Here is a 72,089-nt window from a genome sequence, read left to right as displayed (position 1 = left end):
TTGCGAAATAAAATTGTCGAAGCTGCCAATTCCATTTTACCTGAAACTCTTTTAGAGCTGCGAAATAGCTTTTACGATAGGTTAAGTTTTTGTTTAAGGCGGTTTATTTGAGCCTTTTATTTAAAAAAATATGTGTTGTTAAGTTTGTTTATTAGAGTTTTATTTTTGATTTTTTATTATATTTTTATCAGAGTTGATATTTTATTTTTTATTAAAATAACGCTTTAATTTTCATTATGCAAAACACAGCATATTAAACATTTTAAGATTACAGTTCGGTACAAATGCGGGTTTTACACATTGTCATGTCTGTAAAACCCGCATTAGAATAAATATTTTAAAAATGCCTGGATTTTCGCGTAATACATTGGGACATTTTGTCGCCAAACGGCGCAACTCCCACGAAAGTCAGATGTTTACTAATCCCGTCCGCGGGCCGGCCGGGGCGGTGCTCTGTCGCAGCCACTCGTACATGCGCGACGTTACAAAATTTCGCCTCTATGCGTTTTCCTATAAGTAACGAACGAAAACATGATCTATACAGTGTGGCCCAAATTGGGTGTACATGTATGGGTATCTTGGAAACTATAAGAGATAGAAAATTGGTTAAATAGGGAAAGTTGTAGGCCATTTAGTTACCAATTAAGTGCCGCTTTCAGAACGATTTTATCTTTTTCCGATTTTAAAATATTTGGAAAAAATCAAAAAGTTGAATTTTTGAAAAAGGGCTGTATTTTTTTTATTTCAACGTATTTTTAAAATCTGTAAAAACATTATTAGGACAACTTTTTAAGGACAACGCATACCTGAATTCAGTTTTTGTTTTCGACGTTTCGGTTCTGAGATTCCATCCTCAAATTCTTTTTTTCTTATGGCGGCCATTTTGTTTTTTTGCTAAATTAAAAAGATCTTTTTTTTCCCTTTAAAATGATGTATGACACTTTATGAAAATATTTTATGTTTATTATTTCAAAACATTAAATAGTTTATTTTTCGCGGAGTTGGCCACGGATGCGGAGGCCATGACTACGGAGGCAATTTGTCCTATAAACAATTATTATTGTTTAGTAATTTAGCGTCATTTACTAACAATTCTGAAAAATATTATTTATTTGATTTAACTTTTTATCTTGTTCATTTCATGATTCTTGTTCTTGTTAGTGTTAAATAGTTTTTTCGTATCTAGTTCTTTTCGTTTGTTTTTAGTAAGTTTTGTCCAAAATTGTAATTTCCAAAAATCGCCATGCGATATTCCAGTGAAGAAAAATTTGACATATGGGAATGTTATATTATATGTAATAGGAATGCAAATCTTGCAATCGCCAGATATTTGGAACTGTATCCTGAGAGACAACTGCCAGGTCCAAGACTATTCGCTAAGATTGTCATGAACCTCAGAACTCATGAAAGTTTTAAAATACCAACGCCAGAAAATTATCAAAGCGACAATGAAGCTCGCGATGAAAACATTTTAGACCATTTTAATGCGAACCCAAAAACATTGACTCCAAAAGCTGCAACTGATATGAATATGCCAAGGACTACCATTCAAAGAGTCCTTAAAAAAAATTTCGTCCATAAAAGCCTACTATTGTTCAAGATTTAAGGGATACAGACTACCCAAGACGATTAGAATTTTAAAACTGGTTTGTAAGGCAATGTCAAGAAATACCTAATTTCAGCAGGAAAATTATTTAGACCGACGAGATGTTTTTTAGCAACTGCGGAGTATTCCACAGGCATAATCGTTATTTTTGGGCTAGTGAAAATCCTCATGAAGTGGCTGAACGCAGGCTACAAGTAACATTTGGATTTATTGTATGGTGTGGTATGTATGGTAAGTTAATTACCATACATATTTTATTTTATTATTATTTTCCAGTAAAATGCTATAGTTGTTTTTAGATAATCAGATTATTGGGCTCTTTATTTATCACCAAATATTGACAGGTCAAAGATATTTAAATCTTTTGGAAGCGCAGATATTACCTACCGTGAAAGCTATAATACCTGAAGAACAAATACGGAGTGAAGTGTGGTTTCAACAAGACGGGTGTCCCGCACATAATATCGGGACGTTCAAAACTTGTTAACGCAAGCATTTAACAATAAACTTATCGCGAACCGCGGTGCTGTAAATTGACCAGCTAGGTCTCCAGATATTACACCCTTGGATTTTTATCTTTGGGGATATGTTACAAATGAAGTTTATGAGTTTAAACCACCTGCGACTCTCGAACAACTAGAGGACAGGGTTCAGACTGTCTTAAATAATATGAATAAAAACACCCTGCGCAAGGCAACTAGAAGTGTTTTAAAGAAATGTGAAAAATGTTTTAACAAAAATGGCCGTCATTTTGAATAATTTCATTTAATATTATTGTTACAAGTAGTTATTTATTTTATTTAGAAATTACGTAAAAGTATAAGTTAGCAAGTTAGTAAGTTAATAATAATTGTGTGTACGACAAAATGCCAATAAAAACCATGGCCAACTCAGCGAAAATAAAACTATTTAATTTTTTGACGTAAACATAAAATATTTTCATCAAGTGTTATACATCATTTTAAAGGGACAAAAAAGATCTTTTTAATTTAGCAAAAAAACAAAATGACTGCCATAAGAAAAAAAGAAGTTGAGGATGGAACCTCAGAACCGAAACGTCGAAAACAAAAACTGAATTCAGGTATGCGTTGTCCTTAAAAAGTTGTCCTAATAATGTTCTTACAGATTTTAAAAATACGCTGAAATAAAAAAAAGACAGCCCTTTTTCAAAAATGCAACTTTTTGATTTTTTCCAAATATTTCAAAATCGAAAAAAGATAAAATCGTTCTGAAAGCGGCACTTAATTGATAACTAAATGCCCTACAACTTTCCCCATTTAATCAATTTTCTATCTCTTATAGTTTCCAAGATACATGTACACCCAATTTGGGCCACACTGTATATATATATATATATATATATATAAAGATATATATTAGAAAGACACAGACAAAAGGGAACACTTAATATTTTTTTTACTTTTCAAGATAAACAAATCAAATTTGGTATATCGATAGAATAGTTAAAAAAGTATCTTTTGACATATTCTATTGTTTTCCACCACTTCCGGTTTAACAGGAAGGCCAGTGCAGTGCCGGAAAGTTATATTGTAGTTTCAGCAGTGCGAATATTTTGACCGATTTGGTTTTAGATGTCCACAAAAATGTTACCAAGATACTGCTTGACTGATTTTTGATAAGTTTTATAGTAACACCAAAGACGAATATATTTCATCATATATTTATATATAACAATTCATCATCTGCAAGTAATACAATAATTTTAATCTTTAAAACTTATTTCAGCTCTAATGCGAAATATTTTTATTAACGATATTAAAAAAAAACAGTTAACCAAATGCAACTATTTAAATGTCAGATCCTTAGAACATTGAAAGGCCTTTTAATGTTCTAAATATGCAATAACTGCGATAAACTAGTGGATAATGAACAAGTCGATATTTGCGATCTTTGTGCGTCGAAAATTCACAAGAAATGTACCAGCTTAACATCATCGAAGATAAAATGCATGCCACTGCAGAAAAGAGTTTTAGTACTGCTTTGCTTACAATGCAAGTCTTAGGAAAAACGCCTAAAATGTTTAATTTATTGAATGAAATTAAAATCGAGCTATCAAAGCTAAGAGATGAAGTAACTGAACTTAGAAAAGAAATCAACAATAACAAAATTGCTACTTATTTTGATGTTACATTATCTTCCACGATTACCCTCTCTATCTCAACTACCTACACTAATTATGAAATCTAAAACTGGCTTGGACTCTAAAATTAATTCAAGATAGAAAAGACACTAAAATTAATTCAAGATAAAATAAACCCCAATGAATTGCAAATAGGTGTGAAAAATATTAACAGCACAAAAAATGGAAATGTAATTGTTAAGTGCACCACAAAAAAGGAAGTAGATTTACTTAAATAAGAAATTGATACAAAATTAGAACACACAATCGACGCTAATATACCGAAAAAGATAAAACCTCGAGTTAAGGTTGTGGTATATACAGGAAACGGAGTACCAGAATTCATTGAAGACAAAATAAGACAACAAAACCATTGGATATATCAAAATGATGAATTTACAGTTACTTACATAAGAAAGAACGAACGAAAAAGGTTCTCGGTTGTTTTTCTGGAGTGTGGATCCAATGTTTGACCAACTGACCAAATGGAAGTTTATCAACTCTGGAATGGTCTGTATTGGATGGAGTCGCTGTACCGTGTATGACGATGTCCCTTTTACAAGATGCTATAAGTGCCAAGGATACAATTACAAAAGCAACGCTTGCACTAATAGGCTGTATGTATAACCTGTGCAGGAGAACATGAAACAAGCACATGTAATAGTACTTAACAAAAATGTTACAAGTGCGTCTCAGCAAATAGAAAGTATAATTTAAAGCACAATATTGAACATACAGCCTTAGACACCAATTGCCCATCAACAAAACATTTTCTTGAAAGCACGAAAAAAAATTGACTATGGGGAGTAATGTTTGTAATTAATTAGGACGACATTCTGAACAACATGAATAGAGACGACAGTATCTTAACTAAGAAGGTGGACTGCAATATGCTACATAATCAAGTAAATATAAATGCAAATATTTTTAGTTTAGTACCTGTAAGCATCAGAAATGTAAGAAAAAATGTTGACAATTTAATTGTTTTATTAGAGAATTTTAATGTAGGTTTTACAGACATAATTGTATTAAGCGAAATATTTGAAATATCTTCCAGTGATAACTTTAACATAAGGGGCTATGAAACATTCTATAATGAAGGCAAATGTGGCAAAAAATATGGTATGATAATTCTTATAAAACCAGAGCTAGAGCCGATATTTTATAAAACAAATTTGCCCAAATCTCAAGTCATGGTAGCTAGCGTAGTATGCCATGTTGGGGATATTGCTATGGAAATAACAGCAGTGTATCTGGTCCACCTATTTCAAAAGATCTTTTTATCCAAGATTTTGAAGAATTCTTAAGTTTGAATAATAACTATATAGATGTTTAACATATTATTAAGTATTGCTTCTGACCAGGACTGCGTAATTTTAAAATTAAGACATCTAAAGAAATTGCAGAGCTTCCTCTCACCATATGTGATGCCAATTCAATAAATAATTTTTTTATAAATATTTTTAAGTCTAACAACTTTCAAAATAAAATTAATTACTACTCGAGCAACAAATTTTCCAATCAAACATTTAGTTTTGTCTCAATCAAGATACCGTCTATGAAATAATTCGAAATATTCGGTCCAATATGTAATCCCGAACCCCTACAGGACTTGCGCCCTATAAGTTTATTGCCAATAATATCGAAGGTCTTGGAAAGAGTTATCTATGCACAGTTGTCATTTTATCTTATTGATAATAACATACTTCCAACTAAACAGTCTGGCTTTAGAGAAGGATTCAGCTACCACCCTGTTGAACATCTTAGACGACATAATAAGGATTCTCGATAAAAAACTGGCAGTAATTTTAGTTATTCTTGGAGGAATAATAGCACAATTATTTTTTTTCTCTGCGGATTTACAAATGTATTTAATTAGTCTTTTTTCTCTCTATTTGTTCTTTGATTAATTTTTATATTACTATTACTGCTTGTTTGTCAAAACATTTGTAATTATTATTATTTTTAGAGTTAAGAGATAAAAGTAGCTTTAGACTGATACCAAATAAAGATATATTTATTTATTATAACTTAGGTGGTATAATTAAATTTATGTCACCTAAAAACACACTCAAGTCTAGATTCAGCTTCATAAGTAGCTGTAGCAATTCAATCTTTCAGTTAAATTTTAGCAATAGATCTTTAATCTCTATATGTAATTCCCGTTAGGGTGGTTTTTCTTTTACTGTACCAGATATTGTTTTATTTAATGTCACAAATTGTAGATTATATCAAAACGGAATCCACAATTTATTTTAATATCCTCTCAGGGTCAGGTTAATTGCAACATCAAATTACCTTAATCGTTTTATTAAAAAGTTACAGGATTTTGAGATAAATGAATCCCAAAAAATTTAATACAACACGTCCTACAAAGTGTTATTTTACAGATGCCCTACTTAATTCAGGCTCTACACTTTAAAGGCTAGTGTTCCTGGTTATTTTATGCTATTTGGAAAAGTACAGAATAATGTAAAATTGTTGACTATTTGTATTCAATTTCCAATCCGTTCCGAACATTTTTAATGTAATTTTTGACATTGATAATAACCAAAAAGAAAGTCTATTACATTGAGATTTGAATACCTATTATTAACACATCTTACAAAGTGCTTCTGAAAAGATGCCTTACTCAATTCAGGATCTTGCACTTTGGAAGCTAGTGTTTTAGCATTGTATAAACTAATAAACATAATACAGCAGTGATGATCTTATTGATGAAATCAGGCTTACTATTTCAAATTAGTTTAAATTTTATTCAAGAGTATCCATTTCAGATAAGCAAGCATAAGGGACAATCATTTCTTTTCACAAACGTTTCGGAATAGATACTTTAGACAATTTAGTAGCAGATTTCACTTGACAACTTTGATAAAAAATCTGCCATGCCCCATTTTTCACAAATTCCTCAAAGTGAAAAATTACAATTTAAAATGGGAAAATCCTAAAACCGTAGCCTTTGATTTTCAGTTATATACAATTGCCAAGTTGCTAGGCGTCGTAGAAAACTATCGTCCATACCATTTATATGCATATCCCCCCTATTGATTGCGTCCTCACTTCTATTTCTTCAATCCAGTATTGAACCTATGGTCCAAAAATTAAAACACAAAATACAATAGTAACCTTTTATTGGTTTATCCCATTAATAAGTTGAAATGCAGTAGTTTACATAAAGTTAATTTGGGTGTTTAATAGACTGAAAACCATTTAAGATACTAATTTCTACTAAATTTTAATTTTTTATTAAATTCGTATTTTACGACAACTACAATATTGAATATATTATGATGTCACAATTTTAGGGCAGTAAAAGAATTAATAGCTTGAAAAAAGTATGTTGCCGGAACTAAATGTACTACAATAATAATAAATTTAATTATTAATGAGAGTGACCTTTTATTACAAATTTCACGGTGACTTTTTCCTTTTTACTTAAAATTACGCTTTTCATATTATATTTTTTAATTTTTTTTTAAGTAAGGTTTACAAACAGACATTTTGACACTTTTATATAAATATTTGTCACTGAACTTATCACATCTGACAGGTTGTTCACTGCGTTTATTAGATTGTTTATCCAGTAATAGTTGTCGGATTTTATTTTTGTTCATAATTAATTTTTAATAGTTCAATCAAATCAATCAAATCAATATATGCTTTATTGTCATAAAAGTAAATTTGTTGACAAAAAGAAAAACATATACACAAACATGTAAAAAGGTTATTTAGCATGGTATGGTTCATCATCCTAAAGGCATTCTGCTTCCATGAATACGGTTTACCTATACCGGTAAAACCAACAACATCCCCATTCTTCAGAAATACTCCTCCAAGACTCTGAACGAAAACATACAAAGCTAATGTAATGTCAAGAGTATCAAATATGTATAACACAAACAGATATTATTCACTCCCGAAATATACAATTTTATTAAATGTAAAACTGTAAAAAAAAATGAATCTCTGAAATAAATTAGGCGAAATGATATGGTGTAAAAAATATAAAGAATATACCTAAAGTCCTGTAAGAAAAAAATGTAAAAATTACCAAAATCTATCCGACAAAAATTCAGTTATTTCATAATAGCCCTTTGCAACTAAGAGTTTTTTAACACGTTTTCTAAAAAGTTTCCAGCTACCTATACCTTTCAAATCTGCAGGTGATTAAAGAGTTTTTTACCATCAAACATAAAAGTTCTTTTGATCAGTGAACTTGTAGGCATATCATTAGCTCGTCAACTGCTATATTCATGCCTATTAGTTGTATTCACATTTCTAAGTTTCTTATGAACGAGGCAAACAGATTCCAATATAAATAAGGCAGGAAGGGTTAGGATTTTATGAGTGATAAATAGCTATTTGCAAGACTCTCTCATACTCTTAAATAAGTAATGTGTGCATGCACCCCAGAAACACAAACCATACCTTAAATGGGACTCAATTAAAGAAAAATAAATTTCTCGCCATGTCAAAATCAACCTCTCCTGCGACCACTTTAAGAGCATAAAAATTTGCTGATATTTTTCTACACAATTGCGTGATATGGCCCTCAAATTTTAGTTTATTATCAATAAATAAACCTAAAAATTTATTTTCGTCTAAGTTGTTTAGAATGTGATTCTCCAAAAACACATTATTTAAATTGCATTTAAAATTCATAACACTAGTTTTTGAATTATTTAAACACAGTTTGGTGGAATCACACCATTTCTTGATTTCAACAATATATCTGTTAACTGTGGTATTTAGATTCATCGCACTCGTGTCATGCAATAAAATTGTTGAATCATCCGCAAACTGAATGAATTTACCTGAGATCCTAAGATTGGCCATGTCATTAATATAAATGAGGAATAGAAGTGGTCCAAGAACTGAACCCTGAGGAACACCATGAGTCACAAGCTGCTCCCTTGAAAGTGCACCATCCACAGAAACACTCTGCATTCTAGTATGCAAATAAGACCCAAACCACTGAAGAGCTTAAGAAGTTAATATTTTATTATCGTCGAATACACCGGCTTACCATTATAGCCATGAAAAAAATTTGAATACTGTTGATACAGCAGTACTATATCTTAAAAATGTTCCAGACATGGTTACTATGCTGGCTCGAAATTTAAAAAAAACTGAAACTTTTAAAAGGAACGCAAAATAAATTTTTACAAATAACGATATATAATTTACGATAAATGGCTTTGGATCTATTATTAAAAGTTTAACCGGCAACTTAGACCAAGAAGACGCTTAAAGATATGATGCAGCTATATCTTCGATTATTAACGAAAATAACCTATTTTCAACAAATTGCACAAAACTTAACGAAAAACCAATTAGCATTGGAAGTATATGTTCAAGAAACGTTTAAAAATGTTAACAAACAAGGCATGGAAACTAGACATTTATTTTCAATACAAATGAATTTAACACGTCACCACATTTTTACAAAAAATATACGATATTCTTGAAAAATTAAAAATTGCTATAACATTTTCAAAATTAAACACGTTTCATAATTTAAAAAACGAAAATATCCTAAACATTCAATCAAATCTTTTTTATAATGGAAGTGCCTATAGTCGAAAAGAATGGTTATTACTGTATCACTTTACTCCTGTAAAATAATACTTCTTCAATTAAAATATCTTCTGATAAATGAGCAAATGTACGCTGGAATCAACAACCCTTGCCAGAGGACAACATCTGAAAAATATCTTTGTCAGAATATAAACCCATTTCCTATAAATACTCACCCATCTTGTTAACTAGAATTATTAAAATGCAGTGAAAACATCACTCAATGCCTTCAAACTAAAATTCAGTTGGCCAACATCAAAGTCGAACAATTGGATCAACAAAAATGGATGCTGATCATCCCTAAACCAGTAGCAGCAATTCAACTCCGTGATGCAAACAGAGATAACATCCCTCTCAATGGTTCTTACATTCTAGAACTAGATCCTGAACGTGAACTCCGCATCGGAAACTTCATTTTGAAAACCTACCTCAAATTGAATCACAACCAAATGATGACATTAGCCTTATCATGTTTACCAACTTTCAACTCAGCTCCTTAGACGTTAACGAAGCTAAACATATACAGAAAAACATAGAAGACCAACGCAAAAGAATAGAGAACGCTCTCAACCAACCTGTGTACTTCCACCAATACAGTTTTTTTAACTTTAATAATAAGAAAGAGATAAAGAACGCCTTATCCTCAAATCGTCACAATCCTTCACTTCAATGCTTTCCGTAAGCTCGTCTCTTGGGCGGGAGGAGTTCTGAGCTGCCATAACACCCATGTTACCTATCATTACATTGTTATACTAATTAATTTTGAGTTTTGTCATAGTTATATTATAAATATAAATTACAAACATGAATAACATATAGTTTAATTTTTTAAGAAGCTTTTCTCGTGGTAATGAAACATAACTCACGAGCGTTTTTTTTACGCGTCGGTACCGCGACATCGGCGAAGACATTGTTTTTTTTTCAGACAATTCACACGAGCGTTAATGCTCATCGTCTAAAGTAATTTCAAAATCACGTCATTCAACATGGACATTGATTACGAACAACGCGTTTTGGTTTCATATTATGTTTGTTAACTTTTATCTGCATAAAAAGAAAAGAAAGCATTGGGTACACCCATATACTAGCTGATCGTGCATTAAAAGGTGCATTAGTTCAGGATTTTATTGATCTCAGAAATGACGAAAAAAAATCTTTCGTAAGAGTACCAAATCGTTTGATAAATTACACATGAAAGTGAGCAAATGTCTACAGGTATAAAATACATATATGAGAGTAGCAATAGGTAGATGGAGATGTAAGCTGTTACACTACGGTAACATAAAAAGTAATAATTAATATATTTATTCCTAAGGAATATTTTATTCATTTAATTATTTTAACATTACTGTTTATTATACTATAGATACAATTCTCCCAAAAATTGCGATGATTGAGAGGATGCAGATACCATATTTTCACCAATGGACGGACAAAGGGGAGATTTGGGGTGTCAAGTGTCAATATAATAGATGAGGTGGCATTTGAGGTGTGGAAGGGTAGGCAGGATAAGAAGTGGAAGTTTGCAGCTGTTGTTGAAAGGATTGTGCAATATTATGAAAATAAGGGCTCTCACGGGTGAAGGATACGGGCATTGAGGTGTTGCGAATGTGTCGGATAATATTTTTTTAAAAATGTCCGATTTAAAAAATGTCCGATCATCGTCATCGTCTAGTGAGACACCTGGTGTGGGGTGCTGTTGCATAAATATCAATGGCGCGTCTTCTACCTGTCTTTTTCGTAGTGGTCACCGAAGGTGTAGCTCGGCGATGCGGGGGATCACTCTCTCTTGAAGAACCGGCAGGAATTTCCTCAGAATTTGCAGAAGGATTTTCACCAAGGACTTTAGGTTCTTACTCTTCTTCAATTTTTTGATTGCTTGGCCAGAATAGGTTTTTTTTCGTTTACAGCGCATGAAATTATCCCTCACATTTGTCCATTTATTCATAATGATTTTGCCTGAAATATAGAATTTATAATATTATTGCGCTTTAGAATTTTTATATGCATATATAAAATATTATTTTACTTCCTTGACATAATAAGCAAGGTGTTCATAATGTAAATATCTAACTTATATGTATGTATTTTAAGTAACTCAAAATTTTTTAGGTAAGTGGAATTTATTATGGAGGCAGTACAGTAATGGAATTACATTATGTCTGGAAAATTAGACGTTCTTCTTGGATTAAGCCTATTGGTGAGAAGAGTATATGGGGTGCGTCGTAGTATTTTACGTTGTGAGAAGTATTCGAAAAGAAAGCAAATTTTCAAAAATTGAATTGCATAGGGGTAATAGATAGGAACAATGATGCCTATTATCATAGAAATCAATAGAAAGCATATATGATGTACTAAACCAAGTCTAACCGAATCCTTGTATTTTAGTTAAAAATATTATTTTTCAATTGTGCTATATAAGTGAAGGTATACACGATCCGGTTTTAACAGTCCCGCAGAAACGGATGCGTTCTCTACCGCACGGCATATACACAAAGATACTGTGTCGAAAAAAATATACACCAAGAAAATTTCTAAAATTTTGTTGCTTTGAGACTTTCATAGAGGGATAATATCTTCATTGCTGAGAATAATTTGTGGTCTTGAAGCAGAAGGTGTTTTGTGAAAGGCAATATAACGCAAATATTGAAGGCATCCATATTCCTCTATTAAGTCCTGTCGAAAAACAAATCGACAAATTTTAGACGAATATTCAGCAGCATAATAAGTTTTTCACTTATTTTCGAATGTCTAAAAAATCGTGAAATGACATCGTGAAACGTCATACATTTAAATACGTGTGTTGACCAGGTCTATCCCGTCGTCGGTTGCTTACCGCAGCAAGCTGCGTTTCTCATCCGTCGATGCGGTGCTAACGCATTCGTGTATTGTCTTCTATTTAAACCTATGTGTTGTCGTCCCAATGCGACACCAAAATGTTTCTGCAAACCGTTGAAACCGGATCGTGTATGCCCGTACGTAGCTGTTGCAAATCCTTCTTATAACTGTATTTATATTAATGTTGCTGCACCTGGAGTGAATTCGGACAGTACCATTTTGGATAAGTCTTTATTTAATGAACAGATAGAAAATAATTCTATAAACATTCCACGCGGAAAAGCACTAACCGGAACTACCCGTATGCCTTATGTATTTGTGGCAGATGAGGTGTTTGCTCAATCATATCATATTCTAGGACCTTTTAGTGGTCAATTTCTTAGTTATCAGAAACGAATATTTAATTACCGACTCAGTAGAGCTTTCCCTTATGTGCAATGATCATTCGGTATATTGACCAACAAACGGCGAATTTTGCACCAACCACTAAATGTGAATTTAGACTTAGCAATACATATCGTCAAGGCCTGTTGTCTTTTACATAATTTGGTACGTAATCGTTATGGATGTGCTTATGTCTATCCTAATGGTCTATTTGCCGCCAACGACGTTCCAAAGTACCTCAAGGTGTCAAGGGAAATAAGAGAATAAATTGGATGGGATTAATAGCAATAACAGAATGAAAGAAAAATATAAATAAATAAAGTTGCATAGAATTCAGTCTTTGTTTTAGAATATTAATAACTCAATAGCAGCACACCAGAAAATTGTCAAAAAAATGAATACTCTACCAATTTATGGAACTGTGTGCCAGTTGTAAACTTTAATCCATTTTTCAGTGGACATGTTTCGGCAATTTTTTTCATACAGTTTATACATTGTATAGTGCCCTTTTAACACCGTGTAAATACCTACTATATTTTTTTTTCTGTGTAATTTTAGGCAAAATTTAAATTAAGTTGAATGAAAAATATGTTATTTTTAAGAAACTTATAATTTTATATCTAGACTATAGAGATGCTATAAATATAAGATTTTGATCACCTTACAAAATCGTCATAAAAAATTAAAAAAAAATATACATACAATGGTTTCATTTTAAAAAAAACCACCTTTAATAACTTCTTAAATAAAACAAGTCAATTTAGACATACAGGGGGACGTTTCATTTTATATTTGACAAAGTTATGTCAATTATCTCCAGCTAGTCTCACTTTTATATGTCAAATGGGAGCTCCCATCGCATGACAACATTAAAGTGCCTATTCAACAATGCAAAAAAATTAAATCACTTGACGTACCAGCGAATAGTGAGCTAAAATGTCAGGTAATATTGAATATTTTATCGACGTTACAGTTTGATGTGTGAAAATGCTGTCCCATATCCCAACAGTGTAATCAGTTCATAGGATTTATTTTATTAAGTGCACAAAATGTGCTCCGTTGATCGCACCACCTTGAAATCACCCAGCCACGGTGAAGTAGGCCTCACTCAATCGATGAACTGATCCACTCGGCAAGGATAACCATTAAAAGTAGAGAGACAAGCAAAAGAAAAAACTCTAGAATACAACCGTCATAAGTATTCCAGAAACATTTCTATACAGTACATATAAGGAATGATTATAGGCTCACCTCAAGGATTTTCCTCTATCTAAGCAACTCTAACTGCCTTTAAATTACTAATTACTTTTCCCACAAGAGTGACGAGCAGTGACAACAGCTCCAGCTGAACCCTGTTGCCAAGGATCGTCGTCGAAAACACCTTGGCATCGCTGCAAGACTAAGGCGCCTTCCTATCCCAGTCAACAAAACCCAGTCACGTGATCCAACTTACCCGCCACTTGATTCGACCCTCAAGCAGACAGAGTAAGAAGCGCCGAATGAAACAAAACGATGACTGAATGAAATTAAAACATTGACCAAAAAAAAATCGATCTCCTTAAGATCAAATCTTACAAAATAAGGCAAAGGAAAAATGCCAAGCCACCGTCATAGTCCGAAGGCTCTTCTTACATTCTATAAGTTCTGTGTAGGGGTCCTAAAAGATAGATTTCATTTTTAGAAAGCAAGCAGGATATCGCGATCAATAGACAACAGATAACCGGTGAGAAAATACGAAGAAGCCGTACAACAAAGCTGTTCCAAACCGAAAGCAGACAGCACCGAAACCAAACAAATCGAATAAATGCTTGTTTTGCTTACTTTTATTTTATTTAGTTTTGAAACCGGATTTAATGTGAACATCAGCAATATTTTTTTATGTATTTATTTTTTGTTTTAACTTAAATGATGGTGGTATTAAACGAATAGATTTACCGGTAAATCGTATCTCAACATTGTAATTCGTATCTATGCATTATTTTTTATACTAGGGTTGCTTTCTACTTTTAGGTCTGATGATGCCTTAGGGGGAAACACGTGTAATAGTTTTTTTTTTAAATAAACATAAACTGAGACCATTGACTTTGTGTCCTCTAATCCCTGAATATTTAAATCGAATAAGTCAGAGTCTAAGGCCGGATAGAAAGGGCCCGTAAGGGACAAGTTTTGGAGATGGTCATAGTCTAGGGATAAAATTATACATTGCCACTATAATAGCCCATTAAAGAAAACTTATTAAGGTAGTGTATATATTATAGTTAATTTCAAAAGTATAGTTAAGTTATTTCAAAAGTATATTTTCCTTTCCTTAACACATTAATTCATTATAATTAATTCATTACAATTGCAGAGCTTATTTCTTAACAAATGTGGTTTCTTGAAGTCACCACATTGCTTAAGATTCGAAGCCAATCATCCGAAAACTTTTGTACTGGGTTGTTTTCTCTGTTAATACTTATTTAAATACATGCGACCAGCTTTAACACCGTTGCTGTCACATAGAATATAATTTTTCAATATATCAAACTTTTCTTCAGGTAAAAAAACACGTTCTATTTTGTAACAGACTAAAGAACTGTCGCAACAAGACGCAAAAACAAAGTTCAAAAACACTATGTATCAATAAAACTATATTGACATTTTCTGAGCGCCATCATTTCACCGCCAACTACAACAAAACATTCAGAATTTAATAAAAAAACATTTTTTCCAATTTAAATATTGCAGGAATTTTTAAATTTTCTAAACGGCCTATTGTTAGGCATAATGCTTAAACTTTTTTTTAAGCAACTTTTTGCAAATTATTCCTCTTTATATCCCTTTTTTTCCAAGATCTCCATGATAAACATCCATACAATTATCTTGGACACTGTATTTAGACAGACCAAGCAAGAAGAAAATGAAAAATGTCATAAGTTTTTTCTTTGCCTTCAAAAGCAAGCTCAAAAAAATATATTTTTTAATTTAGAAGAGCAATTAATTCGTCAAATTTCTAAATAAATTATCGTTTACTGCTTGGTTGTAAGAAATCAGTAAACTTTCTAGACGATATTCTAGTTTACTATATTATATTATAATATAGTATATTAGGATTATATAATTATATTATATTCTAAATTACTATATATACTGTATTAACATCAAATGGAGTTAAGCCATTTAGTACAGTCAATAATATAGCATTTGAATTAAATTATCTACAATTTTGGTCTCGTATAACTTGGAGGGCGCCAAAGTTACCAACACGCAGTTTTTTTCACTTTTCAAGAGGAAATAGGTTCTTTCCTACTGTCGCAAGTTTCTTTAAATAAAAAAACATGCAAAAACTCTACTAAATTGAGATAGAACTGATTTTTGTATGATACATTATTTACGTGATATACAGGGTGTTACAAAAATCGGTGCAAATATTGTGAGAGCATATTGTTGGAGTGAAAATAAGACTTTTATTTCCTATTATCATTTTTATGAAGTCTTATTTTTATAAGACTTATTTCCTATTAACATGTGCCTAAAATGATCCTCAGAACAAAAGCCGGCGCAAATTGCTTGAAGAAAATCGATCATTTGGAACAAAGACTACAGTTACACGTTAAATCTTTTGAAGATTTGCAGGCCATTTTTTTTAGTGCTGTTGATATTTTCCATCTCAAAAATGGTGATTTAAAACCCAAATTCAGAAGGCTTACCCTTATGATGAGCCATATTTGGGTTTTCGATAAGAATAACACCATCAAGCTAGCCATGAAAAAATCTAAAATTATTGTTTCTTGCATGTTTTTTTAAAAATAAATTTGGGTTGAGCAGAATTAAAGCAGTCACGGTCTACTTTGTTTCTTTTTAATTTGATAGTTTGCTCCACGTGAAAAGAGCAGCCAAAAAAACGGAGATTTGCAAATTTTCAGAAAATTTGACGCATAACTGTAGTCACGGTTCCAAATAATGTCTTTTCATTAATCATTTTGCGCAGGCTGTAGCTCTGAGTGTAAGCACTTTAGGATACATGTGTAATCGCAAGTTTATTTTATTAGACCGTAATTTTACTCGAACAGTCGCGCAGCAGTGGCTACTTGTTGTCCCCTAATTTTTTCCAAGTGTTTGTGGTTAGAGTCTTTATTGACCTATTTATACCTGTCAAATTACAAAGGTGAGAGTTTTCATTGCACAATGTTTTATCTTATTTCTTTCCTAATATTTAAATCATTTATTAGTATAGTGAAAGTAATATTTAAATGCGCATCCTTCCGTGCTAAGTGTAGTTATCTGATACCTTGGTACGTAAAACAACGCTAGCTAGTGTGAGTCGATGGCACTAGTGCAATTCAGAATGTTGCGGCACCTGGGATTATTTTGTAGTCTGTGTAATTGGTCATTACATCAGTATGTTGTTTTGTGAAGTGTTTTTATAATGCTATTTTTGTTTTAAGTTTTCAGGATAAACCAAAGGTCGTACAAAAATTTTATAAAACGAAACTTAAGGATACTCATATGTTGTACAATTTAATTTTACAGAGGCACCGCTGTAACAATAACAGTATCAAAGTTAGAGAGCGCCAAATTCAATCAAATTCAGTTAATCAGAACTACTTCAAGGAACATCTTAATGGAATATTCAATTGAAAAAAATTCCATAAATTAATTCATTTGTAATTTGACGATAACAAGCAACGGCTTTCCAGCCACATTTACAAAAACCAGATGCACTGAATTTTCATATAATGAATAGTTTTTACATTAAAACTCCGGAAATGAAGAAAACAATGAAGGAAAAAAATAAAAAAAATGTACAGTTAGAGGCATGAAAAATATAACTTGAGTCATTTTTAGAGAAAGCAATTTGTTATAATTACTTCCCTTAAAAATTGGGATCCGTATACGTGAGACATATCCTCAAACCACAATTAATTGTTTATATCACATTATAAAATGCTTACCTTAGGACTATTTTTAAATTTAAGAAATCGCTTGTAATTTATCGTTAGCATTAATATTGTGTCAAAGCCTCGGCTAATACCGTTGCTGTTCATATTTCTGTTCACCTAGTTTTAAGGCCCTTTTGTATCAATAAATGTTTTTTAAAAGTCCGTTCGTCGATATCTGAATTTAACTGGCGCTGCGAACAGGATAGTGCAATTTTACCCTTTATCGGTTTACCGTTGTGTAAAAGTGATTGTCAAATCTTAGTGCACTATCCATCAAGAATCTGAAGACATCGACCAACCCCAAGTACCGCAACCCTTGGTACTGCGACCCTTTTGGAGAAGACCAAGCCGAGAAACTGCTAAGCCGCCTACCGTGTTGTCAGGGACCTAGCTGATCCAAGTGCTGCCTTCCCAAGCATCTCATCTGGACCAGAACGATTCAAGCCACGCCTTTATAGGGACTCCTTTGGTTGTGAACCTCTACTGTGCAAGCTCTATGGGTCATCCCTTGATTGTACTGTAAGTTTTTGTTTGAATTGCCATTATTTAATGTCTAGTCCATATCCGTCGCAAAAATTAAAAAACATATTAATACGAAATAGGGCATCTTTAGGATTAGTAGTTGAAAACGAAAATTCAAATATTTCTAATTTAAATAGTCAAAATATTTCCGATCAAAATAATTTAGATAGCATAAGTAACCTATTAGATAACTTAACTTTAGATTCTAATTTATCTAAACCTAATTTAAATATTAAAATGGAAAACATAAGATTCCACACTTCTCTCTTACCAACCTTCTCTGGAATTCAAAACCATTTGGAAAGTTTTATAATATCCATAGACGAGTTTTACCAATTATATTTTACAATTGATGGTATTGAACAAAATAAAGTTGTTTTAGCAGCCATTAAGTCAAAGTTAATTGACAATGCTCGAGACTTTTTACTTTCTAGACCAGATTTAGATTCATGGCCTTCAATTAAAGAGGCCCTAAGGATAAAGTTCGGTGATCCTATCACTTATCAAATTTTACACCAACAATTACAATACTTTAAGATCAATAAAAATGAAAGCATATTACAATTTGTAGATAGACTCAAATCCTTTGTACAAAGAATTTTTTCTAAATTACATTGCGAAGTCTCCGATGTAAATGCGAAATTAATTTTAATTAATCAAATAGAAAAAACTTCGGTTTTAATTCTGACAGCCAATTCGCCTCAGACATTAAAAACGATGTTAATGTTACAACGCCCTAATACACTTGATGATGCATATACGCATGTAATTAACTATAATATGATTGAATCACAGGTAAATTTTTCAAATCTGTCTAATGTTCATAATAACCAATTTACTAATAATAATAACCATAATTCCTATATAAAACAAAATAGCTTCCAAAGTCCCGTAAGATTACTACCCCAGAATCAACCCCCCATGACATTCCCCCAGCAACAATTTCCCAGTCAACCCATACAAATTCGACCTAGACCAGTTCAAAGACATTATCCGACAAATGCTCAAGTTTTTGGAAAACCAAGAAATGTCTTCGCTCCCCAAAATCATAATAAACCAAAATTAGACCCTCCTACTCCAATGTCAATCTCCATAACTGGACCCTCTAGGCAGTATCAACAAAGAATGCCTTTTCGACAACCAAACTTTTTCCAATCATCAGGCCCCCGAAATTTTGTGTCCCAAGAGTTAACTAACATTGAGACCAACGCTAACTCTTATCCCGATGTGCCTTATGTCGAAGATAACCAGTCTGAATATTATACCGATTATTCACCCCAACATTATTCTGAATATTACGAGCCAAATCTTCAATATGAAGAAACCTCTTTCGATCCCACCTTAACGAATCCTAATGACCAAAATCACTACCCCACTTCCGAACAAAATTTCGAAATTGATAATTTCGCAAATTTTCCGAAATCAGGCCCAGATCTACCATCAACTTAAATAACGTAGCACAACAAATTGAGCTCCCATACTTTTATTTACCACAAAAGCACTTGACAATTTTAATTGACTCCGGTGCCTCTGACTCTATAATATCTCCTAAAATTGCAAACAAATATTCCGACAAAATATTTATCGAACCTTTCGAAGTAACTGCATGCAAGAACACTTATAAAGAAACCAAAAATTTAAAAATATCCTTGCTAGAAGAACTAGGCATAAAAAACGAATTTAAAATGAGAGTACTGAATTGGCATAACGATTTCGATGCCTTAATAGGATCAAAAGATCTTAAAAACTTAAAAGCCTTGCTAGATTATGAAAGCAAAACCCTTAAGTTGGAAAATATAATAATACCCTTCTCTTTGGCTTACAATAAACCCCTCTTGCATCCGATACACAACTTTAACAATAACTTTTTAAAAATACCAGTAAATTTCGAAAATGGTGTCGCTATTTTGCCGTCATTTGACATAAAAAATCATATTATACCTGACAGTTTAGTAAAAGTTGAAAATGGCTTTTGTACTATTCCCAACCCCACGCCTACCGTCCACGTAAATTTTCATCAAAGGATGAAAGTCATCCCCCAAGATCAATTTGATATACTAGACATAATGTTCTTGTTTCTAACATCATACCCAATTTTAGAAAAATTCAACCCTGAAAACATCTTACGTTTCGATCACTTAACCCCTCTCGAAAAATCAAAAATTTTACCCTTATGTCATGAATACAAAGACATAATGTATCACGAAGGATGTGACCTCAGTTTTACCAGTCAAACCAAACATAAAATTCGAACTAAAACAGACAGACCTATTTATGTAAAATCCTTTCGACATCCCCCTCTAATGAATATTGAGATACAATCCCAAATTCAGAAATTACTAGAGAACAAAATAATTCGTCCTTCAATATCTCCGTATTCCGCACCCGTGTGGATAGTCCCAAAAAAGCCCGATGCTTCAGGCATCCAGAAACATAGGATGGTGATTAACTATACATCCCTTAACAACGAGACAATAGAAGAAAAATGGCCTCTTCCCCGAATAGATGAAATTTTAGATAATCTCGGAAAATGCATGTACTTCACGACCCTAGATCTCGCCCAAGGATTCCATCAAATAGAAATGGATCCCGATTCTATTGAAAAAACGGCCTTTAGAAAAATTCAACCCTGAAAACATCTTACGTTTCGATCACTTAACCCCTCTCGAAAAATCAAAAATTTTACCCTTATGTCATGAATACAAAGACATAATGTATCACGAAGGATGTGACCTCAGTTTTACCAGTCAAACCAAACATAAAATTCGAACTAAAACAGACAGACCTATTTATGTAAAATCCTTTCGACATCCCCCTCTAATGAATATTGAGATACAATCCCAAATTCAGAAATTACTAGAGAACAAAATAATTCGTCCTTCAATATCTCCGTATTCCGCACCCGTGTGGATAGTCCCAAAAAAGCCCGATGCTTCAGGCATCCAGAAACATAGGATGGTGATTAACTATACATCCCTTAACAACGAGACAATAGAAGAAAAATGGCCTCTTCCCCGAATAGATGAAATTTTAGATAATCTCGGAAAATGCATGTACTTCACGACCCTAGATCTCGCCCAAGGATTCCATCAAATAGAAATGGATCCCGATTCTATTGAAAAAACGGCCTTTACTGTCAACAATGGCCACTATGAATACCTCAGAATGCCCTTCGGCCTCAAAAATGCACCCGCTACGTTCCAACGTATGATGGATGAAGTTTTCCGTGATTACTTATACAAATTTTGTTTTGTCTACATGGATGACATAGTTATTTTTTCTAAATCCCTATCTGAACACATAGACCATATACGTCAGATATTTAAAAAAGTAAGGGAAGTTAATCTCAAAATACAGCCTGATAAGTCAGAATTCCTGAGTAAAGAGGTAGCTTTCCTAGGACACATCATTACCTCCGAGGGAATAAAACCCAATCCTTTAAAAATTGAAGTAATCCAACGTTACCCGATACCAAGAAATCAGAAAGAAATTAAAGCCTTTTTAGGGCTTGTAGGCTACTATCGCCGATTTATCAAAAATTTCGCCAAAATTACCTTTCCTTTAACGAGATGTCTACGAAAAAATACTCAAATTGATATAGAAAATTTAGAGTATAAAAATGCCTTTTCAAAATGCAAAGAACTCATATCCAATTCCCCTATCTTGCAATACCCTGATTTCACAAAACCCTTTAAGCTCACCACCGACGCCTCCAACATAGCCATAGGCAGTGTGCTATCGCAAAATGACCACCCAATTGCGTTCTTTTCCAGAACCCTAAATTCGGCAGAAAAAAACTACTCAACTATAGAGAAAGAACTTCTCGCAATAGTGGACTCGACTAAACATTTTCGTCCATACTTATATGGCCAAAAATTCCTAATTGAAACTGACCATAATCCCCTAGTTTGGCTTTCAAAAATCAGAGAACCCAACTCCCGATTAATTCGTTGGAAAATAAAACTAGAGGAATACAATTTCGAAATTCACTATAAAAAAGGAAAAGAGAATCTAGTAGCAGATGCTCTCTCCCGCATTAATCTTAACACTCTTGAAACAAATGATACCGATTCTCAGTTTAATATCCCAAATGTTGACAATACAGTTGCCAACTTATCCGATTTTGACTTAGCCGACTTTGTCTTTAATGAAAGATACAAAGAAGACGTTCCAGCCCAAAACATCTCAAACCCTGTTAACCCTGTCGCAAACGACGACGATTCTGACGTCACTGCACACTCCAATAATGATACAGAAGGAAAGAATATCCCAATATCAGAATTACCCCTCAATTATGCATCAAATCGTCTTGTCATCGACTACGGCGATGAATTTAAACACACCTACACTAAACCTTTTAATAAAAACCACCATTTTGTAAAAATTTCAAAAGAAAATCAGGAACAACACATTTTAAAAATTATCAAGGACATAATTAAACCAGATGTTACCTTTACTATATTTATTAAAAATGACGAATTAAAACTCGAGTTTCGAAGACAAGTATTTTCTAATCTAAATCCAACCGTAAAACTAGTTTTTGCCAGCACTTACGTCCTTGACGTGACTGACCAGACTCAACAAAAGGAAATTTTAGCCAATTATCACAAAAGTAACCATAACGGTATAACAGAAACATATAACCATATTAAACAAAAATATTATTGGCCTAAACTACGAGATTCGATAACTAATTTTATTAATTCATGTGAAATATGCCTTCAAAATAAATATGAAAGACACCCTTACAAAATCGCTTACGAAGGACCCTTGCTCTCTGAAAAACCATTTAAGACACTTCACTTAGACATTTTCCAGTTTTTAAATTGTCAGTTTCTAACAATAATAGATTCATTCTCAAAATATGCCCAAGCCTATTTTATAACTGATAAAAACGCCCTTACTATTTTAAGCAAACTACGTCATTACTTTTCACATCATAACACCCCCTTAAAAATCGTCACAGACCAGGGTAAGGAATTTCAAAATAATTTATTCAAAGAATTCTGTCAACTTTTCTGTATAGAAGTTCATTACACTACTCCAGGAAATTCTTCCTCCAACAGTCCTGTAGAAAGACTGCATTCCACACTTTTAGAAAAACTAAGAATTCTGAAGATGCAAAATCCCGATGAAACCCCTCAAAATCTCATGACTTCCGCAGTCTTAATCTACAATCAAAGTATTCACTCGACAACAGGTCATTCGCCCTTTTCCATATTATATGGCCCTTACGTAAATGAACCGAACATCGATAACGACCTAACCTTATTTGAGCAATATAATGACAGACGAAAAAAGGAGTTACTACCATTCCACGAACAAATTTATAAAACAGCTTACAACAAGCAAGCTACAAACACTCAAAAACAAAATAAAAATACAGAAAAACCTCCAGAAATACTCCCAGATGATACGGTATATAAGAAAACTACCCTTAGAAATAAAATGAACCCACAGTACGTACCCCTAAAAGTATCCTAAATAGACAAAAATAAAATAACAGGTACCGCTAAGAAAAAACCAATATCTACTCATCTTAGAAAAATCAAAAGACTTAGAAAAAAATCTATACCTTTTCAGCCACCTGATCCCGACCCTGATCCTGGCCCTACTCAATCAAACGAGCCCTTGCCAAGCACTTCAGGTGCACAAACTCCACAATAATGGATATTATATAGAAGAAGTTGCTCCCTCTTTAGTAATAAGTCAATATCATACTACATATATACCCTTTAATATAAGTAGCCTTAAGTATTCGTTATCCCAATTATTTACCAATTTATTAATTATGCAACCCTCTGTAAATAATCAAAATAGTATTTTAATTAAATCACAATTTTATTTGACTTCTAAAGCATTAAATGATACATATGACACTTTCGCAAAGTTAAATGTATTTGACGAAAATAACTTAAATATTATGCAAAATCGAAAAAAACGAGGTTTAATAAACTACCTAGGAAGTGGTATCAAGTTCATTACAGGAAACTTAGATAACAATGACCTAGAGGTTATTACCCAGAATTTGCAAATATTGAAATTTAATCAGCTTGAGTCTATGCACAAAATCAACGACCTTAGTTCATTCGCAGGAAATATAATGCAAGAGTTTAAAAATAATATTCACACGATTAACGAGAACTCGAAAAACATACGTAATGAAATTTCTAAATCAAATACCCAGTCTAATTTAATGTTAAATCTGCAAAGTCAATATATTCAGATTACCAACTTAAATCAATTTTTAGAAAAAATATTACGTATTTTATCTTTTGGACACCTAGAAACTTTAGATCTCGAAATTTTAACATTAAAACAAATCAATGAAATATGGCAATACTTGAAAGTTCACTATCCTAAAAATGCACTATGGCCAATTAAGCATTTATCGGAATTAACCTTAATCTGTAAAACCGGCCTTTTAATTTTAAATGAAATGGCAATTCTAGCAATTAAGATACCCATATTTGAACAAAATGTATGTAATTTAGAATTAGTTTATCCTGTGCCAAATAATGAATCAAAATTAATTATAAGTCCTAGTAAATACTATTGCAACGAACTATGGTATAGCCAATGCGAAGAAGTCAACTCACAATGGATCTGCTCTGGACCAATTGCCAATGGATGTATTTTACCCAAAAATTGTCAGTATGCCACTGTTCTAAACAATTTTAAGGTACATACCTTAACTTATAGGAATGCACTCCTATTTTGTACAAAAAGCTCTGAAACAATTTATGAAGATTGCTTCCAGTTTCAGAAGATTATACTCCAAGACTGCAACCTTATTCAAAGTCAATGTGACGTAATAATTAATCAACACAAATACTCATTAGCCATCAACAATATTTCAGTCATAATTCCAAAAATTATAAAAGTCCCAAACACCAATAATTCAATCAATCTAGAAATTAGACATCTTCAAGACCCTAAGAAAATCCAAGAAGATATCATCAAACCAATACATTTCCATGACCTAGCACAACATGTTCCAATGCACAATTATGTTCTTACGACAATATCAATCATTCTTTTATACTGCTTAGCATTGATCATCTACCATTGGCAAAAACAAGGAAGAAAGAAGGCCATCCCTTTGAGAATCCTGCAGAGACTTGTCAACGAGGACGTTGACAGAACTGAGGGTGGAGGAGACATATCCTCAAACCACAATTAATTGTTTATATCACATTATAAAATGCTTAGCTTTGGACTATTTTTATATTTAAGAAATCGCTTGTAATTTATCGTTAGCATTAATATTGTGTCAAAGCCTCGGCTAATACCGTTGCTGTTCATATTTCTGTTCACCTAGTTTTAAGGCCCTTTTGTATCAATAAATGTTTTTTAAAAGTCCGTTCGTCGATATCTGAATTTAACTCGTGTATTTAGTCAAGCGGAATGGGTTATTATTTCAGTCCGTAATTTTGTAGTTAATTGTGAATGATTTAGGAAGAAATATTTTGAAATAAAGCATGGTTGATGTTCCTTGCAATACTACGATGTCACTCCCCCAGAAAGTAACCTCAGTAAATATGTTACTGGTGCTGAAAAAAAAGCTATATAAGCTATAAGATATATATATTTATATATATATATATATATATATATATATATATTTATATATATATATTTATATATATATACAGGGTGTTCCGTTGATCATGTTACAAACTTCTAGGGCAGATAGAAAACGTCAAAAGAAAAACAAAAGTTCATATAAACATGGGTCTGGAAAAGCTTCCTCAGGGAGTTAGAGCTCTTTGAAAATAACCTTTAATGTTCCTATGCTTTTTACATAAAAAAGGTGCTCTTAGTAAAAGTCGGTAAATGGTAAATATCACCGTTTTTGTGAAAATTGACGAAAAGCAAGTTATGAGATACAAAAATGAATTACCTATTATTATTAATAAACAATAAAAAAAATCTGTCGTAAATAAAAAATAAATGATTAAAAAAAGTTAAGGTAGCCACTTTATTAAATTGGTACTCAAATTAATTAACTGTCACTTTAATTACCTTGAGGCATAAAATGTTTAAATGATTTTAAGTGTAATAAAAAACCAACAAATTAACAATTTTAGAAACATAACCAAATTTTATTAAAGATTGGTATTACAAAAATAAACTTAAAATATTAATTGCTCAAAATGCCGGCCGCCACGATCGATACATTTTCTACGCACCATATTAAGGTTGACGTAGTTAAAAATATCAGGCGTGATTTGGATTACTTCAGCAGCTGCGGAAATTCTGGCCACCAGGTCTTCGTCTGACTCGACTGGAGTTTCATATAAGAGACTGTTCATATGCCCCCAAAGAAAAAAATCTAAGGGTGTCAAATCTGGTGAGCGCGCTGGCCAGGTGACAGGGCCTCCGCGGCCAATCCAGCGCCTTCCAAAATTTTCATTTATAAACTCGCGGACAATAAGTGAAAAATGAGCTGGCGCTCCATCGTGTTGTAGCCATAAGTTCTATCGTATATTTAGGGGCAGATCATCTAATAGTTCTGGCAGTACATTTCTTAAAAAATTTAAGTAAATATTTCCCGTTAAACGAGGAGGCAACATAATTGGACCAATTAAGCGTTCTCCAACCATGCCGGCCCACATATTGACCGAAAACTTATGTTGATAGCTCCTAAAATGAATACCATAAGGGTTTTCCTCACTCCACACATGAATTATTCTTAGAATTAAAAATGCCTTCTTTTGTAAATAAAGCCTCGTCAGTAAAAAGGACATATTTTGGAAATTGAGGTTCTTCTGTACACCGGTCAAGAAACCACTGGCAAAAATTCACGCGGGGCATAAAATCATTGGGTCCTAATGATTGCACCTTTTGCAAGTGGTAGGGCCGAAGAAGCTGTTCCTTAACAACGTTCCATACCCTAACATGAATTACATGCATCGCATCAGCTACTGCTCGAGTACTTACTGATCGGTTATCTTCAAATCGCTGAAGCACTTCTTCCTTAAAATCCGGGATATGGATGTTCCTTTGCGCGCCATTATCTTGGCGTTTTATTTTAACGGAGCCAGTCTCCCTGAGCCGTTGATTGACCCTTTCAAAAAGTGTGTGAGCTGGGATTCGCCTTTCGGGAAACCGCTCTTCATATAGTCGAGAAGCAGCTCTACCATTACATCGAACTTCCCCATAAATTAAAAGCATATCGGCGTATTCAGCAAAAGTATAATCTTCCATTACTTAACCGTAATAAAAAGGGAATTAATATCATGTAAAAAATACTGACAGTGGCAATGAATTAGCATTATTATTATTATTAAAATAATTAATTTAGGTGCTGTATCTTAGTTTGGTTTTAGTCAATTTCCACAAAAACGGTGATATTTACCGACTTTTACTAAGAGCACCTTTTTTATGTAAAAAGCATAGGAACATCATAATCTAATGCCCAAACGGGCAAGTCTTAAAAAAATGGGCCTAAATTTACCAAATACCCCCCTGATTCTGAAGCCCCTGGTAAATATTTTTTTTATTTAGTAGGTTCAAAAGAATAAACGTACTAACGATAATTTACCTCCCAAAATTGGTTGCGGTAGCTAAAGTAGTTCCGGAGCTATTAGAAAAAAATAGTTTTTAAAGGTTATTTTCAAAGAGCTCTAGCTCCCTAAGGAAGCTTTTCCGGACCCATGTTTATATGAACTTTTGTTTTTCTTTTTACGGTTTCTATCTGCCCTAGAAGTTTGTAACATGATCAACGGAACACCCTGTATATACATGTGAAAAAAGCCACCTAATATAACAAAATACAAAAAGTGAATTTACAGCTAACGCATCAGTTTTTTACCTTCTTTTATTAAATAGACTATTGTGTTTCAAGTCTACACAATACTTCGGGAATATGAAACAATACACGACTTTCAGGAACTGAAAAAGTACGGTAGGGCAAAAGCCGTTTTGGCCGAATTGACTTATATTAAATATTTGGGGTATTAATATCTTAAATACGGTACGCAAGTAATTGCCGATGGTAGTCCAGTGGTGGGCTTGGGGGCGGTCTAATTCAATTTAATCACTGTCCTAAAGAATTACTACTTATAGCAATAATATTGTGTCGAAATTCGAAAAGCGCTACTGCCAAACAGAAAAAAAAATTGAGTTTAGTATCAGGCAGTTTAGGCAGCAGAGAATTTTCGCATATACCTCTATGGAATAAAACCTTTTGAATTTGTAAGTGACGACAAACCACTGGAGGTCATATTTGAACCAAGATCTAGCCTTGTGTGAGAATTGAACGATAGAACCTACATTCTCTTAATTTTAAAACAATATACACCATCATGGCTATGTCAAAATCATAAGCATACACTACCGCTCAAAAGTATTTGCCCACTATGTATTCTTTTTAATATTTTAAATTAGATACAAAAATCTTGTGTTTATACCTATATTTAGATTGTATCTCTTTTGTAAATTGCTGGTTTTTCCACATTCTTTAAAATGGCTAAAACAAAAGAGTTATCGGTAGAAACAAAAGGTATTATTGGACTTCATAAGGCTGGAAAGACTAACCGTCAAATTTCGACGGATTTGGGAATTCCAAGGCGGACTGTCGATTATAATGTTAGGAAATTCACCAGAGAAGGGACTATTAGCAACAAACCTCTATCGGGAAGGCCAAAGGCAAAAAGTTCAAAGGAGGATTTAAATATTATAATTACAAGCAAACGCAATAGAATAGAATTAAGGCTTATTAAAAACTCATTGGAAAAGTCGGCAGATAAATCAGATTGATAAAAATTTGACAAAACAATATTTAAGCTGAAAAAATGAAACAATATTTAAGCTGTTTTAATAAGTCTTTTTTTGGAAATACACACGAAAACCCATTAGGAATATCTTTTAGTCCCACAAACATATTTGTGATTTGTTGCAATATTATGTGTACATTTACTTTGAAAGCATTTTGAAAATTGCTACAAGATATTTTTTCGTGGCAGATACGCTCATCGCAAAATATTTTTTATGCGTTTTTTTTAAAATGAGGAATAATATGCCATAGTATCCTATAGCAAACCGAATTTTTCATTTTTTGAAGATCTTTTTTTCAAAAAGAGCAACTGTTAACTCTGCGGTTTAAGATTGCGGAAGTTTTGATGTTAAATTAAAATTTATTACAGTACATAGTACATCCCATCTCTTAACACTTGCACTAAAAAAAAATATTCTGGTAATTATATCATAAAAAAACTAACTTTAGTACAACACCATTCAACACTAGGTTCAGATTATGGGATTTAGAATAAACATAAGAAGCTGTTTTTTTAATGTCACAACACGTTATTTTTACTCAACGGATTATAAAGGTAAGTTTTGAGTGGTATCAAAAATTATTGAAATAAAAAACAACTAATCTTGAATTCATTGAGGACAAATCATCTGTTGGATCAAGTTCTGAAAAAATATGTCTCACCAACAGTTTTTCAATTTTAAATAATTTAATTTAACAACTAAACATTTCACAATAAACATGCGCTTTTCTATTATTTCACACGCAATGCGCATGCTCTATGTAATATGTAGGTATACAATAACTTTTTATCCCATATCATAGAAAGTTACATAGTAAAATTTCGAATATCTGTTAACTTTTGTTTTGTAGTAAATAGCTGTAAGACCCTAACGATCTAATAGCAAATAATGATTTTTTCTATTTTTTGAGCTGCTTTCATAAATTCTAATTTTCACTCCTTGTGTCAACCGCTATAATGACATTTAAGTTAAACTTTGTTTAGTTTAGTGATTTAATCTTTTCTACAATGTATTACAATTCAGAAAAAAAGGTAATACATCAAACGTTTTACAAAGAAAGAATTGAAAATATCAACATGTGACATAAATAAAATTTTAAAAAAACCACAAACAGAAATACGTTAGAAACCCCGTTAGATAGTCAACAGATATTTAATTTGTTCACTCACATTCACATTTATAATATAGGTAATTGTTTACTTGTAGCTCTTGATTTATTTACATAGGACAATTCACTTAACAAAACCTACTCAACCTGCTTCAGGTTTTGAACAAATGAAGACTTAAATGGATGTTAAGTAATTACTAATCCGAAATGCTCACTTCATTTGATTGAATGGCCCCCGCTACCACCTGGGACTCCCAGTAATAGGCACGATACTGGCCGCGATGCGGCGTTGCCACTTATCATTATTTTGACTCACGTTAGGCAAATAGAAAAATATGCTTTATCCCCTAATTTAAACAAATTGAAAATAGTAAGCTTGAACGCTAACAACGCCACTAAAAGCGCCGCACTAAAACAAAATGCATTTAAAGAAAAATAAAAAACAGCTTTCTTTTACTTTTTTCTGATTAGAACTAACCTTCAGTGGTATCATTGGAAAAGCTCGAGCTACTATGCCAAAGAAACCAGCTGATGCTTGTTGCTGGAAATGTGATTTTAGTGACGAAATGTTACAAGAAATTCTTGAGAAAACCAATGAAAGGATTACTAATACAGCCTCTAAATATAATTTACAAAATTGATCATGTCAATATACCAATCGTTTAGACATGATTGAACTAAAGGCATTCTTAGGCTTATTATATTTACCTGGGGCATTTAAATCCAATAATGAAGACCTAAGTCGTGGTATATTTTGAGCCACCATGTCACTAAACCGGTTTTATTTTTTCCTTGCCAGCCTTTGTTTTGATAAGCCAGCTTCTAATATATTTAGCTGCAGAATGATAAAACGCAGTTGACAACAGAACTGGCAACACCACACCTAACCTCACCTCAGTTGTCACCTATTTGTTGACAAAACTAATGAAATACAAGGTTATTCTAATGATTAATCGCGTCCTATAGTGAGTGATTTAGTGCGTGATAACACCCTCTTCGTGATAAATTTTGGCTTTCCGCCACTCTTATTGAAAAATATATATCGAAATCTACCCATTTTGCAAAAAACCCGACCATTTTTCGTTAGTTTTGACAAAAGCCGCTAAACTGCAGAATTACCAAACTGAAATAAACTACTTATACTTCTTAATATTATAATGAAAATGTAAATACGTTAATTATTCTCCTAGTTTTTGTTCTATTTTATTAGTATTCTGTAGTTAAAGTAGATTCGTAGGTTTATTTAGGGTTTACTTACGTATGGATATTTGGTTTTTCTCTATAGTGTTTAGTTTTTAAGTAGTTCATCTTGTCTCAGAGCCCGATTTTGGCCCCAATTTCGGTTATATTATTGTAAATCCCTGTAGTTTTAATTTTCTAGAATTCGTATACTTGCTTGCTTTGACTGTCAGTATTCTCCTAAAATTATTGGTCTCATTCGGCAAAAACAATGAAGATAATTCTAAATATTTCGAAACTGTTCCATCGGGCTTTAAAAAGGACGCGCTTCGTAACGTTTCATTCAGTTTTAATTGTTTAGTCAGTTTTTACCTTGGAAACAATTAAACGACAGTCAAGGCGAGTTAGATTAGTGTTTTTGACGTTGACAATAAAAGTGTGTTCCCGAATTTCGTTACAATATATATCTACTATATTACTACTACTTACTTTTTATTACGTTTATAACTAATTGTCAGTATAATTATACCTATGGTGAATATCTTACAATTTCTTTAGTTGCTTAAAAATAAACGAACAAATTGTCCTTAAAATCTAACAATTCCCCATTACCAATTTGTATGATTAAGGACAGGCAGTTATTTGGGAAAATGTACCGGAACATTCGGCACTCTATTAATGAGGCAACACAGAATGTTGCGTTTTCATATATTTATTTTTACCATTAACTAAAATTACAAGAATTTTAAACTCATGCGCATTAAAAAAAATCCCTACGGCATCGCGGCTGAAGCGTGAGTGCGCGGAGTATGAATTGATTCGTACTGAAACAATCGCCCGGTCAAGTCAATTGTGACCGCAACAAAGTTTTCTCGTTGATTAACACGTACTTTGGCGTGTCGCTGCAGAGCCCTTTTTGGGCATTTAGGTTACCGAACAAACGGTGCAAGGCCTTGCAGGACATTCCTTCGAGCCAGAGTCAGGTAAGCCATTTGTTCTGCGATTTTTTCCGCAAAATTTATTTTTCTTTGCCCGCAAAATTTAAGTAAAAGTTATATTCGATTTTTTTAGCCAGCTTACAGCTACAAATCACAGTATGATTAAAGGGACGGGGTTATGGTATTTTTGTACAAGCAGTTACGGATGACATTCGTAAAGCAAAGCCATAAACTCAACACCAATCAAGCGAAGCAAACTCAATCAATCGGTCAACATTTACCCCTGCTCTGTTAATATACGGATAGTAATTATAATATCACGGACCCGGTTATTACTTGTCTTTTACAACATTAAGAAGGCAAGTAATAATTAATAAACGCGGCTTCTGCCTGTCCTACAAAACACGAAGAAAGATCGTGTCCAAAAAGCAGTTTTCATCAATAAATAAATTAAACAGAACGGCACGGCCGCGGATAGAGCAGAAATTAAAAAGTCAACAGTAAAAATTATTAATTAAATACAAACAAATCACAGATAAAAACTCACAGCGGAAAAATAAAATATCAGCCTCTTCTAAGCATGTAAAAATGGAAACTAAAATAATGTAACGCGGATCATTTTACGATTGTTTTATCCATAACCCGCTTACTACCTGCCCTACACAACACGAAGAAAGGTAGTGTCCAGGCACCAGTTAATAATCTCGGCTGTTGCTTACCCCATAAAACTCGAAAAAAGATGGTCCCAAACAACAGTTTCAAAATAAAATAAAACGGAACGGGATGAATCATATTAATATTATACTGTCAACAGTAAGAGCCACCTGTTGACAGTCAATATTATTAATATTAACTGTCAACAGGTGGCTCTTACCTAACCCAATTCAAACTGTCAACATCAAGACAAAGTTTAACGTAAATATTGAAAATTTAACGGTATTGAAATACGGAAAATTACTGGTACTTCGCTCCAAAGGTATGGTACGACCTTACTGTGACGAATATGTTAGCTTGGTGGACCTGGAGCCTTCTTATAACCATGGCAGGAATTTGGATGTCGACGACTGACGAGCATCCTCGGAATCAGTCGTTGGATAAGAATGCAATTGGGAAAACTTAAAGGAAATAGAGTTTTCCGTTATGAAAATGGTACGGATTTATAGGCTATGACCTTATATGGTAAACAAACTTAGTTTCAGCTCTCAAAACCGGGTATTTCTAGGTGAAAACAGCGGAACAAAAGTTGGTCACATGTGTACAAGAAAACCGATTTTTCAGGAAAACCGCGGGAAACAGAATCATGATTTATATTATATTTTGGCAAACTGGGCATGACCCTTCATTTAACAGGACTTCCAAGGTAGGTAAACCTTAAAACTTGCATAATAGAACATGTAAACACTGCAACAGCATGAAAGGAATATTCATGAAAAGAACTGGAAAACTGGAAGCATAGTGATGAAAAACCTCTGTTTCAGGCATTTGTGGTTCTTTACTGTCCTAAGAACAACCAGGGCTGAAAATAATGAAGTCAACAGAGAACTAGGTATAACCTATAAGAAATCGAACCTATCCGTGGAACTATCAGGCTAGAAACCTTTAAGTTAGTTTCTTTATGTATATTTACAATTACAAGCCCCTCATGACTCACAGGTAAAGTTTAAAATGTACCTTTGTTATGTAAATTATAAATTTAGAGGTTAAATGTTAATGTGACAAAACTATCTAAGTTTTCTCATAAAATACTGCCTGGGCTAACCCTTATTACTATAAAATAAAGACAAAATCTTTTAACTTCGTTACACTATTCAGCCTTTCAACGCCAAAAGAACCGGCCACCTAATTCTGCACTATTTGGATTTACAGGAGTCAAAAGTATTGTATCTTTTGTTCCTAGGAAAAATAGTGCAGTGTTGTTAATATTAAGTATGCATCATTCCAATACAATGGTAAATGAAAAGCCATAGATGGAAAAATTCTACAATGAGAGTAAAGCTGGGGTGGACTCATTCGATCCGCATGTTACAAAAGAGAGAAATCAGAGAAATCCGCATGTTACAAAACTGGCACAAGAACTCGTAGTACTTGAGGCCATATACTATGGCTTCGCATTTTAGACATTGCAAGAGTAGATTTTATGTAATTTTTAATGGAGTTCAACAAAATCAAATATTGGAAACAAACCCATTTTTAACTACTTTAGGTCAAGAACTTATTAAGGGCAATTTGACTCGCATAGCTCAGCAAAAGTGTTAACCGAGAGAACATCGTGGTGGAATTTTCTAAAGTTTCCGGAATTCAGGAACCAGTGCCTGCCGCAAATCCAGATCCACAACGAGGAAAAAAGAGGGAAAGAAGTAACATATATCTTTATTAAAAAAAAGGTTAAGGTGCGATAACTGTCAACAATTTTTTTGCAAGTCATGTCAAAGTCATGTCAACAAAGAGGGGATGCAGAAGTTGCGTTCCAATTCAAGCTTAGTATAGTACCAATTGTAACTTAGTAGAGCTTCATTAAACACATACATATATCCGGTGGGTGATCAGGAAAAAGGGAGCACTTAACAACTATTTTTCTCTTCAAGATAAACAAATGAAATTTGGTCTTATTGATAGAATTGTTATAAGAGCATCTTTTGACATATTCGGTTATTTTCCGCCACTTCCTGTTTATCCGGAAGTATTACAAAGTATTACGTATTTCTATCGGAATACATAATAATATACCAACATTTAAAATAAAAAGTTAGTGTCACTTCCAGGTGACGGAAAACAACTGAATATGTCAAAAGATGCTCTTAGTTGCACAGGTTTTTGATCCACTAGGACTAATTGGTCCATTGATTATAAGGAATAAGCTTCTACTACAGATCCTTTGGAAGGAAAAATGAGGGTGGGACGATAAGGTCTCAGAGGAACTTTTATTGGCATGGATGAGTATACAAAAGGACTTTGAGAAAATAAGGGATATTAAGGTTGATAGGTAGCTTATTTGCAATGATTTCACAGAGGTTCAATTGCATGGTTTCTGTGATGCATCACAGAAGGACTATGGTGCATGTATTTTCCTCAGGACAGTGAATTCGAATGGCAGTTGCCGTGTAAGTTTACTACGTTCTAAGTCTCGGGTCGCTCCGCTGAAAGTAATATCACTTCCAAGGTTAGAACTCTGCGGTGCATTGCTCTTGACTAAGCTAGTACAATCAGTATTACAGTCCACTGAGCTAAAACCTTCAAAAATCAATTATTGGTCTGATTCATCCATTGCGTTATGCTGGCTTGCCAGGGAGCCATCAACTTGGACGACTTTCGTGGCGAATAGGACAGCGAAAATACAATACAGGGTGCCTCCGATTAAGTCGGCACTATTGGTATCTTTGTTAATATTTAAGATACAGGGTCGGTTAAATTAGCAAACTAGTAGGATTTTTTCTGTTGATTAAAATGGTGAGAACAGAAAAAAAATTGAACATCGCGTTTTCGAGAAAATGTGAAAAATTTACTTTTGTTAAATGGAATCCCCTGTATATTTTTACATAAATCTAAAGATAATAATTTTCTTTATAAAAAAGTTTATTTACACTAATAGCCTAAACCTAAAAATAACAATGTTATAGCGATATTAATAATTTTGTCAAATTTAGGCAAGTTGGCTTTGAAATAAATAACATCAAGTAAAACTACTAATTTACAATAAATGAGCAAAAACATCGCCATCTCGTTCAATACATTTCTGAGCACACTTAAGCACACGTCTTGTAGCTTTTAAGATTGATCTTCGATCTATTGATCCAATTATTTGCCTAATATGTGTTTGCAGTTCATCAACGGTTCTGTATTTTTTTATACACTTAATTTTTTATGTAACCCCAAAAATAAAAATCTAGAGGGGTTAGGTCTGGTGACCTAGGTGGCCAACGAATCGGGCCACGTGTCGCAATCCATTTATCGTCAAACAGTCTATTAAGTAATAATCCTACATCATTTAGTTGATGGGGAGGTGCTCCATCCTGTTGAAAATAGATTTGTTGCCGTCTCTCCAAGTTAACATTATCCAAATAATCTTCCAGCGCTCCAGATAATATGAGATCAACATAGGTCCCATTATTTGGCTTCCTATTAAGCCGCACCAAACGTTTATACTAAATTGATTTTGAGGATTTCTGGGATCAGTAAGGAAAATATTTTCTTGGGAACAATAGTGTACTTGTGTTGTTGAAAAATTAGCTTCATCGCTCCAAATTATACGGTTTAAAATATTATCATTAGCTTCATATGCATTACGTAACCAGTTGCAAAAAGCAAGTCTTCTTTCGTTATCGCCAGGCAACAATGTTTGTACTGGTCGATACTTATATGGCACAAATTTGTGTTTCTTTAAGACCCGCCAAATTGTTACTAAACTCATACCGTAAGTTCTTGCTAAATCTCTAGTTGAGTTTTCCATATGAGCTTCAAAATATTCCAAAATAGAAATTTCAACATCCTCTCTTACTATAAATTGGTTCCTTTTTCTAGTTCTTTTAAACACGTTTTCGTTACTTCTAAATTTTCTGTAGAAAATTAAAAAGTATCTACGGTTTGGCAAGTTACGAGTCTGGAATCTCTGGCGGTACTTTTCTACCGCTCTGTCACTATTTTTTCGACATACAAGGTAAGATTCTAACATATCACATTTTTCAATATGCGTAAAAGGCATTTTACTAATTTAGATTTTACAAAAATCACAAACCTTGCTAACATGTAACTGTCAGTATTTCTTTATTTAATAAAATCTCTACGGCTACTGTCATTTTATTATTCAAACAATGATTTATTTGTTTTGCTCTCAAAAAGTTCAAGACCAACTTGCCTAAATTTGACAAAATTGTTAATATCGCTATAACTTTGTTATTTTTAGATTTAGGCTATTAGTGTAAATAAACTTTTTTATTAAGAAAATTATTATCTTTTGATTTATGTAAAAATATACAGGGGATTCCATTTAACAAAAGGACATTTTTCACATTTTCTCGAAAACGCGATGTTCAATTTTTTTCTGTTTTCATCATTTTAATCAACAGAAAAAATCCTACTAGTTTGCTAATTTAACCGACCCTGTATCTTAAATATTAACAAAGATACCAATAGTGCCGACTTAATCGGAGGCACCCTGTATAACCTAAATGGGGTCACGTTGTATCAGAGGAAAATCCAGCAGATTTGGTATCAAGGGGTTATGATTGTGAAAATTTAAGGTTTAATTCGTTATGGTGGGATGGTCCTTGGTGGCTAAGTAAGAGTAGGGACTACTGGCCTCAAGAAAATAGGGTTTTTATTAAGGAGATTCCGGATCAAAGAGTTATTCGTAAAGTATGAATACCTAGCTTTAAATTTTTCATACATTTTCCAACGGTTTTCAAATTTTTCAAGATTTGCCTGATGTAGGCAATGGCATATTGTATACGTTTTCTACACAATGCTAAGGCTGTAAATAAGGAAAAAAGAGATGGTGGTCAATTATCAGTAGAAGAAATGGAGGCAGCATGGGTGGTTATAGTTAAGATGGTTTAATTGGAAGTTTTTGATAAGGAATTGAGGTCTATTTCTAAAGGCAAACCTGTGGATAAAGGTAGCAAATTAATTTCGTTAAATCCGTTTATAAAGTCGAAATTATACCCATTTGTAATGACGTCATTTTTGTTTATCTTTGTTTAGTATATTCCAAACAGCGGCGACAACAAACTTTTGAAAAAAATTGGTGTCTGATGATTATTCATCTTTTATATACTAGGTTATATGAAATATCCGTCACTGTCAATCAAAAATATTGGTTTGTCAACTTGTTCTTGAAAGTTATTTCGAAAAGCGTTAGATAATGCCTAAAAAAAGATATAATAGGTATAATGAACAATCGCAGCTGATGATTTTAAATATATTGGCTTTTTTTCAACTGGAAAAGGAATAAGTCCGAAACGGAATTGCACTTCAGATTGAGAATGTGATACAGCGAGCCGCAGATACAACAAAATTGAGCACAACAACGATCGCAAATATAAAGAAGAATGGGATAAAATCAGATCAGGATTACGCAGCCCGTATATCTTCCAAGCAAAAGACAGCAAAAACCAAAATTACAACATATTTGAAACATAGAATACGGGACATAATTTATTCTGTGTACGCCAGAAAAGAATAAGTAATATTGGCAACAATAAGAGAAAAGTTCAGGGAAGAAATTGAATATTTTAGTTTTCCATTCACTCCTTAAGAAGATGGATCAATAGTATAGGCTTCAAGTGGAAAAAATTAAATAACAGAAAATATTTGATGGACTTGCCAAATATTGTTCATAAAAGAATCAATTTTTTAAGGTAGTATATCAAAAATAGAAATGTAGGTCCGGAAGGTTTTACTCCAGTTTTCATTGACGAGACGTGGATTTTCAGCAAGGGATCATTTCGTCGCTGGCAAGATGACACCACACGATGACACGGATTCAAGGAAAAACAGTGAAGGTAAAAATTATCTGGTTATCTTTTTAGATTTTTTTTTGAATAAAAACTATTGCCCTTGTAAGGGCCCTCTAACTTCATAATTTCATCTGTTTCATAGTTTCATATCATTTCTCTCTAAGACAATATGAGGGAATTTAACTCCATACAATACTCGTATGTGCATGGAACATTACTTATTAATTGGTTAAAGCCAATCATATCATTTCAGAATTTATCAACAGAAAATATTTGATGGACTTGCCAAATATTGTTCATAAAAGAATCAATTTTTTAAGGTAGTATATCAAAAATAGAAATGTAGGTCCGGAAGGTTTTACTCCAGTTTTCATTGACGAGACGTGGATTTTCAGCAAGGGATCATTTCGTCGCTGGCAAGATGACACCACACGATGACACGGATTCAAGGAAAAACAGTGAAGGTAAAAATTATCTGGTTATCTTTTTAGATTTTTTTTTGATTAAAAACTATTGCCCTTGTAAGGGCCCTCTAACTTCATAATTTCATCTGTTTCATAGTTTCATATCATTTCTCTCTAAGACAATATGAGGGAATTTAACTCCATACAATACTCGTATGTGCATGGAACATTACTTATTAACTGGTTAAAGCCTAACGAATGTTTCTTAATATCTGATTATATTCCCATATCAATTTTTTGTCGGCAACACTCCATACATGGAGGAACAGCTATTTTAGTTAAACAAACAATTGAAGCTTTTTTCTGTAAAATTAAAAAGTATGACAGCTTTCTGTTGGAGAAGGTTTTTGAATTCTCCCTTAGTTTTTGTAAGCGATTTAATTTATATGTTCTTTGTGTTTATAGACCACCCACAGGAGATATTGGTATGTTCCTGGACAAACTTGATTCTCTATTATCCCAATTGTCTCTACACTCCATAGTTATATTGGCTGGTGACTTTAATATTAACTTCACTGATGTAAGCTTGCCATCATATCATACATCCCTTTTAAGTATATTGGAATCTTATGACTTGAAGATGCATGTTCTTTCACCCACACGTATAACATCCTCATCTGCAACTACTATTGATTATTTGTGTACAAATTTAAATGATGTGTCATGTAGAGTACTCTCATCTGGTATTTCTGACCATGAAGCCATTCTCGCTAGGATTACATGCAACACTGTATTTCCTTCATCTCATTATATAGGAAGAATTTTCAGCAGAGCAAATTTTAATGCTTTTTCTTCTACTGCAGCTTTGGTTAATTGGAATGCAGTTGAAATGGCTCCTGACCCGTTTACTTTGTTGTTTCATGTGCTATGTGACAAGATCAATCAGTGTTTTCCTAAAAAGAGGCTTAAAATGAAAAATAGAAAACCATGGGTCACAGCAGGCCTCAGAACTTCAGCTAAAAACCTCCGTTTTTTGGCTAAGCTGTGCAAGTTTACAACTAATGCAAACATTATTCTTTATCATCAGAAATATCGTAGTCTATATAGAAAGACGATAAAAGCAGCTAAGGTTAAATATTATAGTGACCGCTTGAATATGTCCTCAAATAGGCAGAGAGAATGTTGGTCAATTATAAATAGACTTCAGGCATTCTCACAAGAAAGTTTCAGAACCAGAAGTAAGACCAAATAGTTTAAATGATTATTACTGTAATATTCCTCATTTATTGCTCAAGGATGTGAATACTAATATTGATCCTTTGCATTATACTCAACAAGTGTCAGTTCAAAATTCTTTTTTCTTTTATCCTGTTAGCCTTACTGATGTTAGAGATGCAATTAAAAGCTTAAAAAACCATAAATCAGCTGGAGCTGATGGAATATCATCAAAATTACTACTCCTTTTGCCTGACTCAGCATTGAATGCCTTAGCTTCTGCCATAAACAATTCCTTTCATAATGGCATCTTTCCAGCATGTTTGAAGGAGGCAGTGGTTATCCCTCTTTATAAGGGTGGAGATGTGAGTGAGCCTTGTAATTTTCGTCCAATTTCTATATTATCTACCCTCTCCAAGATAGTTGAAAAACTTGCAAAAATCAGAATTTTATCTTTTTTGCAACATAATTGCATTTTATCTGCAAATCAGTTTGGATTTCAAACGGGAAAAGGGACTCATGACGCTGTTTTCGGCTTTTTGGAGAGCGTCTATGTGTCCTTAAATTCTGGAGAGTCCGCGGCGGCAGTGTTTTGCGATTTATCCAAGGCATTTGATTGTGTAGATCATGGAATACTGCTGTCTAAGCTCAATAATTATGGCTTTAGAGGTGTGGCATTGCAATGGCTGGAATCCTATCTGTCTAATCGTACCCAAAGAGTTACAGTATCTGGATGTTTATCCGATTCCAGATCCCTTAAAACTGGAGTACCTCAGGGTTCAGTGTTAGGACCACTATTATTTTTGCTCTATGTAAATGATTTGGGTTCATTAAAACTGCAGGGCAAAGTGGTTCAGTTTGCTGATGATACCACCATTTTATGGAATCATAGAGATTCTGATAATGTTAGAGCCCAGGTTTTTAAGGATCTTAAGATTTTATCGGAGTGGTGTGCTGCAAACAGGCTTGTATTTAATGTGGGCAAAACCTTTATTATGGGATTTAAGTGTGACGTTCAGGGCCTTATGTTTAGTGAAAACTCCCCCTTGCAAAACAAAGAAAGCTGTAAGTTCCTTGGTATTACCATTGATGGTCGCCTTCGCTTCAAAGATCATATCCTAAATCTTGCATCAAAATTATCCACTGGATGCTTTGCAGTAAGAATGGCGGGGCATGAGCTGGGAGGGGTAGTTGCACGTTCAGTGTACTTTTCTCTTATTGAGTCCCACCTTCGTTATGGCTTGCCTTTTTGGGGTTTAAGCAACAAGGGATTATTAAACATAATTTTTGTGATTCAAAAAAAGGCAGTTAGATACCTATGTTCCGCTGGGTTAAGAGATTCTTGTAAACCTCTCTTTATATCTCAAAAAATCCTAACTCTTTTTTCTCTTTTTATCTTAGAAACAGCTACTCTTATTCATAAATGTCCTAAACCTCCCTCTAACACTGGTCATATGACTCGCCAGGTTAACGATTTTCCCTTACCAATCCCTACATCCTCCCTCACGAAGAACTCACTTATATACCTTAGCAAAAAAATTTACAACCATGTTCCTCTATGTATCAGACAAATTTTAGAAGTTAAGAGATTCAAAAAGGAATTAAAATCACTTTTATTATCCAGGGCATATTATAGCCTTGACGATTTTTTTAATGATACCTTTTAACCTGTGCTCTGACATCATTTTAGTGTTTTAGTTTTGTTTCCTGTTAAATAATGTAATTTACTTCTTCTAAATTCTGTTTTATTGACAGCTTTACTTATTTTTTAATGAAATTTATCAAAAAGATGCTTTTTTTTCTCAATCTGTTTTGTTATGATTAATTTTGGTAATGTGTGTAAATTTTATGGTAAAGTGTTTTAGAAGTTATGTTTGTTTGAAATTTAAAGTGAATTTGGAATTTTTTAGGATGCTTGTACACAAGATTTTGTTGTCTTACGTAATATAGCACATTTTCTTTCTTTCTTTCTTTCAATTATATTAAATTTTTGTTCTGGAAGAATGATTTCTAAAAGAAGAGAATTGAATTATTTTTAAGGTCATCGTTATATCGTGGTACACGTCGGAACCAAAGATGGCTTCATCAAGGGTGCAAATTTAATATTCAAGAGTGGATTAAAGATGGGAGATCATCATGACAATATGAACAGGAAAAACTTCGAAAACTGGTTTAAAACTCAGCTGGTTCCAAATCTTCCCCCAAAGTCATTTGATAATCATGGACAATGCAAGTAACCATTCTGGTTTATTAAAAGAAATCCCGAGAAAATCTTGGACAAAGCAGAGACTGACCGAATGGTTGAAGAAAAAGAATATTGGCTTTCCAGAAAAAGCCATGAAAGATAAAATATGGAGTATTGCACGCAGAAAGTTCCCTAGTGAAAAAAAGTACTTCCTTGATGAATGTGTTAAAACCTTTAGGACGCAAAATTTTGCGACTGCCACCATATCATTGCCAGTTTAATGCAATTGAAATGGTATGGTCGGATTGTAAACGAAAATATAATCAATATATTTCCAATTTTAAGGGACCCCTTCTGAACCTTCAGAAGTTCTGACTACATGGGAAAAGGTAATAAACGAAATTTCTATAGATCATTGGCAAAAATATGTTTTTCATACAGAAAAGGTAATTGAAAAGGCTTGGGAGGCAATACAAGTGTGTAATGCCTATGACATTCTGCCACTTGTGATTACGACTGACGAAGACGACGATGACGAAGACAATATCTCTGATTTCAGTTCTGACTCTGACAATACTGACGAGATTGATTAAGCTTTTTTTGTTCTAGCAAATTTTATTTTATGATCGTCGTTTAAGTATTCAATCATATCATTGCAATTTCATTAACTTGATAATGCAATATGACGTGTTTTTTTTCAGTTTGTATGTTTTATTTTTTGGAATGGTATTTTCATTTTAATGTGTTAACATATTCCTTCAAGCAGCATTTTTTTTCATGAACAAGTAAATTAAATCGTCAGTATTTAAATTTTTCCCAGCGAGTTAAAATAATTTTATACCATTATTCACAATTTTCTCGGTTTTGTTACGTCTACTGCTCGTGCCGAATTCTACTTTTCAAATATGTTGTAGATTTGGTTTTTGCGGTCTTTTGCTTGGAAAATATATGAGCGGCGTAATCCTGATCTGATTTTATCCCATTCTTCTTTATATTTGCGATCGTTGTGCTCAATTTTGTTGCATCTGCGGCTCGCTCTATCACATTCTCAATTTGAAGTGCAATTCCGTTTCGGACTTGTTGTTTATGTCCCATTATTTATGATTAATTATAATAATATTTGTTAATTGTTATGTTTGTTAATAATACAATAAATACTACAAGATTTTTTAAAATTTTTTGGGAATGAAAGTATATACACGAATATAAAAATATAATATGCTGCTAAAATAAACATTTGTTAATTTCTGAACGTATAAAAATAGTCTGCTATCTATTAATTTCTGAAGGCTATGGTAAAGTTTCTAACCTAATATTGATTGGCAAAAATATCTACGCCATACGTTTTTTCTCACCTGGATGACGTAACTACAAATGGGTATAATTTCGACTTTAGATAGGCAAGGTGTGCTGCGTGTCGGTGGTATGTTAGGTAAGGCTGATGTGAGCCATGATCAGAAATTTCCGGTCATACTTCCCGGTAAACATAAGGTTACAAGGTTGATTATCCTACAAGAGCATTATAGACATCTACTACATGTACTAAGACAGGTAGAGGCTACAGAGTTGTCAAGGTATACTTATGTGTATTTGTGTGCTTTGTTACAAGGACAGTTCACCTAGAACTGGTGGGGGATTTGACGACTCAAGCATTCTTAAATTGTTTTAAGCGATTTGTCGCGCGAAGCGGGGCATGCAATAACATATACTCAGATAATGCTACAAATTTTTTGGGGGCAAATAACGAAATTCAGCAATTATATCGATTTTTACAGGAAGAAAAGCGTCAAAAGGCCTTTTCAGATTATATTTCCTGTTACTTTATAAGGTGGCATTTTATTCCACCACGTTCACCGCATTTTGGTGGACTATGGGAATCTGCCATTAAGTTAGCCAAGTACCATTTTAAAAGGGTCATAGAGGAACAAAAATTAATATATGAAGAGTTATATACAGTTATAACCCAGGTTGAATGTTGCTTGAATTCTAGACCACTAACTCCATTATCGTAAGGTCCGGAGGACTTAGAAGTATTAACACCTAGTCATTTTTTAATCGGTGGCTCACCCTATGCCCTACCTCAAGAAGACATGGCGGAATACAACCCAAGTCGGTTACAAAGGTATTACTTACTCACACAGCTCGTCCAAGGGTTTTGGAAAAAATGGCAGTTATAGTATTTGGGTCAACTGCAGCAGCGATACAAGTGGCAGCTAGGTCGTGTGATAGAGTTACATCCAGGAACAGACAGTAAAAGTAGAGTTGTTTTTATTAAAGTTTCAAGTGGTATAATTAAAAGGGCTCTGTAAATTTCACGTGTATGTGTTTTACCGATAGAAGGTAGTCGTTTATCTTAGAATTATATTTATAATGGTTAGGTTAGGTTTAGAAAGACAAGCTTTCAAGGGGGGCGGCATGCAAGGGGGTTAGTCTTAAGCAGGCCGCACACCTACGATGCAAATGTTGCGCCACAAATGCTTACGCACGCACGCGCGCGTGTTATTTAATTTGGATCCACACACCTAAGATGCATTTGCTACCAAACGGCATTTGAAGCCACACCGCATTTGTGTTTACTCCCCGGATAATCAACCTGTCCGATATTTGTTGCGACGTGTCGTGTCACGTTTTAAAATAAAAATGAAGGACGATATTGCATAGACCATTTTATTTATTCAGGAAGTAGAGAAATATTAGATGACCACACTTTGCAGGTAACATTCAATAGTAAGCTTGAAATTCATCATCATGATTTAATCATTGCTTTGATACTTCAAAATTTCCCTTTTTGGAACAACCATTATTATAGGGATGAACCCAGTAACGACGTTTTCTTCGGTTTTGAGTTAATAATTGCCACATCATAAAATTATCGTCATCAGAAGACGACGACATGGCTACAAATGCGGAACAGAACTAAGCCCTGATGTGCGTGCTTGTACCGCATTTGTGGCAAATGTACAAAATGTTGAACGAAATTATGTCAAAAAACAAATGTGGCGCCACATTTGTAACTTAGGTGTGCGGCCGGCTTTAATAAAATAATAATGTGGACCCCTTAATAAGCCGACAAAAATAATAAATAATTCTAGGAATCAACGGACGGTCGTGAAAAATAAACATATCGTAAAAAATGAGTTCAGTCGTCCTAGAGGAATTGAAAAGGCACGCGTTTTCTTGCTCTTAAAAGTCGTCATTCGCTTTCATGGGGGTTTCAGTTTTTAAATACGTAAAGTTAAGATTTATTTTTAATTAGTTTTTTGTTAATCTTAATCCCTCGAGTTGTTACCGAGATGCGTGTGTGTAGTTGCATTAAAAGCTATCGAAGAATAAAAAAACATTTTATTTAAAACTGCAAAAACCCCAAACAAATATTGATTTCTTTTGATTGGCAAACAATTTTTTCTAAAAATATTTTATAAAGAGATTTTAATAAAAAAAATCTAACTTTATTTTGATAGAATTGAATCAACATAGAGCTAGTTTTTTTTGTGACCTTAAACGAATTGCAATAAACCTACTAATTTTTAATTTAAACCATATAAAACATATCAATGATTTTTTATCTGGCTTAATGATTACTTTTTATTATCTGCATACAAAACTGTTCCTGGCAACCTCTTGAAGATATTAATTGGTAGGATGCAAATAATCTTTATAATCATTTGTTCTTAGGCTTATTTAGCCAATGCTAAAAGTAATTTAAACAACAAATTATCATCAGTCTCTGAACATAGCTTCTCCAAACCTAGTACCTCCTCTTCTCAGAACCTCGAAGGTAACATAGTTTTCACACCTATATGAAAAAGTTAGGATAAAGTACTAATAGAAATAATGACAAAACAAATTTAATAATAATAAAACAAATTAGCATAGACGTCGTCGCGCGACATTATAATGGCGAGCAAGTGTCTCAAAAGCAAAATGACCTCTGGCCCAAATCTAATTCCTAGTTTTTTAGCTAAGGACTGCTCTGTTGCACTTACAGACCCTCTGCTCCACATTTTTAATCTGATCCTTAACACAGGTATTTTCCCCAATATCTGGAAGCTAGCCAAAGTTTGCCCTATCTTTAAAAAGGGCGATGCTGGAACAATAGAGAATTACCGCCCTATATCCATTCTGTGCAATTTCTCAAAGTTATTTGTGTTGGCTCTTTATAAATTAATATTTCCCAAGGTTAAGTCCATGCTGGCCAACGATCAACATGGCTTTGTTTCTGGCCGCTCATGTACTACAAACCTAGCATTCTTCTCTCAGTTTGTGTGCGAAGCACTTAATGATAGAGGTCAAATCGATGTTATCTACACAGACTTTCAAAAGGCTTTTGACCAGATTGACCACTTCATCCTATTAAATAAGCTTGAACGCCAGTTTGGATTCTCCGATCACTTGATAAAGCTCCTTAACTCCTATTTAGTTGACAGCTCTCAGTTTGTAGTGGTCGAAGGCTTTAGATCTGCTTGTTTTTCACCCACCTCTGGAGTTCCTCAGGGCTCTAACTTGGGCCCCCTTCTCTTTAACGTTTTTGCTAATGACTTGATCTCCACCCTCAAATACTCTCGGTTAGCATATGTTGATGACCTAAAGCTTTTCTATAGGATTGACTCTATAGCAGATTGTGGTCAACTGCAAGAGAACATCAATACCATACACCATTGGTGCACTTTGAACCGGCTTAACCTTAATGTTTCCAAGTGTAATGTGGCCAGCTACTTTTGAATCAAAAGTCCAGTTGTTTTTAATTACTCAGTTAATGGAGAGTCTCTGGCAAGGTCTACCTGTTTTAAGGATCTTGGAGTCACCTTTGACCAAAAATTTTCTTTTATCCCTCACATCGAAGATACTGTTTCTAGAGCTACTCGCATGCTGGGCTTTATTATTAGAAATTGCATAATTTTTTCGAACACTGCCACTGCCAAAACTCTCTACTATGCATTTGTTAGATCCAGACTGAACTACAGCTCCCTCATTTGGTCTCCCATTTACAACCAGCACATTCACCTATTAGAATCAGTCCAACGGCGATTGCTTAAAAGTTTGGCATTTAAGGATGATGGAGTCTATCCTCCAAGGGGTTTTGACCATAACCTGCTGCTCTCTAGATATACTGAACGGTCACTTGCGAAGAGGAGAGAAATGCATTCAATTCAAATTCTTGTTTAATTTACTTAACCATAAAATTGACTGCCCATCCCTTTTGCAAAGGATTTGCTTTCATATACCACGCCCAGGATCTAGACAGTGTCCAGTGTTTAACTTGGACACAGCCAGGTCCAACATTCTGTACCAGAGTCCTATTCACTTTATGTGTCAAAACTTTAACACTATTGCTGATTCTTGTGACCATTCACCATGACAGTTTGGCACTTATTTTGAGTCACCTGCATATGGTCGGTGGGGGAGGCTAGGTTATTTAGTTTTTAGTTTGAATACATTTATTTACTCATTTTTTTTCTGCTCTTTTGATTTACATTAATTCTTGATTCTTATCCTAATTTAGTGTTGATTTTTTATTATTTATTTTCTCAACCTCACTACTTTTTTTTATTATATAGCAATTCTTTTATAGTTTAGTTGCATGAATCTAATACAGTTCATGCATTTGTACTTGTACATTTATATATTTAATTGATTCTCCTGTAACTGGGTATATGTAACCTTTTGGAAATAAAGCTTATTATTATTACTATTATTTTGGTAGGTTTATTTATTTAATTTTTTTAAATGTTCATTTTTAGTTTCCCCGTATTACTAATGGAGTATTATGGGGATTCTGTATAAATATATTTATACAAATAAAAACATTTTTGGCAAAAAAGATCTGCCACTCTACCCGATTTTGATATTAGGAAGGGGTTGTTGTTAAAAATATAGCCTTAAAATAATATTAAAATTTGATTCAGTTCAAATCTATGGTAATGCGATATTATTATTGATCAAAAACACCCTTAGATTTTGATTACTTCATTAATGATACTATTTTGAGTAGATTAGAGCAAATTACTGATCTTTGTATGACCTTTGACTCTGAATTTACATTCATTCCACACTTCAACAACATCCATTACACCTCAGAAGAATGATATTCTCTGTAAAATTCCTGCATGGGTTACTGAATGGATTCATTGACAGTCCTGTACTTCTTTCTGGTGTACGTTTCATGGTGCCTAGGCTTAATGCTAGCATCCCCTAACATTCTTTCTGCCAAGGCCTCATATTAGTATGAGGATTCGATTCCAAGGAGGAGCGATTTCAACAGGATGTTAGCATCCTGTTGAAATCGCCACTATATACAATATGCGCTATATTTAATCCGATCTGTCACATGTGTGACATAAATTTATCTCCGGTTCATGTAATTATCGGTGGATCATTACTCTTGGGATTAAGAACCATGTGTTCAAGTTATAGTTAGTAGGTATATTGCAGTTAATTTAATTTAATTTAGTTGAATATGTGATTATCTTGTTAAACTTTTAGAATTGGGTTTTTATATCATATTAATAGTTATTTGTTCTAATATTTTGGATAACTTTTGAGATTGTGACTTTACTTTTTTTCTTTTCTTTTCATTCTTGTAGGTTTGGTTTTGTGTTTTTTTTTCTTTAAACTATATTTTTCATTATTTTGCAACTGTTTCCTGTTATAGGGCAAGTTGCCTGTTGGAAATAAAGGCTTATTATTATTACAAACAACCTTTAGGAAAAACATGGGCGTGCAAGACAATCTAGTATACCTCACATCCCATGTAAACCTAAGATTTTCACAGGAGATGGTATTTGGTAATAACTGCAGTTTTCTTGAACATAAAGGCGGCATTTGATTCTGTTGATATTTACATATTATACAACAAAATGAAAAGGCCTAACATCCCAGAAAAGAAGTGTGCAACATAACCTTTAAGAGAATAGAAAAATAATAACACGGAACCGCGAGGACAACCTAACAAATCCAAAAATAGCCACAAAATGATTTCCACAAGGATCACCACTAAGCACACAATAGTTTAGTATCTACATGAGAGATATATTTAGAATTATTTCAAGGGACATAGTATTGATGGCATACGCTGATGACCTCGTTATGTGCACAAAAGAAAAAGCCCTCATGAAAATGCACAAAGAATCAATGATGTACTCGAAACCTTAAATGAGGTCATTGGTTGACTGAGAATAAACTTTCCCTAGCCGCAGAAAAATGTAAAACAATCCTCTTTTGCAAAGGAAAAAGGAAACATGTCCTAGAACTAATAAAGATCAATTGAAAGGAAGTACCACACAAAAATAGCATTAAATATCTAGACATGACACTTGACTCCCAGATGGACAGAGCATAATATATAGAAAACATATCAATGAAGGTCACAGAAGGTCTTAAAACTTTTGTAGAGTATGGTGGGAAGCAGATCCGCATTCAATGCAAACAGCTTATGCTGGACTTTTGCAGATCACACATCAACTTTGGAGGATTCCTGTTAAATCCACTGACCAAGAACAATAAGAAAAAGCTTAACAAGATACAATATCAAGCACTAAGGGTAATACTTGGCACAATGAAATCAACCCCCACAAATGTCCTACTCTCAGAAGCTGAACAGTGAATAGAATACAGAAATAGATGGCTAGCAACAAAATTTATTAACAAGATCATAACAATAAAACCACCAATGTGGCAACAATAACTATCCTGTTCTTACGATTCTTGAAGAAATTAAAATCTGCCAAATGCAAAATGCAGACTATTGGAAAACAAAGGATGTTCCATACCTTGTTACAGCTTAACTACCACTCTATATATTTCAGAAAAATAACCAAACATGGCATACATCTACACTATTCTACAGACTACATAACATACAAACAATGCCTATCCAAACTCTAAACCTATATATAAAAAAAGGAGACATACAGTATTGGCCATAAAAGTTGGAACTTTTAAAAATTTAAAATTTTTCCAATGTTTTAAATTTATATTTTATTTTTGTACATCCAATCAATAAACATATTTATAAGTAAACAAAAAAGCATGCCAGAATTTCAATCTTATCTTGTTTCAGACAATAAGAAATACTTTACATTTTTGTGCTGGACAAAATGCTTGGAACTTTTTATAAAAGATAAATTTTACAGGCAGTCTTTGACATACCAGTGTGCAATGGGTTCTTTTTATTTATTTTATTTTGTGTTACCATGGGAAAAGGCAAGGCCTATTCCAGCGACGTTCGCCAAAGAATTTTAGATTGTAATAATGTAACAATGATTAATAATAATGAATAAAATAATGACTGCCTAACACCCTTGTAAATCAGGGTGTTAGGCAGCATAATATTGCTCAAAGACTAAACGTTCCTAAGAACACCGTGTCACGGATAATTAAGAAATATCGTATATTTGGAAATGTGGTACCAGGTAAAAGCACAGGTAAAAGACCTAAAGCCACGGCTGCCCCTGTAGATAGGCGAATTTTAAATATTTCCCAGAATGACCCATTTTTGTCATCCTCCAAAATTTTACAAAAATTAAATGAAGGTGAGCCTTTTAATATCTCTGCAAGAACGATAAGAAGGCGATTGTGTTCTGGTGGACTTAACAGCTACAGACCTGCTAAAAAACCTTTGCTGCGGAAGAAAAATGTCGAGTTACGCCTACAATTTGGAATGGATCATCTTAACTTGACTGTACAAGATTGGAAAAAAATGCTATTCAGTGAAGAATCTAAGTTCAATCTGTTTTCCAGTGATGGAATACTTCATATAAGACGACCAAAAGATGAAAGACTCAAGAAAAAGTTTATCCGACCTATGGTTAAACATGAAGGTGGTAATGTGATAGTATGGGGATGCTTTTCTTGGTATGGCACTGGGCCAATACATAAAATTGTGGGGAAAATGGATCGATTTATGTATCAGGATATTTTGCGAAATATAATGGAGCCTTACACATTTGAGTCTATCCCAGTAAATTTAGTATTCCAGCATAATAACGATCCAAAACATTCGTCAAAATTGGTAAAAGAATAGTTGGACCAAGAAAAGATAACAGTTTTAAATTGGCCGGCCCAGAGTTTAGACTTAAACCCGATTGAAAATTTATGGGAACATCTGGATCGCAAAATTCTCACTCACATTGACAGACAAATAATTGAAAATTTGATTGAATCAATGCCCAGAAGAATTCAGGCAGTAATGAATGCTAAGGGTTACCATACCAAATATTAATTATAATATTATGGTTTCAATAAGTTATGTTTTATGTTGTTTTTGAATAAAAATCATTTATTTCCAAGTATTTTGTCCAGCTTTTTTAAAATTTTTATTCCGAACTGCTACTGGTGCTGAATTTTTGTCAACATTTAAATTAATTAACAGTAGTTTTTCGTGTACAACAACTTTATAAAAAAATTAAATGCTAATTAAAAGGCACACAAAATATAATAAATTTTCAAAAGTTCCAACTATTATGGCCAATACTGAAGATGCAAAGCAAAATTTTAAAAAAAGCAAAGATCAATAATTAGAACTAAAGTACACTTTTATACAGGGTGTCCCGGTTCATGTGGGAAATCTCTTGGATTCAGGTAGAACATCGAAAAATAATACCGAACGTTCCTATAAAAAAAATTCCTACAGGCCTTCTTTACGAAGATACAGCCTAAAGGACCTAAGGACGCTGCTGGAAATTGGTTTTTCATAAATTACTTTTAAACTACCTGGTAGACTTTAATACAAATTTTAGGTGATGAACACTATTAGGGACCTCTTAAAATGACATCCTTAAAATACATTTACCTTGTCTACTTTACCAGGGCCGTACTAGGTTGTATACTTTAATGCGTAAATTTGAAACACCCTGTATGTTAAAGTCTAAAAAAATAAATTTGGATACCTTGAACCCTAGGCTAAAAAAAAGGTACTCTTGTTTATTATCGATAAAATGAACCATTTTGGATAAAAAAAATAATAAACTAGCCAATGTTTTTTTTTTATTTTTTTTTAAATGAGATAAGTACTCTAGTTATTTAAAGAACAGAGAAATTTCGATGTAAGTCATTTAATTTAAAATAATACATGTTCCTAAAAATACAGTGGTGTCCTAAAAAATACTTTTACAAAATTATTAAAAAAAAACCTATGATGAGTGTATGTTTTTAAATTAGAAAAAACAACTTACAAAAAAATGCCAAAAACCAAATATATAAACAAAAAATAAATTCTTCAATACAAGCAATAAACAATTAATTATTAAAAACTTCATAAGTAGGTTCGACGTGGGCTCCGTGAACTCTAACACATTCGCGGGCACGACGAATCGAGGACTGCTGCACTCGCTGCAATAACCCAAGATTGTTTTTTATATTATCACAATGAAATGTAATTCTTTGGAGCAGTTCTTCCCGAGTATCGACTGGGGTGGAATACACCAAGGTTTTGAGGTGACCCCCATAGATAAAAATCTAATGGCGTTAGATCGGGAGACCGAGGAGGCCAAGCAACAGGTCCTCCTCTACCTATCCAACGGTTTTCAAAAGTATTATTTAAGTGGTGTCTTACAGCAAGGCTAAAATGGGGTGGGGCTCCATCATGCATAAAATACATATCTCGGCGGGTTGCAAGGGGCAAATCTTCTAATAAATCTGGAAGATTGTTCTGGAAGAACTTCAAATAAAGTTCTCCGTTTAAACGTGGTGGCAGTTCAAATGGCCCAATCAAAAAATTGCCAATAATTCCTGGCCGGATATTTATTGATTGGAATTGATGTTGATGATGAGAAATAATAGTATCACTGGGATTTTCATCAGCCCATACATGCGAGTTATGTAAGTTTTCAATTCCATTTTTGGTTAAAGTTAGTTAGGGTTATTTTGCTGCTGATCTAACAGCCAGTTTGAGAAGTGTATTCTAGGAGCAAAATCTCTGGGCAGTAGTTCATGCACTTTTTGTAAGTGATATGGGTACAACAGTTGTTCTTGAAGTACCATATGTACAATTGTTTTGGACGAATGAAGCTGAGCGGCTAATTTTCGAGTACTCGTTGTAGGAGTGTCAGCTACAGAGTCTAAACTGTCAGCTAATACTCTGCTGTTCTCCTCCGACCACCATTATTCTTTTTTTTTTTCAAAACATCATAAAATTGCATTAAGGAAATTTAATAGTATTACCTCAATAAGTGGAAAACAGAAACCTACCAGTTTCCCTTATATGTTGATCAACACATTGAAATGTTTTCTGATCCAGAATAATGCGATTGGGAAATCTTTCTTCGTACAATCTTTTTGCTTCCAATGCATTGCAAGACGCCAGACCATACATAAGATGCATATCTGCATACTCAATAAAAGTAAACTCCATATTTTGACGTAATTTAAATTAAAAGTTACCAAAATAATATTATCAAATAAAGGATGAATATGTTGACAAAGATTAGGTTTAAATGATAGGTATTTGCTAAATTTGAAGTATAACAACGTTTGTAACAATAATGCGTTCAAAAATGCAAAAATTCCGATAAATAAGTCAGGTACAATACAATTGGTTTACATTATTTTTTAGTTTTTTTTGTTTAGTTTTTATCTTAAGAATAACAAAAAAGAAATAAACGGATAATATATAAGAAATATTTTGTAAAAGTATTTTTTAGGACACTGAAATTTTCTGGTCTTTGAATAACTGGCGTACTTATCTCATTTAAAAAAAATTAAAAATAAACATTGGCTCTTTATTATTTTTTTTCTCCAAAACGGTTCATTTTATCGATAATAAACAAGAGTACCTTTTTTTTAGCCTAGCGTTCAAGGTATCCAAATTTATTTTTTTTATAATATACGTGACTAGGGCACTTAGTGAAAATATAAAGAAGCGAGGGAGAAAGAATTAACCAAAAGAGGTAATAAGGGAATTTTTTTTTATTTTTGTTGCTTTTTCTGTTTAAACAAAGACTGTGCCTTTGAGAAATGAGGTAATTTTGTACCTCCAAACAGAAAGCTTAGAAAAGAGAATAAGACTAATTCAGTCCATCCCACAAGTAATTGACAGTCAATAACATTAAAAATACTAAGATAAATCAGATAAAACCTTGCAACATAGTGTATGTCGTAGTATATATAAAACCCAACATCTAAATAATAGTTAATTGAGAAAAGCAAGAACTATTGATAAAGAGTCCCACCTCGGAAAAAAAAACAGCACCATACATTCATGTATGGGTTATGATTCAGAGTCAGAGAAACACCCATACACTCCAAGAATGAGCTAGCAAATTGCATAATTTGGGAGCAGAAGCCAATAAACCAGGCAAGAAGAAATATAATTCTCACTTTTTCACAATTTTAAGAATCTATAGACTTGTGTATTAACTTTTGGTATTGTAAGCACTAATAAACTATTTGTATTTATAGTAATTCCAAAAGAAAAATGTGCAAATGTTTTGACTGCATTTCGACCTCATTCCTTCATCATCATCATCCTTCTTAATTGCGATTATAAAATGTGTACAAAAATACTTGCCAATCAACTTAAAGTGTACTCAGAAAAAAATTATAAGCAAAGAACAATCATGTGAATCAAATTACAATATGCATTTACTTATTTGCATTACTATATGCAAATTACTATTGCATATTTAATAATCTATTATTAATAAGGGATTTTATATTACATTATGAAAATATTCAAAACATTGTGGGAGGTTTAAGTTATACCTGGTGGTGCGTCGCCGAGCAGAACATAGGAAAACCCATGTAAATTTTAAGGGGGTCAATTATTGGCTTCCCTGTACATTTAATAGAAAAATGTAAGATAACTTTTTGAAGAGACTAATCTGGCAAACCCCTGTGCAAAGTTTCAAAAAATTTTAATAAGCGAATCTTGAATTATTCAATTAAATGTAATTGCAAAATTAGCAAATTTTCGGTTCAGGTAAAACCAAATGGGCACCAGTAAAATGAATATTGTTACTGACATGAGGAAAAGTATCAATAAATCAGTGACAGTCAATATGAATGGCATTTTATTTTGAAATGATGGAAAGAGCAAGGAATTTTTTTAAGAAATTTTTGTTTTACTGAATGTGCATTTATTATACCTACTTGTTTCACAAATTATTGAATCGTCAGTCATTATACAGCTGCTTGAGTTTGAAAATCATGGAACTTCAGCTCTCAGCTCGTGAGAGGGGTAATGTGCTCCACATGCAATACAAATATTTTTATAATGTACCTATATCTAAACTGCTCCTAAACCACTCATATTCTTACTCCTCTCTCCAATGACTAGACTACTTTTCCTGTCTTAAAATTTATAATTTTAAGTCTTTCTTGATATTTCAGTTTTTATCTCAATCTGTTGGATGTAACACAGAAATGAAGGGGACAAAACAAGGGACCAGTATTTCAGAATGTATCAAACAAAAGAGCAATATTGCACATCTTGCAATTAAATATTGAAAAGTCAATCAGTAATTGGGTCAATCTGATAATTGTGTCTGCAATGGAAACTGTAATTTTGAAACTCAGTCAAGACCAGAAATCTTAGATTTCATATTAACGAGTGTTGTCGATTTTGTAGTTATAACTGTCAGTTACTCAAGGCCATTACATTCTCCACAAAAAAAAAAAGAATCCAATTCTCTCTGAAGACAAGTGGCATCTAACACAGTCGTAATCTTTATAAAAAAAAAATGTCACATCAACTGCAAATATCAATAAAACTGAACAAAATAGCAAAGGCCACAGAGAGAACCGCCCACTCTATCTAACTATAATGTTATATATAAAATGAAAGAAAAAGATCCATGATATAGAGAGCATCACATGATGGACCCGGTCAATAAAATGCCCTTTTCCATACAGTCCAAGCAAGTGCTTGGTATACAAGAAAAGCCTTTTAGCTAATCTTACTGTGGTAAGATCTCACCATTGTAAGATATTAAGATATTGAGATTTTCTTGAAGTTATTTTTAGTTATACTAATTAATAAATTGTTTATGACAAGTCATTTGCAAAACTACTGATTGCTCTCTGAAGCTTCCAAAATGGATATAGTTCATCTGATTGCTGCTTTGCTTAATTCAAATTCCAGAGTTTTGAACAAAATAAGTTGCCAAAGAAAGATATACAGTATCTAGTCAATCAAAAATGCATTTTTGGTATAGGGTTATACTTGGTATATTTAGAGCCAGAAACAATTATTCCCTTATTTATGTGTGTGAAGCTAGCGTCCGATCGATATCCAGCAACCAAAATCGAGAACGCAGCATATGCCGCTGGCCAGCGACCAATTTATAGTCCGCGCTCCCTGTTATTTAATCAATATAATGCCCGTATCTCCTGAAATTCCCAAGGGATTTTAATAATTTTTTGTCCAGATATTAACAATGAATACCTAAATCGACTGACGATGGTCTCAAGCCTCTACAAACTAAGGTTTTGTTGTGAAAATTAATTAAAAAGTCAAATTGTAAAAAAATGAAAAAGGCTCTAACTCCCAAAATTCCCAAAGGATTTCAATAAAACTTTTTTTTATAAAAGATAATAAATATCTAAATTGAGTTTAGATGGTTGCAAACCTCTACAAACAAAAGTTTTTTGGTAAAAATTTATTGAATTTTTAGATGTACAAAAAAAAATTTAAAGCTATAACTTCCAAAACTCCCAAAGGATTCGAATGAAACTTTTTTATAGAATTAATAATAAATATCTAAATCGATTTGACATGGTAAAAAATTATTGAAATGTTAGATGTAGAAAAATAAAAATGACTATAACTTCCAAAACTCCCAAAGGATTTGAATGAAACTTTTTTATACATTTAATAATAAATATCTAAATCGATTTTAGATGGTTGCAAATCTCTACAAACGAAAGTTTTTTGGTAAAAAATTATTGAAATGTTAGATGTAGAAAAATATAAATGACTATAACTCCCAAAACTCCCAAAGGATTTGAATGAAACTTTTTTATACAACTAATAATAAATATCTCAATCGATTTGACATGGTTGCAAACCTCTACAAACGAAAGTTTTTTGGTAAAAAATTATTGAAGTGCTAGATGTAGAAAAATATAAATGACTATAACTTTCAAAACTCCCAAAGGATTCGAATGAAACTTTTTTACGCAATTAGTAATAAATATTTAAATCGATTTTACATGGTTGCAAATCTCTACAAACGAAAGTTTTTTGATAAAAAATTATTGAATTGTTGGATGTATTAAAAAAACTTAATGGCTATAACTTCCAAAACTCCCAAAGGATTTGAATGAAACTTTTTTACGCAATTAGTAATAAATATCTAAATCGATTTTACATGGTTGCAAATCTCTACAAACGAAAGTTTTTTGGTAAAAAATTATTGAATTGTTAGATGTATTAAAAAAACTTAATGGCTATAACTTCCAAAACTCCCAAAGGATTCGAATGAAACTTTTTTTATACATTTAATAATAAATATCTAAATCGATTTTACATGGTTGCAAATCTCTACAAACAAAAGTTTTTTGGTAAAAAATTATTGAAGTGTTAGATGTAGAAAAATATAAACGACTATAACTCCCAAAACTCCCAAAGGATTTGAATGAAACTTTTTTATACATTTAATAATAAATATCTAAATCGATTTTACATGGTTGCAAATCTCTACAAATGAAAGTTTTTTGGTAAAAAATTATTGAAATGTTAGATGTAGAAAAATATAAATTTGGGAATTTTGGGAGTTAGAGCCTTTCTCATTTTTTTACAATTTGACTTTTTAATTAATTTTCACAACAAAACCTTAGTTTGTAGAGGCTTGAGACCATCGTCAGTCGATTTAGGTATTCATTGTTAATATCTGGACAAAAAATTATTAAAATCGCTTGGGAATTTCAGGAGATATGGGCAATATTGATTAAATAACAGGGAGCCCGGACTATAAATTGGTCGCTGGCAACCGGCATATGCTGTGTTCTCGATTTTGGTTGCTGGATATCGATCGGACGCTAGCTTCACACACATCCCTTATTTAACTGTTCAGAAGTTATTTATTCAATCTTACACATTGTAATATAGAATATGATAAAAAAAAGTAATTAATATACTTTCAAAAATTATATAAAATGATAAATTTTAAATTTTCAAATTGAGAACCAGGCAGGGAAATACATTTTTTTTAAAAGGGAAGTAACTGCTGCCTTACTGGATTTCTTAAGCAGTTGTCAAGCATTACATCAGAAATATTATAGCTTACATTTCTTAAATACATGGCTCCCTTCTCGCAGGTGTCCCTTTCAACATTGTATGCTGCCTTTGTATTCAAGAACAGAGTTATGTCCTCATCTAGGGGCGCAATGCCCGCCATTTTCTATCTTGCCGCTTACAATTTTCACATCTGCATACAGGATATACTGGAGGTGTAGGAGGGTCTTTTGGATCCACCAACACTTGTTTTCAGCTCATTGCCCACTACTCTAGGTAAAAGAATTAACAAAGTAGAAAAAGAGAATAAAAGCAACGACTAATTCTCAGTCTTGCCCACAGAACACAAGACCATAGAGTAATTAAAAGTATGTATATTTAATATTCATTTCTCTATGACAAGACAAATATAGTCTTGCCGCCTTCTCAAATTTTTACATTATCTGACAGCCGACAGTGACAAATGTCAATAAAAAGTTATTCATTCAGTGTCAAAAGGAAGAAAAACTAATGCTTCGTTCAGATGGTAAAAATATTAGTATTAATATAAATATTAGTATCGAATTCAGTATTTGTATATGTCGTAACCAGATTATAAAATTCCACGTTTCATGATATTAAATCTTATCAATTATTTTAATTATTCTTTATATTTACGTGAAATCTACTTATATCTTAAAATTTGTCCCACATTTTTTTATATTAGTTTTTAGTAAATTAAGTGCAACAGGCCTTTTATTTAAAAACTTGACACACTTGACCACTGAATGTAAAAAACATCATGTTTGTTGTTGGGATTATAACTTGTATTACACTTTTATGGTAATTTTGTAAAAAATAGCTATGTTTTCTAAAATATATGTTTTTAAATTCATTCATTTTCGTCTTAATAACAGGTTTTTGTAAGTAATTAATTATTTTTTTATAAAATTTGATTTGTAAGAAATTTCAGTACGCCTCCACGCTTAAGTACATCACTTAAAAACGTAGTTGGGCAGGATCAGGCAGGATTGTCTTAACACAGCCGCAGCGGAGATTCCAGCGTCGTTAAAAAACTCAAAGAAGCCAGCAGCTTAAATGAATGAGTAAACGACACTGAACGGAAATTGATAAGTCGACTGGGTACATTTTAAAACACAGGATTGCATTTCTTTTCAAATATTCAATCAACCATAGCGTTTTTTTAACTGATAGCAGTTTACTTATGTAGACATTGACGCGTATTGTAAATGTAGCGATTCTGCAATTTTCATAAATCTTTGTGAGAAAATGCAAGATGCTTCACCTATACGAAATTCTACGCACAATCAATTTGTTATTGTAGGTGATGAGGCGTCTATCGGGAATATGATGGCAAATATCTGAACGAAAAAAAGAAAGTTTTTAACTATCGGTTATCGAGCGCTAGAAGATACATTGAATGTTGCTTTGGAATCTTAGCTAGTAAGTGGAGAATATTTGAAAAACCATTAAATGTTGATATTGATTTAGCAGAATGTATAGTAAAAGCAGCCTGCATTATGCACAATTTTGTTCGGCAACGCTATGAAGGAAGGGATGACAAGAATAATATAGAATTATGCCAGTTTTGTTCCATTGATAATGATAGCTTGAGTAGAGCTAAAATAAGAGGTTCATCAGCAAGAAAAAAGCTTACAGACTACCTTGTAGAAATCGCAGCGCTACCCTGGCTAGACCAATCTATAGATTGAAACATTGCCTCGCCCACAGTTTCTTATTTATATGTATATATTTGTTAATAGGCAATTATGCTCTTAAAAATCAAAGTTAAAATTAATATACCAGTTTTCTTATAAATATGTTTGTAATTTCTTCTCAAGCCTTTCTTTTTTGTCTGTCATTGTATTCACTTTTTGTCATATCCCATACTGCTGGTCCCTTTTCCACTTTTATTAGCACATGTATGAAGCTTGTATGGTGAAAATCGGAATCGTATGTCGGCCATCTTACTTGGCAAAATTGACAGGGAGCTGACAGCCAGTTATTGACATTGACTGATAGAATATCATTTGTCATTGTCATACCATTTGAGTTTGTTTTTCATTTCAATGAATGTAAGCGTGAATTGCTATTTGTTTAATGGATGTTATTTTAAATTCATTACTTTTTTCTAAAAAGTTCTCTTTCAATATTGGGAATAACGTTTTAAATGATTTGCAGCAAGTAATTCCAGGTTTCTGGTAAGGAAATCTGATGTTATTTATTATTATTATGTTTTTGTATTGTCAATCTTTAGTCATCAAATTCAGTTGATTTTAATGAAAAAGTTTTACTTTTCAAGTATTTAATTTTTAACTTGATTATTATAAATACATATTACAAAATGTCTGGCCTCTCATTTTCTATTCAACAGTTAAAAATTGATTTAAAATTCTCCTGACAATTTCCTTGATGTATATTTTAAATGTTTCTGAGCATTTAACTGAACATAGTAATAAAAGATTTTTTTTTATTTCCTTCAGTTCATATTACAAGAAAAACATGGTGAGCGATATGCAATGTAAATTTTATTAAGACTTTGAGCTATAGAATTTCTTCTGATCAGTTCTCCACAAATTTTAATAATGCTGATACTGCTGGCTTTATACTACAGTACATATTTATTTAAACATTTATTTTGTTTTTTTTTCACATGAACCATTTAGTAAATTGATTTATAAGGTTTGCACTGCTTATTTTTTTAATTATATTTCATGCTCACATCATACCCACTTTCTGTGTTCACTGAGACGATACGTAAATATAAAGACTAAGAGACCTGAGCACCCGGAATGGATCAGAATTAATGATTTTCTTACAACTTGTGTTTTTTAAGAGTTTCTTTTTATTTTATGTCAACATATGTCCTTGAATTAAGTTTTTATTAATATTATAGTTCCAAGATATGTTGTTAGTATTATAAGAGACCAACAAATATAAGTGATATGTCTATACTAAAAAGTTATTTTTATTTTTTCAGAGTTTATTTTATTTTGTAAATGGATATATTGTTTCTTTCAATAATACTCTGCTATAGAATTTAAATTAATTTTAAAAATTTATATTTAAATTATAATTTAAATAATTTTAAAATCTGTTTAATTTTTCTTTAGAAAACAGATACAAGTACATATTGAATAAGGATAATTCATCCTCTATTGAATCTATGTGTTGATAAAATGAGGATATTAATTATTGTTATGAACGAGGATATAGCACAAACATTTTGACAACCTTTTCTAATCTGTTTAAAATTAGGGTAGTTCAGTGCTAACAGAATTCTTTTGAACATTTTTAGATTAATTCTAATTTATATAATGTCCACTATAATAAATGATTGTATATTATGTATATCATTTTAAGTATTTTTTTTCTCAGGAAAATTAAATAATAAATGTATTAAAGCAAAAAAAACATTGTTTTATTTCCATTTGTCCAATTAGTGATATGTCGGACACTATTGTTAATACACTATCGTAGATTATTGCAGTAAATTAACTCTTAAAATTACTCACTAAAGTAAATTTAGATATGTAAAATAAACCTGAAAAGTTTTATTTTTGCTCAGATCAACATCTGATGCTAACACTTAATCAAAAAGGCTCTTTTCTCTATGAGTAACCTTTTTGATTAGGCGTTTGCTTTAAATATTACGATTAAATGATAAGATTGTCAGATTAAATGAAATGTAATTTCCTGCCTTAATTTGGCCACGCCTTTCTACCATTTTGATTGGTCCAATTAGGCACGTCAAACTATCAAGTTAGTTACAAGAGTTTCCGTTGCCAAGCTAGAGGACGCTAGCTGATTTGTCAGAAGAATTTCTATCAGTTTGTATGCAAGCACTACTTCTCTATATATTTGTGTTCTGGGTTAATTAGTTCGATGAGACTTATGAGTTTTATAAGTATACCGTCTCTCATTCTTAAAATCAACATAAATAAAAAATTTAAACAAAGAGATTAAAATCGTGCTCTAACGTATGAGTGTAGTAGTTCTATTAGTAGTACTACTTGTTGAAAAGTATAATGAAAGTGAGGTTTTTTGCCGCACAAAAAACTGAAATATGATGAAATAATACAACGCTTATTTGTTCAATAGCAAGAACTGACTACTTTATTTGTAAGGATAAGAACGTAATCTGCGTAACTTGCAACCCGCCATACATCAATATGCATTATCAGAGTTAATGTAAAGATGGCGCTACATATATTAAAATTATCCTTTTTTTGATACTTTACATGTTACAACACCCCTACTTATCAAAAAAAAAATCTAAACGTTTAAACCTAAACCTAGTTTTAACTAACCTTAATTTAGCATTCTAAACACCCTAAGAGACAAAAGAGTCTCTTAGTGTGTTAAAGCATCGAAACTTCAAACATCCTATGAGGGGCCATACAAGGTTCTGGAAGTCATCAACGATGTTCTTTACAGAATGCAAAAGCTCCTGCGGGGCTTTACAGAATGCTGAAGCTCAAACCATTTACTTTTACCCACTGGCTCTTTATTCTGGAAATCACCAACATGCTAAACGGCGATAACCAGTGCCGGATTTGATATATGTTGAATTTATAGCCCATCATTCTTATGGCCGAAACAGTCGGTAACAACGGCGTAATCTGCAAAGCGCAGAAAGATCTTTTTACTGCCCAAGCATAGTATGCTCTGGCATATTGTATGGGTAAGAATTTACAAATGTAAAGAGAAATAGCTGATGTTTAACGTAGAAAATTCGGAAAAAATTCAATAAGTGGGTAAGTCGGGCACATGGAAGCAAGCCGGCACACCCAATATCTCACACGTGAAAGGTTATCGATTCTTCCGGAACCATGTTCTAGGGAGTATATAAGGAGATCTCGCCGCGGGAGTTCAGTTCAAGTCAAAATTTTACCGCAACTTTTTAAATCCACATGTACTATTTATTATGTTATTAAATAAATACAGTGTAAATAAATATTTCTAGTAGTCTTTAAAAAGTGTTTTAATTCACACCTAATGAACGGGAATAACGCGATAATATAATATATAATATTGTAACTACAAGTATATGTAGAAGTGTTAAAATAGGAACATGAACTGAAATCCTTAGAACATTGAAAGGCTAGAATTACTAAACAACAACTTTGTTTGAGTCCAACATGTGCACAGGGGCAAGAGGGGTATTTTGTTTACATACATATTTGCCGATTCTCTGTTGTCAATTCTACACAAATTTCCAACGCAGGAAATTTTTAGCTATATATTAACAACCATTATAAGGTTAATTTAACTTATTTGTGTTGTATTTTACAGAAAAATTTAAAATAAAAAGTATAAATGAAATTAACCTATTTTAAGATTAAAGATAATATCCTTAAACAAAAAAAAAACAAAATTAATAACATTCTTATTTCTAAAACTGCTTCTAAAAAATGTTAAGCGATAACACCGGAAGCTTAAGCACCTGAGCGAAATGCGTAGTGTCATCTGTCAAACGGCTTTTTGTTTATATTCGGGATTTGTGTGTCTTCTTTAATTTTTAGTCTAAAAAGGAAATAGGACAAATTTTAGTATTTTTTTAAATAGCTAGGATGGCAAAAACTTGTGTCATTTGTGTTACATCATAATAAAAAGGCGATCAAGCCGATCTTTTCACAAGTACCGATAGTTTCATAACATCACTTCATGGGGCTTCCAATCATCATAAACGTAGAATAGAAATAAACCTAATAAAAACTTGAATGTGAAAGTGTGCGTGAAATACAAAAATGTTTATTTTTTAAAATCTACATATTTTTTTGAAAATATTCATTAAATAAAAAAATATAAATTTTCATTAGGCTATAAAAAATATAAAACTAAAGTTTTGTCCATATTAAAAAAATCAGTTTCCTCATAGGAAATTTTTTTAAATATATTAGTTATTTTTTAAATATTTTAGTATATATGTTATCTCACACAACTCAAGAAACACTTTTTAAAAAAAAATTATTTATTAAATATCAAAATTTAAACATATTAATAAAAGATTAATTAAAGGCATAGTTTCTGCCTATAATTAATCTGTATCTTACAATAAAACTTAAACCTATTTATACTAAATCTAACTGCTGACTACGGGAGAACTCGTCTTTATCTCGTAGATTCTATAATATGGTGTGATCCGATTCAATGATGCTGATTTAGCGGTTCCCATGAGAAAGGTCGCCCACGTGCATGGGAAGATCCAATATAACAGCTCCCCATCAAATAAAAAAGTTGATGACATTTTTATTTGACCAACAACTTTTAAATTGAGCTTAACTGGATGGCTTCTTCCTGGATCGGGTCATCTGGATGGATGCTGGTTCGTCTCTTGGGGACCAGTCTTTTTAGTAGATCGGTTCCAGGTCTTGGTCGTGGTGGTGAGTCATCGGTTGCAGAAAGGCTTAGTCTAAGGGGCTTGCGACATCGACACTTGCAGAATATGTACAAAACGATGAGGGTTACTACCAAAATTATTGTCAGGATAGTAAACCAGTGGACATGCTTGGTTATAAAGCTTCGATTAGCTTCTCCAGTTGCTCGGAGTACTGATTTAGCTTATGTTGAGCCACATTCAGGTCGTCAGCGTTGAGGTTGCTGGCTTAAGGGGCTTCAGTTCGGGAACATGGAACTTGGTTGGGAAGCTCTTGCAACAGTCGTATGGTATCAAGACAGGATGACTTCTATAGGTAACGTTTTTGTAGACTTCTATTGGGTACTTAGAGTGAACCCTGGTACTGCCAATAAAGAAGTTGCATTCTGGTTGACGTCTGAGAAGGGTGTTCCCTCGGATGACTTTCGCTTCTTCGCAACTTCTGCTTTTCCACATTGGATGGTTACTGGTAGGGGTCCTGAGACGCTTATTAGCCAGTAGTTTTGGTCCAACTCTTGCACATGATAGTCTGACGTCTGGAGAATGGAAGTTTGACAAGTGATCGGTAACTGGGTACTCTGCCTCAGTAGCTGTGCCTCACATATTGCATCGCTATCTATGGGATAATGTAGGAGGTTGGAACAAATGTAGCTATTGATTTGAACTAGTTTGCAGTTATCCAGGCTTGAAGGTGAAATGTACAGTAGAGAATCGTCATCACGCGTAATATATTTATTTATTGTTGGAATTACATGAGAGAGACCTGTTCGATTATCCAAAATTGGGATAGAAAAGTTTCGGTATAGGGTATAGGTTTCAGGTTCAAGTAATGGAATGTTAAGCACAAATACTATTTTGTTTTCCATTTGAAAGGCTTGCAATTCTATTAGATCAAGGTACTGAGCAGCGTATTGAAGGTAGGTGGGAAACGGTAAATAATTCTTTGAAAGAGATCGCGAGACTTGTAGAGAATTGATCAAATCCCTTGGGTTTATAATTGAGCTATGTAAGATCTTTAGGCGAGCAAACGTTACGGAGTTTAAAAGATCATTTAAATAACTTTTCAAATAATCAGTCTATCATTAATGTTTTTATTTCTTCAACGTCGTGATTGAATGTTAATTTATCTATTTGGATTTTTTGTATAGTTGAATTAAAACGTTTAATAACTGACGTCGTTACCGATATTTGGTTTTTTAATAGGGTTTCAAGTTCTGGTTCATCGTGCGATAATTTGTCTATGCATTCATTAAAATATTCGCCGTCAGACGAATAATCTAAGTTGCCGGTTATTGATTTAAAGATACTATCTATTCCGTTTAGTAATTCGCGTTTGATTCGATATAGTCTTTAGTATCAGCCGTAACTTCTGACAATTTAAGATTAACAGAGTCAGCGATTTTTGAAAGAAGACTAAAACGAGTTTGAACAATACTTTTAAAAGCAGTAATACGGGGAGAAGAGTCAGCCGTTAGGTCAGAGAGGATAGAAAGTAACTTATCATTATGATTAATGGCTTGCCTTATGGGCTCTAAATCGCGTACTAATTGTACTAATTGTACACAAGCAAGGTCCATTTATTATTCGTTATTTACAGGCGTAAGCAGGAATTGAGTGACCACTGCTGGGATCAGCAAGAGAAATCTGAAATAAAATAGCACTGTTCTAGTCATAGTATGGCTTCAAACGATCAAAATTGATTTTAGAAGTCTGATTAGTTGTTAAATTTTTCAATTTTGCAGAATTTTGATAAACTTCTAAAACTTCGAAGGGGCCATAAAAAAGGTTTTACGCTTTGGTAGTGATTTGCGACTCTTTGATATAAACTTTTTGTCGTACTTGATATTCTGATTTATTTTTATTTACAATACGGTCAAATCGAATTTTAGCTTTTTCTTTCTTGTCGTTAGTTCGAGAGCGAGCGAGTTTGTAATAATATTCCATACGATTATTTAAATCTCGGACATATTTCGTTATTAACTGTTCTTGATTGTATAAGGTTTCCGGTGGTCTACTGGACGTGTGACCAAAAATAAGCTCGTAGGGTGTAAACCCATGAGTTTTATTTTTAGTGTTGTAGCAGATTACTGCATACGGCAGAACATTAAAAGGATTTTCATCAGGGTGTTCAGCGCTATGGGCTCTAATCATTTCTGGCAGCGTCGCGTGAAATCTCTCAAGCGAGCCATTTGACTGGGGGTGGCTTACACTGGAAAACGTTAATTTGATATCATAAAGTTTACAAAGATCTTTTAAAAGGCTATTGTCAAATTCTCGCCCTTGGTCAGAATGGATCCGTAAAGGGGTACCGTAGTATTGAAAAAATAATAATAGTGTATTAACTACAGAGGATGCTTTGACATGAGGATTTTTATCTAGTAGGGGGTAGGCTTGCGTGAATTTAGTTAATTCGTCCCTAATAGTTAATGCATAATTTCTAATCCGATATTCAAAAAGATCTATGTTTATTCTTTCAAACGGTGTTTTAAGGGTTTCAGTGATTACAAGAGGAGTACTAAGATTTCTTCTATAAATTTTTACCTTTTGACAAATATCACATTTTTTTATAAAAACGTCTACATCGCGAGTTACACCAGGCCAGGTATATCTTTCTTTTATACGCCTGACGTGTTGAGCAATTAAATCTTTATTAGCTGGCAAAAGAAAAATAAAATATTTTCGATTTTTTACACTTGTGCTTGACAGGATATTAACTTTATGAGTTTCAAATTCGATATTCTCTTCGAGAAAATCGTCCATTATTTTATAATGAAGATCTTCGAGTTTAGTTTGACAAAAGAAACTTTTGATGTTTTCGTGTGACTTGTCTAAAAGTTGTGAATTAGAAATTTCGATTTTTAAATAATCAATAATCGAGTACTGTATAAATTTATGAATCTATTGTAGTCTTGGGTCATTTCTTCATCGTCATAATAGGGTTCATCTTCATTGGAAGGAGGTGTTTCTTTACTAGTAGAGGGCTGGTCTTCATTGGCGGCCAGGATAGTAATTTTTTATTGAAGATCTATACAATCCTTGACATGATTAATTTTTACCCTTGAAAGAGCGTCCGCATTTTTGTTTATTTTACCAGGCTTATATTCGATTTTATAGTCGTACTCCTCTAGTTTTAGGCGCCAACGAGCTAATCTACTGCCGGGATCCTTGATTGAGAAAAGCCAAGTCAAAGGACGATGATCAGTAATAAGAAGAAACTTACGACCGTAGAGATACGAGCGGAAATGTTTCACAGCTCAGACGATGGCTAAGAGTTCTCTTTTTATAGTGGAGTATCTCGTTTCAGCACTACAGAGAGTCCTTGATGCATAGGCTATTGGGAGGTCCTTTCCTATATTCCTAGTATTCCTTGTGAGAGTACAGCTCCAATAGCGAAGGCACTAGCATCGGTTGTCAGAACTAACGTTTCCTCAAAGTTTGGGCTTATGAGAATTGGATCGGATACAAGAGACTTTTTAAGACCGTTAAATGAATTCATACACTGAGAATCAAAATTAAAAGAAGTGTATTTTTGTAAAAGAGTCGTCAGAGGTTTTGAGATTTTGGTGAAATTAGGAATAAAGCGTCTGTAATATCCCGCAAGACGTAAAAAAAAGTGACATCCTTGGTGGTGGTAGGGATGGGAAACTTCTGGATACACTCAATTTTAGCAGGATTGGGTTTAACACTGTCCTGGGTGATGAGATGTCCCAAATAAGCGACTTCCTTCCTAAGAAATTCGCACTTGTCAAGCTGAATTTTTAAATTTGCCTTACGAAGACTTTTAAAAACCTCAGTTTGTCTGTGATGTGCTCATGAATAGTAGGCAAATAAATTATTATGTCGTCCATATAAACCAAGCGTTCGTTCTGGATACCAAGAAGAATGTTGTCCATAACTCGCTGGAAGGTAGATGGAGCATTCTTCAGGCCAAATGGCATTCGGACGAATTCAAAATGACCATTTTCTACAGAAAAAGCTGTCTTGGGAATGTCGTCTGGATTTATCTCGATCTGATGAAACCCTAAAGCGAGATCGAGCGTAGTGAAGTATTGACATTTCCCTAACTGGTCGAGAAGATCGAAAATGTTCGGAAGAGGATACTTGTCTCCAACGCTGAGCTCATTGAGTTTGCGGTAATCAATAACCACTCTCCATTTTTGTTCTTCTTCGTCATTTAAATGTTCAAGTCGAAGTTGGTCTCGTATTTTGGCTTTACGATCAAGACTTTTTTTATTGGGTTTTGAGTTAAAGTTTAAAATATTTTCTTTACATTGGTCTGGGTTAACATTAAATGGTTCTATTTTGAGTTCTAAAAAATCAACCGTTTTTGGTATGACATTAGCATTAACTATGGTGGTTAAAAATTCACCACGTTCGTTGACTATGACCATTGCATTTGGTAACCTAACTTTATCTTTTACATCAGAATATAGTACACTTGAGTTTAAAAATTTTCTCTGTCCGGGGTTCAATTGAAATTAAATTTACAGGTGCTGTCTTTTGCTGAGAATTTTCTGCACTTGATTTAATGTTTTCAGTTTTATGCAGGGGAATAGTTTTAGAGTTTGTTATTAGCTGTTTTGCATTTAAATCTATTACGCATTCATAACGTTCAAGAAAGTCTAATCCTAGTATTCCATCAAAATCGATATCGAGGTCGTAAATATACACCTTATGTGGCTCTCCAGGGCCAAAGGAAACAAGGGTAGATTCTTCAATTGTTAATTTTTGATCCGTAATACCTTGGATAGTAAAGTTTTCAGGGAATCTTTTGGGTAAATTTTGAGCCGTTTTTTCATTAAAAATTGAAATGCCTGCACCAGTGTCAATGAGTAATTTAAATCTATTTGATGCATCCTTAATATAGTAAAAGTTTTTAGAATTTACAGTAAGTAAGGGTTTTAAATGAAGTGTTGTTCCGGGAAGTTTAGGTTTGGGTCCATGTTGTCCAGATTTAGGGTCTGTATCTGCGACTGAAGTTCGGCTACCGGGTCCTGGGTGTTGCTTTCGGGGGGTTGGCTGGTAGTTGGAAGCGTGAGAAAATTTTGATAGTCATTAGTATGAATAGGAACATCAAGAGAATAATTATAGTAATCGCTAGAATTTTCAGCATAGGATTGATGATCCGACTCGTGTTGTAAAGAGTAATTCGAGTCGTATTCCTCCTGGGGTTGTTCATAGTGCACATGGTGTGTCCTCTGCTGCGGCTGGGAATACTGGGATTTGTTTTGACTAAAAGAAGGACGATTTTGGACCTGATTTGGATTCGCATTTCCAAAATTCCTGTTCTGGTTTTCATTGTTGGTTCTCCATTGTTGTTGCAAAAAACTATTTCCATTTACACCTTGTTGTGGTTGATAACGGAAATTTGGTGGGTTCGGATTATGACGTTGAAATGCCTGTGGGTCACCATAAGAAGGCGAGTTAAAACGACATTGATTGGTAATATGACCCATACGACCACAAATTCCACATTTAGGCAATTGGGTTTGCCTTGCCATCATTGATTGAGTTGTTGGCCTCTGCATAAGGGGTTTCGAAGTTTTCTGATTCTCAAAATACGAATTCTGGATTGGGCTTCTAAAAGTGTGGAAGGGTTGCTAGCTCGAATGAGTTGTCCTAGACGGTGTTCCAGACCCGTTAACAAGGTATTTAGAGCCATAGTCTCAATTAATGTGGTTTGTGCTAATTTTTGTTCTTTAGTTGTTAATAAAAGTGATTTTTGAATGTACGAATGCATTTTTGCGTTCAAAACTTGTAAACGGTTAAAGAATGTAAGTGGCGATTCGTCCGGTAGTTGCTTAAGGCGTTGCAGGTCTTGTATAAGCGAAGACAAGTCTCTTGATTCACCAAAATGTAAATTCAAGAGTTGTTTAATTTCAATATATGACATGGGGTTACGCGAACTAATTTGCGCTGCCCTACCTCTAAGTTTATTTTTAATATGAAATACGTATAGGTATTTTTTTAAACTTTTTGTTGTGCGTTTGCCATATCATATGCGCAATCGCATGCATTGATAAAATTGCTTAAAAAAATTTGATCACCCTCAAACTCGGGTACAATTGAAAATATTTCAGAGAGCTTATAAGGCTCTACCTCCACACTGATATTCGCATCTTGAAAACGTTCTTGACCTTGTTCGGCCATTTTGTTAAATTTACTTAAAATGCAAAAGAAAATATAACAATTCAATTACTTGAGTACGTTAAGGAAAAATTGGTTAAAATTAAGTATCTAATAAATTATTTATTTGATTTCAGGGAATAGGTTCAAGGACAAATATTTTTGAATAATTAAACAGTTTTGAATTATCAAAACACTCAAAAAAAAATAATAAACGTGTTTAAAATCAATCAAAAAAACAAATAATATAAACAAGACGATTCTTTACTTACAAAAAATAAAAACGATACAATAAAAAAAACTCCATGAGAGCCGTGTTCTCGTTCGACTGCTAGGTGGTTAAAATGCTTTTGTTCCTCCTGAAGATATCCCAGTTAGACTTCTCTTGGCAGGTTCTTCTCTTAAGGTATGTAATCCGCCGCTACTAGTGGGAATTCTCCTGTTCTAATAGCGTTGACAGATCCTGCCGACTGCGCCAAATTGTTATCTGACACAGCGCAAGAACCACTTTTTAAAAAAAATCTATTTATTAAATATTAAAATTTAAACTGGCATAGTTTCTGCCTATAATTAATCTGTATCTTGCAATAAAACTTAAACCTATTTATACTAAATCTAACTGCTGACTACATGAGAACTCGTCTTTATCTCGTAGATTCCATAATATGGTGTGATCCGATTCAAGAATGCTGATTTAGCGGTTCCCATGAGAAAGGTCGCCCACGTGCATGGGAAGACCCAATATAATATATATATAGAGTATTTTATATTTATTTTACCTTACAATTATTGATAAAGGTTTGAATGCTTTTATTTATTACATTATGTAAGCTATTAAAGCCTTTTAAAACTTGTACTTAGGCTGTGTTGGAAAACATACAGCTTCTTCACAAAAAGTATTAGTTTTACACATGTATGCTTTATTTATACCTAATACTTATTGAATTAGGTATGTGTGTAAAAGTACTTTTTTACTAGGATTTCTGATGCACTGGTTAAAAATTCAACAGCCAACAGTTAATTTACTGTGATTTACCCCTGAAAGCTTCTATTAGCACTAGCACTATTAAGGAAAGTTCTTCAGCTTGCAAAATAGTATATAGTACAAACAGTGAAGCTAATATAGACAAGTATGGATAATTAAAATAGATTAATATTCTT

At 33.1% G+C, this 72,089-nt stretch overlaps 2 long non-coding RNA genes across 2 annotated transcripts; both read left to right on the top strand.

Moving 5' to 3' along the window:
• Positions 1-32,906: 32,906 nt before the first annotated feature.
• LOC126745818 (uncharacterized) lies at positions 32,907-35,315 on the top strand. The gene is made up of 3 exons (XR_007663730.1): positions 32,907-33,145; positions 33,219-33,356; positions 33,475-35,315. It is a non-coding gene; the product is annotated as an uncharacterized LOC126745818 (long non-coding RNA).
• A 2,470-nt stretch (positions 35,316-37,785) lies between these two features.
• Positions 37,786-53,776, top strand: LOC126745769 (uncharacterized). Its single transcript, XR_007663678.1, has 3 exons — positions 37,786-38,493; positions 38,769-38,912; positions 42,108-53,776. It is a non-coding gene; the product is annotated as an uncharacterized LOC126745769 (long non-coding RNA).
• Positions 53,777-72,089: the final 18,313 nt, after the last annotated feature.

The sequence above is a fragment of the Anthonomus grandis genome, chromosome 1 (genome assembly GCF_022605725.1).
Source record: "Anthonomus grandis grandis chromosome 1, icAntGran1.3, whole genome shotgun sequence".
Taxonomy (NCBI): Eukaryota; Metazoa; Arthropoda; class Insecta; order Coleoptera; family Curculionidae; genus Anthonomus; species Anthonomus grandis.
The sequence above is the reverse complement of the archived record's forward strand: the minus strand, read 5'-3'. Positions and strand labels throughout refer to the sequence as shown.